Here is a 55,612-nt window from a genome sequence, read left to right as displayed (position 1 = left end):
CAGAGCAAAACCAAGCAACAATGTACAACAAAATAGCAACAACATCAAGCCACTGACAAAGAACAAATCAAAATATACCAAGAAAGAAAAGCCTGTAGCCAGTTCAAAACTCTCTCTTATACACATATGAGAGTTTGTGAATTTGTTTCTCTAGTCTATCCAGACAAGCACAGTCATGAAACTGTGTCCCCCAAAATGACGTACTGAATTGAATTGGCCATCATTCTCAGTGGCTTGGCAGTTATGGAATCATTCCCCATGATGTGATCTACTGTGATCATTTGACCATTTGTCAAGGGATTAGGGTGGGATGCAGCACCTTTATTCAGGTCACAGCCCTGAGCCTACCCAAGGGTCATTTCTCTAGGTGTGGCTAATATCACCTTTTACCACAAACAGGTAAAAGGACAGATGAGTGAGCAGAGAAGTAGGGACCTTAGATTTGTTAGGTTTTGGAATGGTTTTCCTCGGGTCTTGCTTCTCTATGCAGGAAGAATCCACACAGCCAGGAGCATGATTGCATGCAAATGGAACCTTTTCTGAATGAAAGTAAAGCTTTTGCTAGTACTTTCTCACAGACAAAAATAGGCTATCTCTGGAAAACAGGGAGGGCTGTGTGGAGAGACTAGGAAAGGAGGGGCAGTGGAACTGAAAGAGGGAGAGTAGGTGCCATCTCAGGAAAGGGGGAGAGACAAGAGATGGGGTGAGAAGAGGTGGAACCAGATACAGAGACTTCAGGCTGTGCCTCCGCTTTTATGCCCTCCCTCCCTGACTGGTCTCCTTCCACATCCACTTGGACGATGTGGTTGTGTGTATTGCTAGACTCTTAGTGGATGTGTTCAGACATGTGTGTGATTTATAGAACTATAGCATTGCGGGCTCTTACTGCATATGTCCAAGCTTTGAGTGGGTATGCATAAGAATATGTATGGCCTGACTGGTCCTTTTCTACATAGATCAAAGCTTTGGGTCTTTTACTGTGTATGTCTCTTCCCATAGCATTCGAAGGTGTTCCTGATTTATTTTTGGAAGGACACTTTTACTTATGGGCATTGCTAAGTACTCTTTGCTGATTGGGTCTTTAGAGGGCAGCTGTCTTTTCCCTAAGCTTCTCGCCTATCAGAACCTTTAAAAACAAAAATGCCCGGAGGGGAGCATGTCCTTTGAACCTGGGTTTCCTATACTGAGAATCTCCTAGATTCAGGGGGCAATTTGTATCAACAAACATGGAGATTTCAAAGGGAGCACAGGTACACAAATGCTAAAACAAGACAACAGACTTTCTCCAGAGCTGAAAGAAAGAGAAAGCTTTCCCGTAGAGATAGCCTCTTGAATTTGCAATTCTAGTCTCCAAACTGAAAGAATAAATTTCTGTTTGGTAAAATCAAATCTTTATGACATATATGGCAGAGCGCTATAGAAAAGACAGTAGTGGGATTATGCTCTAACAGGTACCTAAAATGTGGAAGTAGATTTTGAATTGAGTAATGGGCAGAGGCTTGAAGAGTTATAAGATGCCTAACAATAGTAACAATGTAGGCTGCCTTGAGCAGGATGTTGGTGAAATGTGGCCATCCAAGGAGATTCTGATGAAGCTTCAACAGGAGTAAGGCATGTTGTAACACCAACAAATGGTGCAGATGGTGAGAAGCAGCAGCAGATTCATGGTGGCAGCAGAACCAAGAGACCAGCATAGGATGGTGAGGAGGCCAGTGCACAGAGCTAAAAAGCTGAGTGCCTCTGGTCTCGAGCTTATCAGTGGAGCGAGATGTCTCAGGGTATTTGTCAGTAAAGCTAAAGAGCTTCATAACACTTGATCAAGCAGACAGAGTCCAGGCTGGCTCGAGAGTCACGAGTATGAGGGTCAAAAGCCTAGGAACAGACAAGCAGAAACTGAAGAAACGAAGAGCATGGGAAGTGGAGTCCCTCGGTCTTTAAAGGTGGGGCTTTGACCTCTGGGGTATCTGAGAATGATGACATGGCCGATGAAGTTTTGGAAAGCAAGATCACAAGTTTCCACAGTTAAAATAGTGAGACCTTCACTAATGCCATTCATTAGTATCAGGGGATGGGGTGGAATACTCAGCCCAAAGTTGACTGAGTGTGGATGCCTGCCAAAGGGCAGAAGAATGAGACCCTTTATGGCCTGGGAGCTGGGCGTTCCACTTAGCTGGATTGAAAGACTGGGTCTACTCAAGTCTAGGAAGCAGATTTGCTGTCCCAGTGGGATTGGGACACCTAGTTTACGCCTAGACCTGAGAGGCCTCCACCCCAAATCCAGAATATGGCCAACACCCAGAGTCTGAATGACAGGATCTGGCCAGAGGGCCCCAAAGACGACAGAGATATTTTCAAGCCTTGGGAGCCAATGGAAATTGTTCTGCAGGGGTTTGGACTTGCCTTATAGTTATTATCACTTCTTTCTTCTGGTTTTTCCCATTTATAAGGGGAAGGTCTGCCATGTGCCTGCTCCACTATTACACTTTGGAAGCAGATAAGATAACATGTATTCTAGATTCACAAATGAAGAGGAATTTTGCCTCAGGATGGAATTTTGGACTTGGAGTTGATTCAAGACTTTTGGGATTATATGATGTGGTGGGAGTGCTTTGCATGTGGCAAGCGCATGGATTGGGGCCCCCAAATTTGGGGTGCCAAAGCATGAAAAGTCATAGTTTGACATTTATATCCCCTAAATATGTATCATCTTGTATGGGTCATGAATTTTAGTGTAATGATGTGATTAATTAGTCCCATAATGTGACCTGAGATGATGAGCTAATCAGTTGTAAAAGGTTAGGGTTGAATGCTCCCTGTACTCCCTGTACTGACCTGATAGAAGGGGAGCTTGGAGTCTTGGAGCTGAGTACTTCCTAGACCCAGGCGAAGATTTTTGGCAAGGCATATAGCGAACACCAAGGAGTGATCTCCACAGATATTGAAAGGAGACAAATTCTTCTCCTAGAGACAATGGAAGGAGCCTTCCCTTAGAGCTGACATCCTGAATTGGGTGTCTAGCCTTCTAAATTTCCTAAATGGAAAATAAATTTTCATTTGTTAAAACAACACACTATAGCATTTTTGTTATAGCAGTACTAGATAACTAAGATAGCTTTTGTTAAAAATTATAGCCTTAGAAACCCTATTGAGATGTTCTACCTTGTCATATAGGGTTGCTGTAAGTTGATATGAGATGAAATTTGGAATACAGCTACCTTGACAACTGACTGGAAGAGATCCATATTTGTACCCATTGAAAGATGAAGGGGACCCAATAAATATATAATCATAGAATAATATCACTGATATCATATACAAGTAAAATTTTATTGAAGATTAGTCGACAACAGTTGCAGCAGTACATTGACAGGGAGCTTCCATAGGTTTATGCTAGATTCAGAAGAGAAGGTGGAATAAAGGGTATCATTACTGATGCCAGATTGATGTTGGTTGGAAGCAGAGAATACTAGAAAGATGTTTACTTGTGTTTTATTGACTGTGCCAAGGCATTCAACTCTGTGTACCAAAACAAACTATGGATAGCCTTGAGAAGAATGAGAATTTCAGGACACTTCTTTGTGCTGTATGTGAATCAATAGACAGTTGTGTGACCAGAATAAATGAATACTGCATGGTTTAAAATCAAGGAAGGTCAGTCGCCATATTTATTCAATCTTATTCAATCTGTACATTGAACAAATAATCAGAGAAGTTGGATTATATGAAGAAGAAGGGCATCAGGGTTAGAGGAAGACTTATTAACAACCCGTGATGTGCAGATGACACAATCTTGTTTTCTGAAACCGAAGAGGACTTGAAGCCTTTGTTGATATGAATCAAAGATTGCATCTTTCAGTACAGATTACAACGTAATGTGAAGAAAAAAAGATTTCTCACAACTGGACCACAAGGTAACATTGCAATAATTACAGAAAAAATTGAAGTTATCAAGGATTTTATCTTGCTTGGATCCAGAATCAATGCTCATGGAAAAACAGCGAACTATCAAAAGACACCTTGTATTGGCTAAATCTGCTGCACAAGACCTCTTTAAAGTGTTGAAGAGCTGAGATGTTATTTTAAGGGCTACAGTGTGCCTGACTCAAGCCATAGTATGTTCAATTGCCTCATAGGCATGTGAAAGTTCCACATGGACTCACATGAAAGTGAAAGTTGCACATTGACTCAGGAAGACCACGGAAGAACCATGCATGTGAATTACGGTGCTGATGAAGGGTGTTGAAAGTGCCAGGGACTGGGACAAGAACAAAACTCTGTCTTGGGAGAAGTACAGCCAGAATGCTCCTTAGAGACGAGGATGGTTAGGATTCATCTCAAGTACTTTGTGCATGATAATAAGAGAGGCCAGTCACACAATAGGTGGTAAAATAGAGAGGCTACAAAAGGTGGAAGATCCTTGACATGACAAATCAATACAGTGGATACACCAGTGCGCTTAAACAGAACAATTGTGAGGATGGCACAGATCTAGTAGTGTTGGTGTAAACTTGGATATATTTGTTAACTTAGTGTAGATCTTATTAATGTATGAATAAATAAATATTACAAACTTTTTCCATGATAAACAGTTGACTGTATTCTTGAGTAGGTATGTCTTCAAATAGCTTATAGATTTACAGCATATAATTAATTTATGAATAGACTGTATAGAATACATAGATTGGCAAACAGTAGATTAAATATTTATTTTCCTACAGTAATTTTATTATTGATCATAATTTTACCATTGACTATAGAGGATATACATGGAAAATTTTAGTTATCAGTATGCACAATGAATTGAACTGATATTTAGGTTTATGATTATAATTGCACGGGTAAGAAAAATTTCATAAAATTAATAAAGTACTTTTATGGTTCAGCTTTGACATATTGCTGAGGAAACTCTAAGAAAAAAATGACTCCATTTATTCATGCTATTGTTTGAAGCCACTCCTAGAACTGTCATTTGTACAAAAAAGGTTCAAAAGGATATAAATTGCTTTACTAAAGGTGACATTGTATGTTTTGGTTATCAAGATGAATTTTATAAAATTATGTTAACCTTTCCAAATATAATACCCTATGCAAAGTAGCTGCAATAACATAGGGCAAATAGGACAAATCTTTGCTTGTCTCACAGCAAACAGTTCTGATGCTGGTTTACTGCTAGGATGATCTATGGAGAATTGTGAATTTTACTCTTCTGAATTTCCTACATCCACCAAATTCAGCTCACATGTTGTGCTCTCCTCAGAAGTCACCGTACTGTTATTTAGCATATCATTCAAGGTTAAAAAAGGAAAATATTGGTGTTATGAATAGAACATACTATTAATGGCCGTATCAGGAAACAAAAAATAGGGTAAATCCTGGGAAAAGATGAAGGTAGAATGGGACACAGTTAATGATCTTACTGATTTTTGAACCATGTCGTTTGGTTATGTTAATTCGGTGAGTATTCTACAATATAGAGGTGATACTTTCTTTTTTATTTTTATTAAGCTTCCTGTGGCTAAAATAAACAGAAATTTCTATGCACAAATATTTGCCAGATTGGACTAATCTATTCCCTCTTTTTCTTTTTTCCTCTTTTCCCAAGTTTTTTACAAGAAAACAAACAACATTTTGTGACCAAGAATAGAGCAGTTGCCACACAGACGAGTAGAAACCCAATGACGTCCAAGGAATGGTACTGGAGCCAGGTGAGGTCGTGAGCAGCCGGGCGAAGGTGCTTGGCTCCCTTATGGCGCATGACAAACTCAATCCAGAAGACAGCTCGATCTAGGGGCTTAACAGGTTGATCGTGATGAATGGCTGATAATCTCATAGCATTCTCTTTATAGCTGGAAGAAAATACATAGACAAAAGAGGAGAGATGATGTTTTTATTATTAAAGTTAACAATGAGACACATGTTATATGTATTATGTGTCGAAAGTCATACAAACCAAAGCCCATATGATATTAAGGAAAATATTAATTATTACTCTAATATTAGCATTGAATAGGATTTTATCTAGTATAAAGGGGAGAGTGCGGAACAAGTATATTCTTAGCAGAGTGCACTCAAATGCTAACACAAAATTGTAATATGCATAAACATATATAAATGTCTAAAAATGCAATAAGTATAACACAAAAAATGTAAAGTACCACCTATGAATATGTAGCCTATTTTCTAAGAACAAGCTGACAGTATTTGAAGTTTAGTTTCTAAGACATTCGAAGAGTAAAATGATGAATGATCCCCAAGTGTTAGAAAGCTGTCTTAAAGGTGCATATGTGTGACCTCTAATATTGGGTTAATGGATGACGCCTGACACTGAAACGCTGTTGTTAGTTGGCCTTAGAATTGTCTCTGACTGATGGGAACCTCGTGGAAAACAGAGCACAACATTGCCTAGACCCAAACCACCCTCACGTAGAAAGCCCCGGTGGGTACACGTGGGACGGCTAACCACAAGGTCAGCAGTTAGAAGCCACTAGCTGGTCCACCAGCAGATGGAAAGATGAGGCATTCTATTCCTATACAAGAAAAGAGTATTTTAATATTCTTTGCCAGCATCACTATTCAAATATATCCATTCTTCTCCAGTCTTCCTTATCCAACGCCCAACTTTACATGCACATGAGGTAACTGAAGCACCATGCGTTTGGGAGAGGAGCACCATAACCCTCAAAGTACGTTATTGGTCTTCTACCTTGTTCAGATGATTTTCCCAGTGCAATATGTCCTTTGATTTATTGACTGCTGCTTCCATGAGCATTGATTATGGGTCCAAGCAAGATAAACTCCTTGACAATTTCAATGTTTTCTCTGTTTATAATGATTTTCTCTATTGATCATCACAGGTTGTTAATGAGCCTTCTTCCAATCCTGATGCTATATTGTTCTTCACATAGTCCAGCTTCTCGGATTATTTGCTCAGTATACAGATTGAATAAGCATAGTGAAAGAATACTGCTCTACTGCATGCATTCCCTTATTCTAAATCACACAGGATTCCTTTACTCTGTTCAAAGGAATGTCTCTTGGTCCATAGATTCCATAGAAGCACAATGGAGTGCTCTGGATTTCCCATTCTTTCCAGTGCTAGCCATAGTGTATTATGAACAACACAGCCGAATGCTTTGGTGTTGTCAAAAAAACACAAGCAAGCATCCGTATGGTGTTCTCATTGCATAGTCATCCTTCAAGCTCATTCAGCACCGTCGAGTAGACCCCAACTCATAGTGATCCAACAGGACAAATGTGAACGACCTCTGTGGGGTTTTGAGACTGAAAATCTTTAAAGGAATAAAAAACCTCCCTTCTCCTGTATGGAGCACTGGTGGTGTCGTGCGATCTGCACCACTTTGCACTGTGATCTGCATGGTCAGCTGTTCAAAACCACCCGCAGCTCCGTGGGAGACAGACTGGGGTTTCCACTCCCATAAACAATTACAGTCTCGGAAACCCACAGGGGATCGCAATGAGTCAGCATTGACTCGATGGCAGAGTTCATTCTCCCATAGGTTTTATTGGGTTGCTGAAAACAAAAACAGTCTTGTGAATCAGTCACTGACTGTTTTTGCCGAATCCTATCCTTAGATCTCTTCCTGATTCCTGTCACCACGGCCACGTTTGATGACTATCGTTCATTCTTTATAGTGACTCCCTCCCCTCACCCACTACTACATTCAGATTCAATTGCGCATTGATCAAATTCAGACTGCAGCCATTTTAAAACTCTTAAATTTTATTTTTGCCATTCATAGCGGTGTGTACATTTAACTGCTAGTATTAATGGGTCTTCTCTGTAGCTGTCTGGCTGGTAACTTATCATTTACAGCAATGTATTGCAGGATAGATTATTGAATGTCATTTTAGACAATGAAGGTAATGTTGTTTTTCTTCACCGTGTCATTCTCAGCATAATACCCTGTACAATTGTGTGATTCACAATATTAGCTCATTTCTGCTCACTGATGTCCAGGAGGCTGACTTGCAAGCATTCTATTTCATTTGTGATGATTTCCTATTTTCCTTGATTCATTACTCCTATATTTCATACTTTGCTGACTAATGGGTGAATTACTGTTCCAGGATCTAAGATTTTGGCATTTTGGTAATTTTCATTTTGCACACACTGCTAATTTCTGGTTGAAGGACATATTTTTATAAGCAGTGTGAAGACTGAATGAAGCTATAAGTCTATTTTAAGAGATAAAATATCCAAATGCACATATTTTATCAAAATTTTTAAAAATTAAAAACGAGCATTTTATGACATTGAGTAAAAACATCTATTTATATCTCTCATACATTTCTCTATTCTAATTTTTACTAAAATGAACAAAATTATCAACAACTAATTCTCCCTCCCCAAACAACAACAATAACAACAAATCCCATTAAGCCAAAACAACCTGCTTCAGTAGGGACTACTGTGACTCATAGTGACCCTATAGGACAGACTAGAACTGCTTCCCAGGTTTCCAAGGTTGTAAATCTTTAGGGATGCAAACTGCCTCATCTTTCTCAGATGAGTGGCCAATGGATTAAAAAACATTGAACTTTTGGTTAACACTCCTAACACTTAACCCACTGCTCTGACTGAGTTTCTTTATAACCCAGGGTCTAGAAATAGCCCAATAAACAAGAGACCAAGGTCAATATTTACGAAAAAGCACCGAAGCAAAGCTAGATGTGACTCCTAAACCCTTATCCAGTTCTTACATTTATGATTTATATTCTCTTCCAAGGGTCAGCTAAAAAGAGGAAAACCCTTGATGAGACAAATGCTCATATTGACTGTAACAACGGGCAAAACAAACCCCACCAAGCTCAGTGTCCTAGAGCATGGGCTAAAGGGGTTTTGAGTCTTTAAATCTTTGCAGAAGGGAAAACCTCACCTTTCCCCACTGAGTGGCTAGTGGTTTGGAAGTGCTAGTCTTGCGGTTAGCAGCCCAACACGTAATCTACTAAGTGAGTATGGTTCAGTGGGCAAACCGAGCAGACATTATGATAATGGGGCAGGATCAGGAAGCATTTTGTTCTGCTGTATATAAGGTTACAAAGAGCCAAAGCGGACCAATGGCATTTTAAACTAGCATAGCATTCTGAAAATTATTATTTATATATAAGTATTAATAACTCAATCAATGAAACTTGTGTAAGGAGGGAAAATGAGCAAGGCAGCCGGGCTGATCCTTTAGGATGGATATAAGTCAAATATAAAGTGTCTGCCCTATGAATACACATTTGGGGAGGGGTTTCTAGAAAATCCCGCAAAAAGGGGAATTTTACAGAGGTTTTATACAGCCTAATGGAAATAACTAAACACCTTGCCATTGAGTTCCTTCTAACATATGACAATACCCTGTGTTACTGAGTAGAACTGTTTTATAGAATTTTTTTTGGCTGAAATCTTCTCAAAAGTAAATCATCAGGCCTCTCTCTTGGATTGTTTCTGGGTAGGTTGAAAGGTTACCACCCAATGTCAAACTGCTTGTAACACCTGGGGATATTTATAAAGCCTAATTTCACTAAAATGAGCTGCACCTAATTCCATCTAAATTCACTTTCATCCTTATCAGTGAATGAACCTTTCACATTTAGTCTCTGAGTTATTTGAGTCTGAAACAATTTTAAGAGCAATTCAGCTACATATACCTGCACGAACAAAGAGATGAAGAATGTAGGCAGCCTTAATATATATAGTTTATCACAGAGAAGATTTGAGGTTGTGAATTAGTGAATAAATTTAAAAAATTATATTTCAAAACAACAGGTATAAAAAATGAGGATTGGTAAACTATTGAAGTAAATTCAATTATAAAAACTTCATAAAGAGTTTAAAAATAGTAGGCAGCACTCAGGATGAAAACTCATTATTAATTTGAAGACATATTATATCTCCACAGGGAAAGAGGGACCAGAGTTCAACCCAGAGCCCCAAGGTGTGAGTGCAACATGCCGGCGTGGAGTAGGGAACCAGTGGAGAGGTGGGGGGGCGGCGGGGCTGGCCCCAGTCCCAAATACTAAGTGGATGCCCGCTCCTCCCTCAGAATAATTTATTTCAAAGGACGGCATTGAAACTGCAGCTCCTGGAGAGAGACATATCTGATTGGAGCACATGGGAGCAGATGAAGGGGGAGTAGGAGAGAGTGGAGCACATCCTGACCCACCAGGCCTTGAGGAGGATGATCCCAATTAGAGCAGCCAGTCCACAGAGAGGACCACATGGCCAGCCCCACTATGAGACATGACACCCCCACTGACCCATGGCCCTGTGGGGAACAGCACCGGAGACACAGTGTGGGAATTGTGCCCAATATGATCCTGCCACACCAAGGCAAAGCACTGGGGGAATGCAGCAGAACAGCAAGGGAATGGAGCGGCAAGGTCCCCAGGGAATGCTGAAAGTGGACTTTTGGACCAGGGCATGGTGACCCAATAGACTGGATTGGAAAACACTCCTAAAGGCCAACAAACGATCCTTGAACTAACTACAAGCTTTTCTTTCTTGTTGTGTTTTGTTTTGTTATTTGTCAGTGATTTATTGTTGTTTTGTTGTATATTGTTGCTTTTGCTCTGTCTTGTTTTTGTGCATGTTAGTATATCTGCAGGTCTGTCTAAATAAGATAGGCTGGATGAACAATCTGGAGGAGAAAACAACGGGACTGACAGTTCCTGGGGGACATGGGAGAGGGGGAGGTGTAGGGGAAAGGAAGTGGTGTTAAAAAACCCAGGGACAAAGGAACAACAAGTGATCCAAATTGGTGGTGAGGTGGGTGTGGGAGGCCTGGTAGCGCATGATCAAGGGGAATATAACAAAGAGGAATTGCTGAAACCCTGGTGGGGACTGAGCATGATAGTGGGACAGGAGGAAAGTTAAGAGAAATAGAGGAAAGAGCTGGGAGGCCAAGGGCATTCATAGAGGTCTAGATAAAGCCATGTACATATGCAAATATATATAAATATGAGGATGGGGAAATAGACCTATGTGCATATATTTATAGGTTTAGTATTAAGGTAGCAGAAGGACATTGGTCCTCCACTCAAGTACTCCCTCAATACAAGAATACTTTCTTCTATGAAATTGGCATTCTATGATGCTCACCTTCCCGAGCAGGTGAATAAGCAAATGTGGTGAAGAAAGCTGATGGTGCACACTATCAAAAGGTATAGCGCCTGGGGTCTTAAAAGCTTGAAGGTAAACAAGCGGCCATCTAGCCCAGAAGCAACAAAGCCCACGTGGAAGCAGCACACCAGCATGTGTGATCATATCATCGTGAATGAGGGTAGCGTGTGATAGGGACCCAATACCCATCTGTAGACAACTGGGCATACTTTGCAGAGGGGTAGTGGGGAGGAGATGAGTCACTCAGGGTTCATTATAGCAATAATGAAATTCACAACGTTCCTCTAGTTCTTAAACGCTTCCCCCTGCCCCAACTACCATGATCCCAATTCTACCTTGAAAATCTGGTTAGACCAGAGGATGCACAGCGGTGCAGATGGGAACTGGAAACGCAGGGAATCTAGGACAGATGAACCCCTCAGGACCAGCAGTGACAGTGGTGATACCGGGAGGGAAGGGGGGGGTGGAGAAAGGGGGAATTGATCACAAGGATCTACATATAACCTCTTCTCTGGGGGATGGGCAACAGAAGGGTGCGTGAAGGGAGATGCCGGGCAGTGTAAGATAAAATATAATAATAATTTATAAATTATTAAGGGTTCATGAGGGAGGGGGTAGGGGGGAAGGAGGGGGAGGGGAAAAAGGAAAATGAGGAGCTAATTCCAGGAACCCAAGCGGAAAGCGAATTTTGAGAATGATGAGGGCAACAAATGTATAAATGTGCTTTACATAACTGATGTGTGTATGGATTGTGATGAGTTGTATGAGCCACAATAAAGTTATTTTAAACAACCAATCAATTCCAAAGAAACATTTCCTACTATGACGAATAACACAATCAATGGTGGCCCTGTAGAAAGCAGGTATACTTACGAAGGGTCATTAATGACTGCCTTCAAAGCATTGAGCAGATCCGCACTTGTCATTGTGTTCATGTTCACATCCACAGCGGCTCCCTTTGCCTTCATGTGAGCGATGTTGTCAGGCTGGTCAGCGAACATGGGAACCCCCACCATAGGGATCCCATGATAAATAGCTTCATAGAGTCCATTTGTTCCCCCATGAGTGATGAAAGCTTTTGTTTTGGGATGACCTAGTTTGAGGGTAGGGAAAAAAGTGGGTGAGGATTTCATTATAAAAATTAACAGGGTTTCAGAGAGAGAAAGGAAAAAATAGGATAACTCACTGAAGAATGCAAATTTTCTATGAAAGCTGAGTATGGTTGACCCTCCCTCTGTGGGTTATACATCTGCAGATTTAGCTGGAAAACATACTAGGGTGCAGGGTGGTCTTGAGGAAAGGTGGCTCCTAAGAAGCAATTTAGTCATCAAAGCAATCCCTGTCATCTAAGAAGGAGCATAAGGTGCTATTTGCCTTGTATTTACATGGTATTAAGTTTTAAAGTCATCTAGAGATGGTTCAAAACAGATGGATGGATGTGTGTAGCTTGTATGCAAATGTTTTGCATTTTATATAAAGTACTTGAGCATTTAGGGTTTGGGGCATCCACCGCAGTCCTGGAACCTATCTCCCCCACGCACACGAAGGAATGATGAAATATGATCGCTGCTAGCTCAGAAAACTTCAGTCCTAGGAGATGGGGGAATCAACTAGTTTCTTATTGCATGGGAAATCTTACTTAAGATATGTGACCTTCATTGAGCTAACATCAGGAAAGTTATGAGATGTTGCACTGAAAACTTTTACTTTTACTATAGGAAATGTAACTAAAATCAATGGTTATTTATTTCACTGTGTATCTTCTAAGTCTGAGAGCAAATTGTGACAGTCTCAGATTTGAGTGTTTGTTCAGTGAATTATTAAACATTACCAAGAAGATCATTCTGGGGTATCCAATCATAGAGTCGAGTATTGGCTCCTAATGTAGCTGGTTTTTGTCCTTTGTATCGCCATAAAACCTGTGCAAAGAAACACATTTATTTCTCAGGTAAAAACGCAGAATGTACTTTGCAATGTCAAATGTAAAACTGTAAGCCTATTTTGAAATTGTTTGAAAACATTGGAAGAATAAAATTATTTACACGCACTTAAAAAGTATTTCCACTGAGCTATAATTAACATAACATTCAATTCAAGAACTCAATAATTAATAAGGCTGTGCAATCATCAGCACCATCAGCTTTGAAACACTTTTTCTTTCTTGTACCCATTGCTGCTGACCTCCCATTTCCCCTCCCCGCCTCTTTTGTGCCCCAGGTCATTATTATTTCTGTACACGAACTTTTAAAATAAAGGGTGTGTTCTAATCGTCTTTAAAGTACACTGCTATTTTGACAATTATTTGAAACTTCTTTCGAGTGAGATTATAAGTGAAGAATTAGAAATGAAAGATATGTATGAGTCATTCATCAGAGGATGAGTTTAAACATCATTTAAAAACATGACTTTTCCCGGCTATCAAAAGATATAGCGTCTGGGGTCTTAAAGGCTTGAAGGTAAACAAGCAGTCATCTAGCTCAGAAGCAACAAAGCACACATGGAAGAAGCACACCAGCCTGTGTGATCACGAGGTGTCGAAGGGATCAGGTATCAGGCATCATAAGAACAAAAAGTCTTATCATAATGAATGAGGGTGTGTATGTGGAGTGGGGACCCAAAGCCCATTTGTAGGACACTGGACATCCCTTACAGAAGGGTCTCGGGAGGAGACGAGCCAATCAGGGTGTGATGTAGCAACGATGAAACATAAAACTTTTCTCTAGTTCCTAAATGCTTCCTCCTTCCCCACTATCATGATCCCAGTTCTACCTTACAAATCTGGCTAGACCAGAGGCTGTACACTGATACAGATAGGAACTGGAAATGTAGGGAATCCAGGATGGATAATCCCTTCAGGACCAGTGGTGTTGAGTGGCGATACTGGGAGGGTGGAGGGAGGGTGGGGTGGGGTGGAAAGGGGGAACCGATTATAAGAATCTACATGTGACCTCCTCCCTGGGGGATGGACAACAGAAAAGTGGGTGAAGGGAGACGTCGGACAGAGCAAGATATGACAAAATAATAATTTATAAATTATCAAGGGCTCATGAGGGAGGAGGAGCGGGGAGAGACAAGAAAAAATGAAGACCTGATGCCAGGGGCTTAGGTGGAGAGCAAATGTTTTGAGAATGATGAAGGCAATGAATGTACAAATGTGCTTTACACAATTGATGTATATATGGATTGTGATAAGAGTTGTATGAGCCCCTAATAAACGATTTTAAAAAAAGAAACATTAAAAAAAACATGACTTCTGTGTAGGTGTGTGTATGTATGTAATCCTGGGCCATGTTAGCTTAATTTTTTTCAATTTCAGTGTTTTACACAAATATAATTTGCTTTAATTTAGGTGCATCTGTTACTTTGATAACTGGTAATTTTTTCGTCCTCCTTACATTTTCCCCTCATCCTTCCTTTTACCTTTCCTTCTTCTTAATTTTTGGGGCAAGGTAAGTTAGGGTATCTGTGTAATACAATTTTTTAAGGAAATATTTGTTGTAGTATGAAATTAAATTTGGGGGCGGGTGAGGGGCCAGCCCCACCCGCTGCTACTACCCATGGGTTCAGTAAGCACAATTGCACGGTTGAGATATATAAGTATTATATTAAAGTCATTGAGAGCATGAGAGCTATTACAATAATGCAGTCAGACACATTACATGGTAGCACTGCTCACCTCAGCCCAGCTTGGTGGTCCACGTGGAGAGAGGGGGAAGGGAAGGAGAGAAGGGAACAAGGGAGAGAGGACTGGAGAGGAGAGGGGGAAGAGAGAGGGGCGACCAGGGAGTGAGAGGTCAGAGAGCTCTATATTGCTGACCCACACCTATATACCTTTTGGGGGCATGCCAGCCCACTAATTACAGGTAGAGACATACGTCACAGGGAGGGGCTGCACTATAGGTTACACAGCAATGAGAAGGGGTGGTCTAGGGACATACATGCAATAGGAAGAGGAGGGATTGGGGTATACACGTGACAAGATGGGCAGATCCCAGATTCAGGATGGCAGCCTAACTTCGGATGTCACAGAGCCGGTTTGGCCTGTTCTTGGCCCAACTGACCATTATCAGTAGGATGCGAACTCCACCCACAGGAGCCTGTCCATTGTTCCCAGCAGCTGGGAGCAGGCCCAGTGCAGTCTGGCAACTGATCTCACGGGAGGGAATGCCTGTGCATCTGACCTCCCCCCACAATTTGTTATGCAACCATGCCATGCTTTCTGTCTGGGACATCTGTAAGACAGATTTTAGGAAATTCACTAAAAGGTGTCTTAGATGCCCAAGCCCCTAACACAAAAGGCTAGAAACAGAAATCCACTTTCAACATATCCAATTACATACTTGTTTTATAATGCTTCATCCATTTTACTAAGTATAGAATATAAAACATCTTCAAGCTATTTCTTGAATAGGAGTATTCAAGAGTTGAAATCAGGAGTAAATAAAGTAACTGAAATCTAGAATTGTAATGGCCACCAATTTTAGATGGACTGAATAATATAAATTGAAATATGCATATTATGTGATCCCTACTAGTTGGATCTTTAATTAATTTTAAATGGTTTGCTAAACCCTGTTTAGGGAACTTAAATGAATATAGATTTCTACTTCTACCCCAACTCCACTTGGATAGAGTCCCAAGATAGTCTAGAGATGTGCACATTCTGGAGCATAATTTGCTGCGTTCTTTGCCACATCAGTTCTCCTTTTTCCTGTACAGTGGAGATAAAATGTTCAAGAACTTTGAGATGTGTTCATATCTCAACTAATATGAGGTCAATGGGGGTGAAAAATGTTTTAATCTGTAATTCATGACAAATAAATGAATAGAAACAGGATGCATATCCATTTGAATGCAGAAGATGCTCTACCCCATGCTGTAACACATCATTTTACTCTTTTGTGCCTTTTACTTAAAGCCCTGGGCAATAATGCTAGTCATATAAGAAGATTCAACCTTCATCCAGAAAGAGTGCTCTTGGCGAAATTCTCTGATGATGAAGTAACTTCTCATCAGCGTGGAGTAGTACTGACCTTCTGAGGAATCTGAGCCAGAGCGGAGGCAATAAGATTGGCCTTTTCTTCCGTGAGGTTTTTGACCATTGACCCAAGAGAAAACACCACAATACCATGTTCACCTGAACTCTGGACGAATTCTTCCATTTCCTATAGAGGCAAAATTCCCTAGATTATAAAATTGCAGTATCACAGGAAAAATAACATTATGATTCTGAACTTGAAGAATGAAGTGAAGAGTTAAAAGGCATCGCTAGACTAGTGCTGAATTCTGATGTATATAATCATTTAGAATTGTTAGTGGGAAATGTAAGTCTGAAAGGTATGGGTAAAAATTATAAAAGGCATTTAATACTAAAGGCATGTGTGGTAGTTACATCATTTCATGCTTTGATATGTAGGTACTAGGGGTGGAATCTAGCTCGTCAACCAGGTCACAGCTTGCCCGATGGCTGCTGTGAGCATGGCCTTCTCTTGGGCATTCTGGGAGTTTCCTCTCTTCTTCCCTGGAGGCAGGACACACTCTTTCTCTGCTTTACTACCCTGTTGACAAGCCACATGGAGCCACATTGAGGGCAGCTAGAGCTCTGGAGATGTATCCACCACCATTGGATCCACAGGACTTTCCACCCACTGATCTTTCTGCATTTGGTATCATGGCATATGCTGCTTAAGTCTAAAGAGGAATTTATGGACTAGTATTGGACATGCGTGCTAATATCGGAATTATGGACTTGATTTGGACTGGGCCGGCATGTTTTCTCAATAGACAATTGTTCTGTGATATAAAGTTCGTTCCTATACACATATGAGTCTCCCTGAATTGGTTTCTCTAGTCTACCCAGACTAACACAGCTTGGAATTAAACCACTGTACAAAGGGAAAGACACGAAAGAGTGCTACCTTTGGTAGAGGTTTGGCGGGTTTGCAGTGCAAGCCTCCAACAAATTCAAAGTTAGGTAAGTATGGCCGAGGGAATTCAAAATCCCAGTATGTTCGGATTAGCCAAATTTCAGCTTTCCCCATTGTCTCACATAATGTAGTGGGTTTTCCTGTAGGAAATAAAGAAAGGTGGGCAAAAGGCATAGGCAGCATATTAGTTTAATGGACTTTTTTACATGGAAAATTTTAAAGGAAAAATTGCATGTAGGCATAAAGAAAACAAAAATCCTCCCAACTGCACCTAAAAGCATCATGATAAATGGTGAAAATATTGACGCTTTCAAGATTCCGTTTTACTTGAATCCATGGAAGCAGCGGAAATCAAGCGGAGCATTGTATTGGGCATATCTGTTGCAAAAGCCCTTTTAAGATGTTGATGCATCTGACCTAAGCAATGGAGTTTTCAGTTGCCTCATATACATGCAAGTACTGGTTTAATGACAGATACATAGACTAATGGAATAGAATTTAGAACCCCCCAACCAATCCATCCATCTATGGCAACTGATTTTCAACAAGAGGTCAAAGGCTGTTCCATGGATCAAAAAACCATTTCTAAAGCAGCTGGCAAAATTGGATATCCCCCTAGAGAAAAATGAAACAGCATTCATATACCTAACACAATACTCATAAATGAACTCAAAGTGGATCCAAGATCTAAATATTAAATCTAAAACAATAAAGCTCTTGTAAAAGGGTGACAAAACTATTGGATTTAATTTTTTTAAAAAGTTTACCAACCACGACAATAAATACATGAGCTGCAGAAAGCTAATTAGATATCTAGGACTTGCTGAAAGTTAAATACTTATTTTCATCAAAAAAACATTATGGAAAGAGTAAAAAGACAACCCACAAATGGACAACATGGGAATTACATATCTGAGAAGAATCTAATCTCTAAAATATATAGAAAATGTCTTCAACAATTAGAGAACAAAATGACAACCCAAGTTAAAATGGGTAAAAACCAAAGAAATACTTCACAAAATACTTCACCAAAGGGACATCACTATCATTAGCAATTCAAAAGTAAGCAAAAACCAAACACTGCCATTGTGTAAATTCTGACTCACATCCACACTACAGGGCAAACAGAGCTGCCCTGCAAGGTTTTGAGATCCTTAATCTCTCTGAGAGTAGAACGTCTTACCGTGTTTCTCTGGAGTGGCTGATAGTTTCAACTGCTAACCTTCCTGTTAGTAACCCAACATGCAACCCACTGTGCCACCAGGGCTCCTTCCATTAGAGACATACAAATCAAAACTAGAATGAGGTGACATCTCACCCTTGGAAAAAATTGCACTGATTGAAAAACAAAAACAGAATACAAAATGCTGTTGAGGATATAGGAAGATTGTAACCTTTTCCCATATCTGGTGGAATTGTGAAATTATATGATCACTATGGAAAACTGTTGTGCTTCCTCTGATACCTGGAAATAGCACTGTTAGGTAGGTAGAGGCAGAACTAGGGGATGTCCCTCTACATGTGAAAGCCTCTCTCCCCTCTTACAGGAAGTTGGAAGCTGCTTAAGGCTAGGGGGGCATGCTCACATTCAGGTCTTGGAGACAGAAAGCCAATAGACCTAGGTGGGATCCCATTAGGGTCAAACAGTATCATTGACCACGACTCCCAACGTGGTGGGGAGGGCCTGAAAAAGTCAGAAACTTTGAGACCACGCTAGCTGTCTCCCAGCGGCTCCTACAAAGTTCAGTATTAACGACTGGGCCACAGTCCTGGGCATAATTGGAAAAGTAGAAGGGCAGAAAAAACGAGGCAGACCCTCAATATGAATTGACAAAGGGGCTGCAGCAACAGGCTCAAGCATAGTACCAATTGTAAGGATGGTACAGGACCCTGCAGTGTTTCATTCTGTTGTGCATAGGTGTGCACTGGGTTGTAACCTACTTGATGGCTCCCAACAACGACAACATGGTCTAGCCATCCCACTACTAGTTATACATCCAAAGGATGTAAGAGATGACACAAACAGATGTATGCACATCTGTGTTCATTGTAGAACTAACAACAAAACAAGTAAACATATGGAAACCATGCTCTTTAATGGTTACCAGGAATGGTGAATTTACATATGTTTATACAATGTCACCAGGGCTCATTTTTATATATACATAGAGAAGTTTATAAGGAAATGGATTACATAATTTTAGAGGTGGGCAAGTTCCAAGTGCTTGGATCAGATGTAAGGCGGGAGGTGCCTTCTGACTCATGTGTTTACCAGGGCTAATGCACATAAGATCAGCTGGTCTGGCAACAGACTGCTGCCTACAGAGGCAATTTAGCCCAATGTAAAGGCAAATTAATCTGGTATGATGGATTAATTTGCCTCTACTGATTACTTCTAGGATCAGGGGGCAATTAATTAGGCTTCTGGCTAAGTCCAAGGATATTGAGGTCAGATGATGAGCCAACTGCAAGATCCAGACCCACTGACAAGCAAACAGGCTTTTTCAAGCTTCCACACATATTGAGAAAACTTCCTCTTAATTGATTGGCTACTCATTGCCAATCTCATCATGGAAGGGATTACATTATATTAGATCACATGATGGGGATGATATCTTAATTGCCAAACCATTGAGAATTGTGCCCTAGTCAAGGTGACATGCACCCTTAACTATCACACTGCTCAATATAAAAATTGTAATAAACGAATTTACTGTAGAAATGAAAATATATTAAAAGAAGATATTGTGAACAATTGTGGTTCAAGGTAGGAAAATGGCTATGTAAAATATAAATTATAAATATAATTTTGTTATTAAAGAAAAAAATGAAACAGGAACATCTTAAGCAATAAAAATATAAGGGCACACATTTATTCATAATTTAAAAAACTATCAGCCAATTAGGATTAGAAAATAACTCTCTCATTCTAATAAAAATCATCTATCAAAACCCCTCCTCAAACATCATCCTTTTAATGTTGAGATTATTCCCATTAAGATAAACACAAGTCAATGAAATGTGCTAATGATAAACTTAATTAAACTTTGCTTTAAAGGGAATCAGTATTTTTATTTGGAAATGATATGACTGTCATTTAAAATTGTCTTAAAGGCTTGAAGTTAAACAAGTATCCATCTAGCAGGGAAGCAACAAAAGCCCCCATGGAAGAAGCACACCAGCCTGTGTGATCATGAGGTGTCGACAGGATCAGGTATCAGAAGACCCCAAATGTTTGTTGTTCATATCATATTAATATGAATGAGGGGAACCGGAGTGGAGACCCAAAGCCCATCTATAGACAATTGGACATCCCTTCACAGAAGTGTCACAAGTAAGGGACAAGTCAGCCAAGGTACAGTGTAACACTGATAAACACACAACAGTCCTCTGGGTCCCCTCCTGTCCACACCTCACCCCATCATGACCCCAGTTCTACCTTACAAATCCAGCTAGACCGAAGCCTGTACATTGGTACAGATAAGAGTTCTTGACACACACAGAATCCCGGACAGATAAGCCCCTCAGGAACAGTAATGGGAGTAGGGATACAAGGAGAGTAAGGGGCAGGTGGGGGGAGAGAGGGGAGAAAGGAGGAACTGATCACAATGATTGACATATAAGACCACCTGCTCCCAGGAGGGCAAGCAACAGAAACGGGTGAAGGCAGACAGTGGACAGTGTAAGATATGAAAATAATAATTTATCATTTATTAAGCGTTCACGATGGTGGGAGGGTGGGGGAGGGAAGGGAAAAATGAGAAGCTGATACCAAGGGCTCAAGTAGAAAGCAAATGTTTTGAAAATGATCATGGCAACAAATGTACAAGTGTACTTGACACAGTGGATGGATGGATGGGTTGTGATACGAGTTGTACAAGGCCCCAATAAAATGGCTAAAAACAAAACAAAAACAAACAAAAATGATTTATTAAAAATGTGTTAGTCGATTACAAGGATCTGTATGTGACCTCCTCCCAGGAGGACGGACAACAGAAAAGTGGGTGAAGGGAGACGTGTGACAGGGCAAGATATGACAAAACAATAATTTATAAATTATCAAGGGCTCATGAGGGAGGGGGGAGCGGGGAGGGAGAGGAAACAATGAGAACCTGATGCCGGCGGCTTAAGTGGAGAGCAAATGTTTTGAGAATGACGAGGGCAATGAATGTACAAATGTGCTTTACACGATTGATATATGTATGGATTGTGATGAGTCGTATGAGCCCCTAATAAAACGATTAAAAAAATGTGTTTGCATGCTGATTGTCACATATGAAATAATACCGATGGAGAATTCAGGTTTTCCTACTAAGATCACGGGAAATTCAGGATTGAAAAGGACAATGACAGTACTCATGAGCGGAGGAAAACCTAATGAAGACTAGAGTTTCAGCAGCACAGCAGTGTTGGCCTCACTTCTTGGTCTGCAGCTTTGTGGGAGGCCACTGGGAAGCCCGAAGCCCCAGCGGGAACCATGCTTTGAAACCAGTACGACAATGGTGTCACTGCTTGGAGCCTGCAGGGCAGGATCCATCAAATTGAATATTCAATGGAAGCTGTTAAACAAGGTTTGGCCACAGTTGGTCTGAAATTAAAAAAACATCTAGTGTTTGTTATCTGCATCGAAGAGGGCACAGTCAGAGGTTGGTGCTTATCAGAAAAAAATTCTCCATGTTGACAACCATATTGGTATTTCAATTGCAGGGCTTACTGTGATGCTAGACTGTTAGGTAATGTCATGCGCCAGGAGTGTTTTGATTCGAGGTTTGCATTTGACAGACCTCTTCTTTTTTTTGATAGACCTGTGTCTATCTAGTCTTGTGTGCCTAATTGGAAGCAAAACCCAGGCACCAACTCAATGATATGGCCGGATGCCTGTGGTATAGGGTGCTCATTGGTTTTGATGATCTGGGCCTTCGCGTTTTCCAAACCTGTCCATCTGCTAACTATTTGGACTGCAAAGCTATGCCCATTGGTGTGCCTCTCAATCAGCTTGTACTTACTTGGAGAGAAATGTCTGGGTTTGTGGAGTGCAACTTCAATGGACTGGTTGAAAATGGCCTGCATGCCTTATGAGAAGCCCTTCCTGCAGAGCAGAACCTAATAACAAAGAATGTCTGCATTGGAATTGTTGGCAAAGACTTGGAGTTTACAATCTACGATGACGATGATGTGTCTCCATTCCTGGAAGGTGTTGAAGAAAGACCACAGAGAGAGGCCCAGCCTGTTCAGCCTTCTGACAAACCTGCAGGAAAGGCTGGTGAGCCAATGGAGCACTACATGATCGATGAATCCGTAGACATGGAATCAAATGTGCAGGAATGCAGGAACAGGTGCTGAATGACAGTACTCTGTACTCTTAGAGTACCTGTACTCTAACAACCAAAAGATGCAGAGTGGCAGAATGATGTATTTTAGGCACCAGTCCAGATGTGATTTTTTTTTTCTTCCTCAAGGCAACCTAATTGAAACCATATAATAGATTCTTTTTTCTTGAAAAGGTCCATCTAATTATTTTCTAGAAAGTATAGGGTTTCTATACGACTGTTTTTATGTAAAGAACAAAGTGTCTTTGTGGTTTGAAAGACAACTGAAATAAAATTGTTTCACCATATGGAAAAAAAAAGAATGTAGAGTTACAAATTTGTCAGGTATCCTAAGGACTGCATTCAATCCGTGTGTTGATACACACATTGAGGAACCAGTCAATCCATATCAAGTCAATTCCACCCGTCTGCCTCACAAAAATCACGTCCTTCCCACAGGTGGAGCACATGCACCCCAAAGGTCCTAAAGCAACCCCAAGTCCAAAAGTTCATCTTCTGAAATACTGAGATCACAGAGATGAGATTTTAGGTTTATTCGATCCTGGGACAAAGTCCTCTTTCTTTGTGAACCTGGATGACACCAGTGCCGGAGAGCACTAGGCTCCGCTAGCAGGCTTGATTGTTGGAGACAATGATACATCAAAGCACTGGCTCCAGTCCAAAGAGCTGGAGGGTGGAGGATGAGCTACATACAGGATCCAGATCCAACAAACGGCAAGCAAGTTTTTCTACCAGGTCCTGTCCCCTTTGAATGGAAACAGGCCACACCCCTGAGGAAATGGTCTTTCCGTTGATTGGATTAGGATTGTGATCTGAGTAAGAGGGTTGCATTCCACTCCACATCTCCCTAACACTGATTAGTGGCTCAATAGCAGGTCCCATTATGGGCTGATTACTTTGAGAAAGATCATACCATCAGGGGTTCCTAGGACTATACAGTGAACCCTCGCCACTTCGCACTTTGACTTCCGCGGCTTCACTCTATCGCGGTTTTTGCGTAACAGCGCATGCTCTGTCATTACTGCCACTGATTGGCTCATACGTACACGCTTGATGCCATAAATAATATAATAAATAATAAATGATAATTGTAACGTCCAAAATGTTTTACTGTATTTTCCCTTTTTCATTTAATAAATTGGGTAATACGAGTGTAATGGTGACTAAAGGGTGTTTTTTCATGTCCTCTATGCTCTAACTACGAAAATATTTGATTTACAAATAAGGAATCCTACTTCGCGGAATTTCATTTATCACGGTAGGGTCTAGAACCGATTAACCGCGATAAACGAGGGTTCACTGTACTGCCAACGTGCTGAGAATCCTGGCCCTGCCGAATTGACTCAAAACCTTAACTATGACCTTCAGAAACCCTCCACACGGTCACAATGAATTGGAATGGCCTCAGTGGCAGTGGCTTTTTGAAATATATTGATATCTCATGCTCAGGTTTGTAAATCCTTTGCCTTTCCAAATATCTTTTATATTCCAAAGAGATTGATTAAAAATATATCCAACACTAATTTTGTCTTATTGATATACCAAAGACAATCCATTCTCTAGTGAGACTAATTATAAGCACAGAAAGTAGGATAAACCACACAGAGTTCATAGGGACACAATTCAATCTATAACACGTGGCATTTATGCAGTCGTGTTACGAAGACTTATTTGAAATCCTATTAGAGCTTACCATTAGGGTTTACCTTGGAAACTTTAGTGAACTTCATAAAAGATATCCAGAGTCTTCACTTTAATCCTGCTAGATCTATGACGAACAAAATGCTCCCCACCTTGAGGAGAAAAATTTAGTGAACTACCATGAGCAAGAAAGATATTCTGCTCCCACTACCATGACTCGAATTCTATCTTGCAAGACTGGCTAGACCAGAGGAGGTACACTGGTACAGATAGGAACTGAAAATACAGGGAATCCAGGACGGATGAGCCCTACAGGACCAGTGGTGTGAGTGGCAAAACAGGGAGGGTAAAGGGAGAATGGGTAGGAAAGAGGGAACCGATTACATGGAACTGTGTGTGACCTCCTCCCTGGGGAACAGACAACCGAAAAGTGGATGAAGGGAGACGTCGGAGAGGGCAAGATATGACAAAATACCCATTTATAAACTATCAAGGGCTCATGAGGGAGGGGGAAGCGGGGAGGGAGGGGAAAATGAGGACCTAATGTCGGGGGTTTAAATGGAGAGGAAATGTTTTGAGAATGATGTACAAATGTGCTTTACACAATTGATGTGTGTATGGATTGCGATAACAGTTGTATGAGCCCCTAATAAAATGTTTAAAAATAAATAAATAAAAACAACAACAGCAACAACAAAAAAGAAAGATATTCTTTTATCAAAAACTCAATGAAATCACAAAAAGCCTCTGCTATCTAAACGATGTGACTTCACGACCAAAAAAACCCAAAACAAAAACATTGAACTGGAACCAGGCCAGGTTCAGGGAAGAAAACCCCATTTTAAGTTTTCTGGTATATATATATATCTCCTTTGTGCTACTAACACTTGCATTTATTTTTCACTTAATGACGCAGCTTAAGGATTTTTTTCACTGTTTTTCAAGAATTTCTTAGGAATGCAAAGTCAACTCCAGTATTTCATACGAAGTTTTCACCTGTACGTTTCAGAAAACCAGGCACTCCAGTAGATGTGTTGTTTCACAGAACTGAAGCTAAGAAGTTTTGAAAGGAATTTCTTTAAGCATATATGCTCGGAAGCAACTAACAAGTGAGTGCCCAATATGATGACTTATTTGTTAATTTATATTTCTGCATAACTCCAAAGATAGGCAAAATGGAAGCCTGCTTGATTTGACAGATTCAGATGATAAGCAGATATATAAAAACAGTAAAATGATACTACATTTTGGCAAAAACTTTAAGAAGTGGAATATGCCTAAATCCCTAGAGGAAGAACTCTAATATTTTAACTCCTCAAGACCTAGTCTTTTTAAGTTGTCTAATTAGCTCCTCAGTTTTCTGTATAAAGCTTTTTCAAGAAATACAGTTTCAGGGATGCTAGGTCCACAATGGAGTTTTTCAGCTTTCATCTCAAAAAGTATGTGAGGGAAAAGCTGTCCACACCCAACAGGAATTTTATAAAATTGAGACTTTTAAAATTTGTGAAGCAACGTTCAGGTTAAGTAAATACCATCCTTAATCTCACTGTTAACCTTTGGCTATTTCAGTTTGATACTGGTGCCAGGCAAGAAAGGATTTATTCTTAAAACAAATGGCACACGCCCTTAATGAAATGAAAACTCACCAGACTGGCTTATTTGTGAGCCCCTATACCAGGCAAAACAATACATCTTTCATTGAATTCATGAATATTGTTCTATGTATTAGAGCAATCTATCAAGCATCAAGTTACTTTATAAATTTAGGTAACTGTAAATAAAAAAATCATTAAAGTAAAAGATTTTTGCCTTCTTTTACTGAATAGTCATTAATAATCAGTAAATTGTTACTATTATAATTTTATGTGAAAGAAAGATTTTTTCAAAATGGTTTCCTTTCATGTATCTAGAATCTAGATTCTAGGTGTTTAAAAGATCTGCCATGCTTCTTTTGACAGCTGGTTGAGAATAAAAAGCAGAATCTCTTACCTAGTGCTTCACTATAGTACTGGTCCCAAAACTGAAAATAACTCTGCTGGAGCCAGATGTCAACGAAAAGCGAGAACATTACATTTTTCACTCTTTCCAGAAAGGCCATTTTATCTGATAGTCCCAGCATAGGAGCAGGGACGTAGGAGAGCGGAGCTGGAAGTTGCCCACAATACTTCTCCACTGTGCCGCCCGTGGTGATCCTTAGTGTGTACACAAAAGGGATTGCAAGCACTTCAGCTATGAGTTCTCCACAGGGCAGTACAGGATCTATAATCATCACATCGTAGCTGTTCTCCTTCAACTTCTTCATGAAAGTCTGATTGTAGATCGCACTGTCACAAAGCTGTTTCATATATGGAATAGTTTGAACAAAGAAATCATGCAGTTTGATTGTAGATTGCCAGGATGGCAAGGTTGGCATAACATTAACAGCTAAATCCAAAAATTCATTTAGAGAATTTAGAGCGTTATGTGGGTTTCTCTCCTCAGGAATCAGTTCGAAGTTCAGTGTAGAAGATTTTCTCTTGTCAATGAGAAAAGTATTTGGAGAAAACAACACTGTCACCTCATGTCCTTTTTCTGTGAGTTTCTCCAGAATGGTCTTTAGGTTGAGCCAATGACTCATGTCGCAGGGCCACACAAGGATCTTCCCGCAGTTCCCATGGCCAGCCCAACACAGCTGCAACAGGAGAAATGCAGACACCCACTTCTCAGACACCATGACGGCGACTTCTTCAGACACTGCCCTACAGGCGTTTGCGTTTTTGTTGGGCATGAATAGAAATTGCAACACAGATAAGGAAAAAAATAATAATTAACTTTCAGAGATATGAAAGGGACTTTAACGCAGAGAACTTTGATATGGCTGCTGACTGGGTGCAGCACTACGTGACATTGTTTGGAAAAGAAGAAGAAATATGTTAAACTTATGAAGGAAATGGTCCTAGCGTTCTCATAGAGCTGTTCTAAATTTGTTAAAGAAGATATTTTTAATTTGATAATTTCTAAACACAACTGATTGAACAATTTATATTTATTAAGTCATTGAACAGCGTGATACATTTTGCTGAACCTGAAACAAATTCCTGTTGCCACAAATTGATTTCAACTCATAGCAAACATGTATTGAACATAGTTATTGATAAAACAAAAAGGCATCGTTCTACGTAAGACACATACAACACACAAAAAATAGGATGAATATTATTAGTACAATAGAAAATAAAACAGTGTTTTAGGACAAAAGAAGCAATTGTCACTCTCATGTAACAGGGGTTAAAAAATATTCTTGAATGAGTAAGGCACTCTAGGTGAATCTAAGAGCAAACTTAGCAAAAGAAAGATACTGAAAGTGAATGTGAGAACATGATATAAAGATTGAAGATAAGGAAATCATTGTCATGTAAGTGAACAGTCATCAGTTTAATATGCATGTAGCAGGAACATAGGACTGGTGCATAGAAGAGAACTTTTAATTAGAATAGCAGGATTAGTAGAATCTCAAATGTTTTCTCTGGGCTCAATTTTAACCTTTATAGACACATATCTGTATAACTTGTCAACTCATATTCAGAAGATCATCGTTTTTCTTCAACAAAACTATTCTGATATCTTATTCTGGCATGTATATATGCATATATATATATATAGTAGAGAAAGTAAAGCAAAAGTAGGGGAATGAATTTAAAAGGCATATTAGAAGCAGGATTTAGTGTCATGAATATTATAATGTTGGTTGGGATAGAAGTTCCATAAGATCCAGCTAGACCTCTTCTCAGGATATATTCTAAAGAACTAAGAGTCATAACACAGACAGAAGCACACACCTATCCATGCAGCAGTGGATACAGTAAAAGGATGGACTCACCCTACATTCCCATCAGTAAAGAATGGATGAAGAAACTCTGGTACTTTCACACAATGGAATGCATTTCTAAAATACAACGGCAAAACCACAAAGCACCACATGGCATGGATGGAGCTGGAGAACATAATGGCATGTGGATGAAATTAGCCAATCGCAAAAGGACAAATATTATATGAGACCACTGATATAAGGGAAAACAACAATGAGAAATCAAACAAGATAAAGATTTCATACCAAGACATTGGAGACTGCCAAGCAGTAGGGAGGGGAAGGAAGGAAAGATAAAGCAATGGATTAGATTGCTGATGGGGTGTTAACTTGGGTGAAATCAAAGGTAATAGTTACTTGATGGTGATGATTGTACATCTCTTCTTGATGTGATTGGACTCTTGATATGTGAACTATATGCCAACCAAACTGTTGGGAAAAAATTAGTCCACAAGAGGGAGAAGATTAGCAAGGAACTATTGAATGGTGAACTATTAGGGGGTTTGATTAATAGGTTAAACAGTTGAATACAAAGCTGATGATCTGATATGTAAATCTCCACCTAATTAACAATAAAGAAATTGGTTTTTTTTAAAAAGGCCAGAATGTTGGTCTTGAGAGAAAAGCTAAAAATTTTGTGACTTATGAGAAATCAGAGGTGATTGTAGTGTTTCACTTTATGGCTGAGTAACCAGAGCATGACCATGTCTCTGGTAAAAACAAGAAACACAAAAAGAGGCGAGCACAAAGACCATGACTACTGTGTTGCCCTCGTCATCACGTCAGTATGACTCATGTCATAACTATGCACAGCAGAAGGGAGTATCGCCCGGTCCTGCACTCTCCTCAGAATTGTTCTTATGCTTGAGCCCACTGTTGCAGCTTCTTTTAAAATCCATCTTATTGGGGGCCTTCCTCTTTGTCACCACCCCTCCACTTTACTAAGTATGATGTCCTTCTCCAGAGACTGGTCTGTCCTGATAATATGTCCAACGTATGTAAGACAAACACTTGCCATCTTTGCTTCTAAGTACACTCTGGTCATACTTCTTCCAAGATAGATCAGTTTGTCCTTTTAGCAGGCCATCAAACTTACAATATTCTTCTCCAGTACCACAATTCAAACTCACCAATTCTTTGGTATTCTTTATTCAATGTCCAACTACCACATATTTACAAAGCAATTGAAAATACTATGGCTTGGGTCAGGTGCACCTTAGTACTCTAAGGAGGTCATTGGCAGCAGATTTACCTAATATTACATGCCTTTGATCTATTGACTGCTGCTTTAATGAACACTAATCATGAATCCAAGCAAGACTAAATCCTGGAAAACTTCAACCTTTTGTCCATTAAAAAAAAAAATCAATTCATTGGGGCTCATAAAATTCATCACAATACATAGATCAATTGTGTAGAGCACATCTATACATTTGTTGCCCTCATCATTCCCCAAATTCGCTTGCCTCTTGGGTTCCCGGAATCAGCTCATTTTCCTTTTTCCCCCCCTCCCCCTCTTTGTCCATTTATCAGAATGTTATCTAATGGTCCAGTTGTGAGGATTTAGGTTTTCTTTACATTAAGTCATAGTCCATAGGGAAGGCTGCAATACTTCATTTTGAATCTTGAAGCAAGTGCTTCAAGCCCTTCTTAATTGCATAAAGCAAGATTTTTGAAGGTTGTTAATAAGTCTTCCTCTAATCCTGATGCTACATTCTTCTTCATATAACCCAGTTTCTCTGATTATTTGCTCTGCAGACGGAATAAGTATGAGAGGATGTAACACTGACACACGCTTTCCTTGATTTTTAAACCAGCCAGCAGTAGTCCCTTGTTCTGTTTGCACAACTGCGCCTTGTAAAAGTCCCAGGGGAGCACAAGTGTTCTTGAATTCCCCTTCTTCTCAAGGTTATACACAGTTTTTTATGATCCACGTAGTGAAATGCCTTGGCATAGTCAATAAAATATAAGTAAATGTCTTTCTGGTATTCTGTTTTCAGTCTAGATCTATCTGACGTCAGCAACGACATCTCTTGCTCCACAGCCTATTTAGAATCTGGCCCAAACCTCTGGCCACTTCCTGTCAATGTACTGTTGCAACTGTTGTTGGAAAATGTTCAGCAAAATTTTACTTGCATGTGGTATCAATGATATTGTTCTGTAGTTTGAACACTCTTAGGTCACCCTTTTTTTGGAAGGAGTATAAATATGGATCACTTCCAGTCAGTTGGCCAAGTAGCTATTCTTCAAATTTCCTGGCACAAGTGAATGTTTCCAGTGCTTCATCAGAGTGCTGAAACATTTCAATTGGTATTCCATCAATTCCTGAAACCTTATTTTTGGCTAACCCTTTCAGTGCAGCTTGAACTTTTCCTTGAGCACCATTGATTCTTGCTCATATGCTAACTCATGAAATGGTAGACTATTTGTTTTTGGTACAGTGACTCTGTGTACTTCCATTCCTCTTAATGCTTCCTGCATCAGTCAATATTTTGCCTATAGAATCTTTCACTATTGCAACTTATGGCTTGAATTTTTCTTGAGTTATTTAATTTTAGATATGCTGCACATGCTCTTCCTGTTTGGTTTTTCTAACTCTAGGTCTTTGCACATTTCATTATAGTATTTTTTTTGGGTCTTCTTGAGTTGCCCTTTGAAATTTTCTATTCAGGTTTCTTACTTCATCATTTCTCCCATTTTCTTTAGTTACTCTGTGATTAACAGCAAGTTTCAGAGTCTCTTCTGATGTCCAACCTGATGGTCCCCGCCCCCCTATATTTTAATGGCCTTTTACTTTCTTCATGAATGATATTCTTGATATTTTTCACGGCTTATCAGGTCTTTAGTGCTCAGATCTGTTTTTGAGATATTCTGAAAATCCAGGTGGGATAGACTCAAGGTTGCATTTTGTCTCTTGTGGACGTGTTTTCATTTTCTTCATTTTCACCCTGAATTTACATATGAGTTATGGAGCGTGGTTATGTACTGGGCTGCTAACCTCAAGGCCAGCAGTTTGAAATCCCCAGTGGTTCTGAGGAAGAAAGACTGGCTTTTCAGTTCCACGAACAAGTTACTCAGAATCTCTCAGGGGCAGGTTTACACAGTCCCCCAGGGTCATTATGAGTCGCCATTACCTGGTTGCAGTGATTTTTTTTTTTACATATGAGCAATTGATGGGCTGTTCCACAGTCTGCTCCTTGGCTGTCAGCCACCACTGCTCTGTGAGTTTGTCATACTGTGGTGACGTGTGTGTTGCTGTGATGCTGGGAGCTATGTCCCTGGGATTTCAGAGGTCAGCAGGCTACCCAAAGTGAAGAGGTTTCTGTCGAACTTCCATACTAAGAACAGACAATGAAGGATTCAGCTGCCCACCTCAGAGGAGCAGCTGAGGAAAACTTTAGGTAGAGTGTCAGAACACTGTACGACACTGGATGCGGAACCTTGTCAGAACTAGTGTCACAAGATGGGCCCTGGGGATTAGCGGACACTCAAAATATGAGTAAGGGGGGGCTGCTTTCTGGGAGTGGGGTCAACCAGTGTGATGTGGGTGCCGTAAGGACTTCAGGAGATAGCTCATCTGCTAATGGGGCAAGACTCAAAGTAAGAAGAGAAAACGGCAAAAAATCTTTTGATGGTTGGAGCTTGCAATGTGTGAAGTATGAATCTAGGAAAATTGGAAGTCATCAAAAATGCAATGGAAAGCATCTAGACGGATATCCTAGGTATCCGTGAGCTGAAAAGGACTGGTATTAGCCCTTTTGAATGAGAAAAATCATGATTTACTATCCTGAGAATAACACAGTCAAGAGGAATGGGTTACATTCATTGTCACAAAGGACATTTTCTTCCCTTTGCCTTTTCTAATTCTAGGTCCTTGCATTTCGTATAATATTTGACTTTGTCCTCTCAAGCTGTCCTTTGACATGTTTTCTTCAGCTCCTTGACTTCATCCTTTCCTCCTCCTGATTTAGCTACTCTGTAACTAACAGCAAGTTTCAGTCTCTTCCGACGTCACCTTTGATCTCCTCTTCCTTTCCTGTCTTTTAATGACATTTTACTTCCTTCATGACTGATGGTCTCTTTTTCCTCAACACTTTTATTGGCAAGTGATTTATATATCATAAAATTCAATAGTTTAATCATTCAATCATATCAAGGGGAATTGTACAATCACCCCCACATCCATTTTAGAACATTCCCCCATCCATGGTTAAATAACCTCTAGATGAGTTATGCAATCACAATCCATTCTAGTGCTCACGCTCCCTCCCACTTTCATTATTTACCCCCGAAATCCCCATACCTTCCCTATCATCTACACCCCCCTCCCCCATATTCCCTATCACCCCTTGTATCAATTATTCTCATTATTTACTCACCCCTCCTGTGCTTCACAGCTGGGAGACCCAACAGAAATAAAATCCAGCTAAGGTGGTGAGAATGAAAACATAATATACAGACAAAAATACAAATAATACATAAGAAGGAAGAGACTTCTAATAATATTCAAAAAGCCAAGGAAGAAATGTCTGTCATGGAACCAGTAAGAGATACTTGCACCCAGAACAAATTCAGGTAGTCTTTAGGGTGGTCAATGGGCCAGGTATCAAGGTCCTGAGAGGCAAGGGTGGCAAGACTTTCTCATACATAGTTGGGTCATATTGTCAGAAGAGGTCAGATCACGGAGAAGGACATCATATTTGGTACAGCGGAAGGGTGGGGAAACAAGAGAGATTCTGGATGAGATGGCTTGACTCAGTGGTTGAATCAATAGGCTTAGACATAAGGAACAATTGTGAGAATGGGTCAAGAAAGTTTCGTTCTGTTGTGCATAGGTTCACAATGAGCCGCTGCTGACTTGATGACACCAAACAACAATATTTGGCGTCTTGCCTTGGCTTTTTGGAAAAACAGCAAGAGATTTCCCCCTAAGCTGGAAGGAATGACCTTTACACTGATTTTCTATCCCAGAGGATTTATGATTTTTGTCCATGCGACTGAGTACTGACACTGAGTAGGCTGTAAACAACTTGTGGTTTGATATTTTCTGCCCTGGGATTATGTGTCCCTTGACTAGAAGTGATCAATAGACAAAGCAAGCAAAGTGTCTGTAGCCTACTATGCAAATGAAGTGACTGTTACCCACTAAGAGATGGGTCCGTTTGTGCTGCCCACCCCCACCCCCTAGGAGGGGCCGTGCCTTGACAGTGACGAGGAGTTGTTTGTATGTGCAACCAGGACTGCAACGTTGCTTTTTTCAGACAAAAAGAGAAGCAGCAGGAAGAAAGAAAAGAGAAGAAGCAGAAGGAGAGAGGAGGCAAGAAATCTGAAAGAACGTAGCTGGTCTGCTGAGGCTAGGCCCGACCCATCAGGGCCCCGCTGCAGGGCCAGCAGTGACAGGCTCAGAAGAGAGCCCGCCAGGAGGCCAGCAGAGTGAAGAAGGCCTGAGGGAGCCATCCAACTTCGCTGACCTCCTCCATGTTAGCCTGTTGATCTGGATCCTAAATTGTATCCGGTGTCAGACCCTGGTTATTAAAACAAACAAGACCCCAAACTCGCAGCCAGGGAGTTGATTCCGACTCATAGTGACCCTACAGGACAGGGAAGACCTGCCCCTGTGATTTTATGAGACTGTCACTCTTGACGGGAGTAGAACACCTTGTCTTTCCCCCTGGTTATTATGTCCTTAATAAACCACATAAGGGTGTGGGGAAGTATTCGCTTTAAAAGCAAATGTGAGAATGTGCTGTAACATCCATTTTAATTTTGAACAGTTCTCGTCAGCCAGTGCGGTAAAACGAGGACAAGATATTAAAGCCCTAAGGATTAGAAAGAAAGCCACACGAGTACCATTACTTCCAAATGTTATAATTGTTCATTTGAATTGCAAAAGAATCTACAACCAGCAACTACCGTCAAGTTGCAGTTGTGCACTGAGCGAAAGTAGCTTTCAATTTCCTTTAGTTTTTAGTCTGCAAACTGATGCCAAGTAGATGCAATCAATAGCATATAACTCACCCCCACCCCCAGGGGGATGAACAACAGTAACGTGGGCAAAGGGAGACAGTAGGTGGTGCAAGATATGAAAACAATAATAATTCATACTTTATCAAGGGTCCATGAGGGTGGGGGAAAGAGGGTAAAAAGAGGAGCTGATACCACGGCCTCAAACAGAAAGAATTTTGAAAATGATTATGGCAACATATGTACTAATGTGCTTGATACAATTGATGTATGGATTTTTTATAGGCGCTGCAAGAACCCCTCCCCCCAACAAAATGATCTATTTAAAAAAAAAAAAAAGGAAGAAAGAGAGAGAAATAGCCTCCTGGGCGCTCGGAGGAAGGCTCATTCTAAAGATGTTCAGGGAAGTGTTCACTAAGTAAGCCTGAGTTTCTCACAGACGTTTTTCATAACTTGTTCCTAGCTGGGTTCCAGAAGCCTTTGGGATGTTCTGCCCAAGAAGAGTAATTTTGTTATCCAAAAAGCTGCTATACATACGAAAATAAACAAAACCATTTTCTTAAACATCAGCTCCAGAAGAATTAGGGGTAATATTAAAAGTCTTCTCTTTAATCTATTTAATAAGGCCTGGTCTTAGACTGGGTTCTCTAGGAGTCAAGCTATCGAGATCTAGAGCCTGTACCTCCAGCAAAGCCTATAGAGATATATAAATGGGTGGAAAGACTGAACTTTATACCTAAATGGGACATGTTTTTACTGGCACTTGGAGATTCCCAGTTGGTATCAATAGTTCACGTGCCCAAATGCTGATCAAAAGTGCCAGTGGCCCAGAGGCAGCTCTGAAGAGGCGTGTGGAGGTTGGCTTCTCAGCAGCCCCAGCCTGGGGTCCAGTAGTCCTGCGGCACACAGGAGGTCACCAGGATTTGTAACATGCTCTGGAGCAACCGGGCTTCCTGATGACAAAATCTGTCTTTTTATGAGCACACACAGGCATTGCCTTGCTACCTTTCTTTCATCCAAATATTAGTATTTGGGGGGTTTTTGGCCCTATTTCCACATGTCATCTTTTCTCATCTGTTTTCCCCCCACAGAACTGGAGGAGAGGTCTTGTAATGAAAACGCTACACACAGTCAGTGCAAGGAAGGTGCCTGCCCCATTGCAATACGAGTTTACAATTCACAATACTTTATGTAATTGCAAACAAAAGATGGATTTTACCAGCTCTTTTTGATAATATATCTCAAGTTGAAAAAAAATCCATGCTAGATATTACTTTTTCAGATATGTTTAGTAACACGAGTGGCACAAAAGATCTCTAAGTAAAGAAAATACTTAATTTCTCAAAATATGGGATTTCTGTAACTCAATAATTATCCTGTAAGGATTAGAAGTTGAGAAATTTCTTTTTACAAAAACTTTCCTACACATTACATAATCTGTCATGGCGTCCTTTAAAAAGAAAATTTAAAGGGAGACATCAGTCAGTGTAAGACATGAAAAAATACCGCTCCCACCACCATGACTCGAATTCGATCTTGCAAGTCTGGCTAGACCAGAGGAGGTACACTGGTACAGATAGGAACTGAAAATACAGGGAATTCAGGACGGATGAGCCCTATAGGAACAGTGGTGTGAGTGGCAAAACAGGGAGGGTAAAGGGAGAATGGGTAGGAAAGAGGGAACCGATTACATGGAACTGTGTGTGACCTCCTCCCTGGGGGACAGACAACTGAAAAGTGGATGAAGGGAGACGTTGGACAGGGCAAGATATGACAAAATACCCATTTATAAACTATCAAGGGCTCATGCGGGAGGGGGGAGCGGGGAGGGAGGGGAAAATGAGGACCTAATGTCGGGGGTTTAAATGGAGAGAAAATGTTTTGAGAAACGATGTACAAATGCGCTTTACACAATTGATGTGTGTATGGATTGGGATAACAGTTGTATAAGCCCCTAATAAAATGTTAAAAAAAAAAAATCTAAGTTCCTTTAAAAAAATAAAAAAGACATGAAAAAATAGCTCTTTGTTCCTTTGCGCCGCATAAGGGCCCCTTCCCAGCCATGACCACACTGAGGGTCCACCTTGGTGCTCCAGCCAAGGTGGATGTGTTCCAGGAAAGAAAACCTGCATGGGAGCTATACCCCCAAGATTTCTGAGTTGGACACATTTATAAAGGAGCCAGCTCTCAATGAAGCCAACCTGAGCCAACTCAAGGCTCCATTGGACGTCCCAGTGCTTGATCCAGGCAAGAAGGAGAAGGAGAAGGAGGAGGAGGAGGAGGGAGGAAACAGCAGGAGAAGGAAGATAAGGATCAAAAAAAGAAAGGGGAAGATGAAGGTGAAAGTCTTCCCCGGGGCCCAGTGAACTGCAAGGAGAAGATGGTGGGGCTCCTGGAGCTCCTGACGCCTGGGATCAAAGATGTCACTGACCAGCTCAACCTGGTCCCCACCTGTGTGCAGCTACAGACCCCCTCGGATTGAGGATGAAAACAACTTGGGAGTTGCTGTTCAGGAAAAGGTGTTTGAGCTGATGGCCAGCCTTCGCACCCAGCTGGAAGGCTTCCACACCCACATTTCCAGGTGTTTCTCAGAGCGGGGCAATGCAGTAGCCATGGCAGCCAAGCGGTCCCACGTGGGTGACTACCGACAGCTGGTGCTTCAGCTGGACGAGGCAGAGTCCCGAGATACCCAACTGATGGTCGTGGAGATCCAAACGCTTATGCTGTGTGGTATGGCATCATCCTGAAGAACTTCGCAAAGCTGAAGAAGCCAGGGGAGAGACGGAGGGATTGATCTTTTGAGGGCCTCTGCTCTCATTCTGTGATGGGGAAAGCAGAGGCCCTCCTGTCTTTATTGGGGACATGCCTCTTATGTTTCTCCTGTTCAGGTTTCCCCTCACCTTGCTGCCCAGGTGCACTAAATATAGTCACACCATTAAAAAAAAAAGACTTGAAGAAATAATAATAATTTATAAATTATCAAGGATACATGAGGAAGGGGGAGCGGGGAGGGAGGGAAAAATGTGAAGCTGATATCAAGGGCTAAGTAGAAAGAAAATGTTTAAAATTGATGGCAATATATGTAAAAATGTGCAAGACACAAGGGATGGATGGATGGATTTTGATAAGAGTTGTGTGAGCCCCCAATAATATGATTTAAAAAAAATAAAAAGGAACTTTGGTGTTTGCAAAAACTATTTATTTCCAGCAGACATTAATCTAGTACTTTTTCATACAGAGCTTCATGGTAGTCGTAATGAGTGCTTTATCATTCTGTGCAAGTAATATTCCAGAAAAGCATAATACTTTATAATGCACAGAGTATTTCTTCATTTGCAATTTTGCCACCCTCCTAATTCCACGAAATCATTTACCTTCTTTTTAAAAGGTAGAAGAACTGTGATTCAAAAATTTACAGTTCTTTCTTGAGATCACACAGCTAGCAAGTGGCATTTGAATCCAGACACTTTGTGCTGGCCAACACCTATTGCCTTGGTACCTTTTGTAATCCCTTATTTGAGGAATATAGATTGTTCTTATTCAATCCATGTAAGCGTCAGTGAGCTGTGATTATTACCATAGAACTTATTTGAAGTGTCTTGAGATGCAATCATGTGTATAATATCAACATGTTAAGGGAAACAGATTTTTGAGACACATTAAATTTGTAATGGTGAAAAAAGAAAACATAATTAAGTCACACTATAAAAATGTAAAAACCCAGAGTATGGCTTTCAAAATTCTAATTACCATACCTTCAAGGGTTCATGGTAATTTTAATTTCCTTGCATATATTTTATTTATCAGTGTGATATGTTCAACATCTTCCCCCTAGATCAAGTGCATGAAAAAGATTAGGAGTTTAAGTGGTAGAAAATTGGGGGGGGGGGGGGGAATTCCTACGTAAGGGTAAGAAAATGTCACCCAAATTTTCTTTACAAATGATAAGGTTAATGCCAAATGACAGTAAGGACACCCCGCATGGAGGCCCCAGGTCTTTGTACTTGCCTTCCCCTTCACCTCATTTCTTTGTCTGTTTGAGGTTGGATTAGTTCTAGCGTCCACTTTTCTCAGGTCTTTTCTTAAATATGACCTTATTAATCGAGATCTTCAGTGGACTAGATCCTCCTCTGGAACTCTCTTTCTTATTATTATACTACATTGTATATGTAGCTGTCTAACATTTTACAGATACCGCGTGCTTCTTCTCACTGGGATGCAGGGTTCGTGAAGGTCATGTAGACACTTGGGTCTGTTTCTTTCTGCCATGTTCCTAGTACAGAGGAAGGTGACAGGCACAGGAAGGGTGCTCATTAAATACTTCCTAAACACATAAAGCAACACGGAAAGAGGGAAGGGAGAAAGGAAGGACGGGATAAGAGAAATAAAACAGAAGCACTAAAAGGAGAAAGAAAGGAAAGCAAGAAGGAGAGGAGAAACACTCGGAAGGAAGGAAGGGACGTATTTACACGAGGAGCCATAATTGCCTTAGACAGTTCACATTGTTCGGTGCGGTCCTAAGAAGTTGTGAGGCAAGGAATCGCAGTCGAATCAAAGGATACAGAAAAAAGAACCGCAGGATAACGGGATGCACTGCTGGTCCAAGGACCCAGAGAGGCCTAAAGATGAAGAGCTAGGAGGCAGGGTAGACTCAAGACTTTTTTTTTTTAAACACCCAAGACTATGTCTTTTAATATAGCTGTAGTGGTCATTTGTTGGTACAGCAGTTCAAAACCACCAGCCACTGTGCAGGATAAAGATGGGACTTTCTACTCCTGTAAACGGTTACAGTCTTGGAAACTCACAGAGGCAGTTCTAGTCTGTCCTCTAGGGTCACTACGTATGTATGAGTTGATGGAGACTGGATGGCAATGAGCTTGTGTGTGTTTGGAAAACAAAGAAAAGGGAGAAGAACAAAGAAAACCAAATTCGCTGCCATCAAGTCAAATCTAACTCACAATGGTGGGTCTCTGAGCCTGTAACTGTTTACAGGAGTAGAGAGCTCAGGCTAGTTTTGAACTTTGGACCACTTCACAGTGCAACCCATAACCACTAGGCCACCAGAGTTTCGATCTTGAATCAGGTAATACAGCAGGTCTTTGCCAGGGGTTATTCAGTTTTTATTGTTTACAAATACACAGACACACTTATGTGCATGATTTATTATTATTTTGAGCGGCAGATGGCTCTGGACACTATCATAATTATCCTTTTAAAGGTAATTTCACTTATAATTAAAGATTTATTTGCACATGAAGTACCATTTTCTATATAGGCACAGATAAATTGAGTTAAGGGACTATCACAAACGTACATCACCATTTCATTTCTAAGAATGTCTCGCAAAAAATTGATCAAGGAACTTTGTAGAACTAAACTACAATTGATTAGCTTCAGTTTGGTGCATGCCATGGCCTAAATATTTTACTGCACGAATAATAAGAATAAATGCATGTAGGATACCCTAAGTCATAAATGATTAAGAAAATGTGTAGACTTACCTAGAACTTTGCTGTAGTACGAATTCCATTCTCCCCAGTAGGATTGGAATATATAATCTTGCAGAGGATAAGATAAGGTGTTTTTAACCCTTTCACCAAAGGTCATCTGGTCCGTGAGCTCTGACAGGGCTGCTGGCACGTAGGAGGTGGGTGCTGGAATTTTCCCACAGTGTCTCTCCACTGTGGAGGCTGGAGAGAACCTCAGCGTGTACATAAATGGGATTCCTAGTTTCAGAGCAACCAGATCACCACAGATTGTTACTGGGTCTGCTACCAACACATCAAAACCACCTTTCTGAAGTTTTGTCATTAACTTGGGGTTATTCAATACTCCCTCACAGATTTGTATATTAATTTGGAAGAATGTATCTAGGAGTTTGCCTAATTCTTTGTAGAAAGCCCAGAGTGTGAGAGGAGTTGGTCTGTGGTCTATCCATAGCATTATCATATGTTCAATTAAAGCATCTATGTGCCTCTTTTTGAAGGAAACAGGTATCACCTCAAAATTCACAGGAGAATCCATTTTGGAGTTGATGAATAGAGTAGCTGATGAAGCCAGTACAGTCACACTGTGGTTCCTTTTAATTAATTCTTCTAGAATGATCTTAATATTTAACCAGTGGCTACCATCTGTAGGCCAAATTAACACATTTCCACTTAGAACAATTTTAGTCAGAATCCAATTATAAAGCAGTAACTGGCAGAACTTCTTAGGCATGGTGATATTCAAGATGGAAACCATCTTACTGTAAATCTTTTAAAATGAAAACAAAAGCAAAATTTTTGACAGTGAATATAGATTATTTTTCAAATTAAACAAAATTTAGTATAATAGCTATACTCATTCATAGTTCAACTTATCGATAGATTAAAAAGAAAACAAAATTCAAATTCTTAAGCATATTAATATTTTTATTGCAATGATAGAAATAAAATCTGGTCCTACTTTAAAAGAAAACAAAAAGAGGCAGTCTATAATGCTGATATGTATATGTACTCTGCTATAATTACTATCATTTATAAAATGTGTATTCAGTTTAACATATATTTTCCACATAAGTTAACATAAAAATAACAGCTATTTTCTGCAAAAGTCATTTTGTCAAAAATACTTAGTACCATCAAATTAGATGTTTTAATTCACAAGGCATACTTATGTCCATTGTTTATTTTTAATAACTCAATGTAGCAGAAGTTATTTAATCCATTTCATGGATAACGAAACTAATGTTGAGTTACACACCCAACATATGACAAAGTAGTCCAATTGGGTGAATCAATTATGATTCTTTACAGGTTGTCTGTAGTATGATGTCCCATCTTTCTACACTTTGGGAACTTTGGAAACTCACAAGGACCAGCATTATTGTTATCTCCATATGGCTCAAATTAGGAAGAAAATAAATAAATAAAAATGTTCATTTATATATTGAAGACCAAAGGAGTTGAAGAATGAACATTTAATTGAAGATCGATTCCTACCCCTATAAAGCAAGAGGCCTTAGTTTCTAACCCCATAGGAGAAGCACCAGAGAACTCACTCTCAAATATGACATAGTTGAGGAGATGTGGCCAAGGTTCTGAAGTAACCAGTAGATTTTTATGCAGGGCTGAGTGAAATTAGGCGGATCCTGGAACTTAATAGTCTCAGATTCATTGACTGACATTTTACAAAGATTGTGTCTCTGAGGAGTGGCATAGACTCTCCGAATCTCAAAGCTCTCATCTGTAAAGAAGATGTTGGAGCTAATTTGATATATTGCTTTGAAGATTAGCAATAAGGTATGTAAAACTGCAATGAAAACTGCTTGGTTTCAAGCAAGAGTTTAGTAATGCTAGCAGATTTTTACTAAATTAGCTGAACTACTGGCCAGAAAATCAGTGAGCTATTGTTAAAAGGTTGACTAGATATGGATTTAGTGATATAATTGGTATTTTTATAGTGAATCCAAATTAAACAAAAGTGCCTATATAAAAATGCTATTTGGAAGTTAAAATCTTTAGGAGCTGCTCACAAAAATGGTACAGAAGAAATAATGTAGTTAAAAAGATAGAAAATAGGAATTAAAATGCAAATTAATAAGTAGGTTTACAAAAGTGAGCAGTATTGAGAACCATGCACATCTCACAGCCCATCGCATACTGGCTGCAGTCCACCAATGCGATTTGTGGCTGCCATCTGACTTTGGGTTCTGGTGAAAGAACATGATGCTACGAGAGAGCCATGTGACAGATCCAAATAATGGTGATTCATTTACCATTTTATTAATAGAACAGAAGAGGAAGAGAAGCTAGAAAAAACCTATTTAGGAAAAATAAAAAGAAAGGTTCAACACTAAATTTGTTGCTCTTTAAGGGAAAGGACTTTAAGCTTTGAAAAAAAAATGCTTTCAATTGGCTACAAGAAATGAAACACTGGAGTGATCAAGTGAGCTGTATTTCTTGCACTTTGGAATACACACTTCCCAGTGCTTGGTCGGCACCTTGTTCATGCTAGGGATCGATTATTCTAGCTTTTCTTTTTAAAGATGGGCGATTTTCCCCATTCAATACTGATATATGATATTTGCAAGTTATGCTAATTTTACGTTGGATGCATCACTTCTTAGAGATGATTCTCCTGTTTCCTTGTTAGTTTGTCCCCTCCCACTTGTTCTCAGTGTGATAAGATGATAAGAGAAACTTGTTCTCAAATGATAAGAGAATATTGGTAACAATACGTAAGCCGAATACATTCTGAAAATTTTATTATCTTTAAAATGTTCTTGTTCGCTCCTTAAGTGTGCCCGTAATTTGGGTGGTTTTTCATGTTGTTGGTAGTATAAATATAAAAATTAAATTTACCTGCTTCAATTTTAAGGAAACATATTGAAATCTGCAGAAACTTTTTCTTATTTTCTGTTAGATGCTGCTTATGAAGTTGTCTGATGTTAGAGCCTGAAAGAAATTCTCAGGCAACCCAGCAAGACAACAGAATCACATAGAAACATGTGCCTTAAGGAATAGCAGGTTACCTAGTGATGGCCTGGCCTAATTAAAAGCCTTTCAGCAAATAAAAAAAAAAAAAGTCTACAAATAGAATCACAAAAGCTGCATACCATATACACTTGTGTATAAGTTGAGTTTTTCAGCACATTTTTAAAATGCAGCTTTTGTGGTAAAATTAGGTGCCTTGGCTGCTATTTGGCTCGGCTTATGCTCGAATATATATGGTACATTGAAAAGAAGTAGAATGTACCCAAAGACTTTTAAATCTACATTAACTGCTGCAATCTCAATTGAAAATTTAAAAAGGAGACATTGTTGTTGCTCCTTTCCCTAGAACTATGATGATTGCATGAAAGCTTGGTGTAAAGAGAACAGTAGTTATGTAAATTTTAAAGACGTAATTCTTGGTAGTTGCAAGAGAATTTTGGGAATGATGAGGGCAACAAATGTATAGATGTGCTTTACACAATTGATCTATGTATTGTGATAAATTGTATGAGCCCCAATAAATTGATTAATTAAAAAAAAAAAAAAAGACGTAATTCTTGATATTTCCCAGCTTTATTACTGTCATCAGTAAAATGATGACCGAAGCATTTTCTTGACAAGTTCGCAGCAAGGACTGAGGGAGAAAATACATGCGAAGCAAGTACCACCGAGTCTAGCACATAGAATGAAATCAATAAATGCTAACTGACATTACTATTGTGATAGTCATGAAGTTGAACCAAATACTCATGACCTGAAATAAAGTAATTTTGACAACATAATATGCAATCCCTAGCAATTAGCAGAGATTAGGAACTCATTGTGAGGTTCTTACTGAATTCCACTGTCGAGAAGTAATCTTAGAGAACACTGTCCTACTTATTTACTCAGGTGTGCCGACCTGACCCATGAGAGGAGAAAGGTCATATGGATTGGTTGTAACATCATTGATTAGAACAAGATAAATTCAAATTATAAGTTGTATAGAAGTTGCGTTACCCTCCCCCCCCAAAAAAAAGTCCCTTCAGCCACACTTATTGTTCTAAATCAAAAAAGACTTCTACAACTGTGAATTTCTCTGTTATATCAGTACATTTCTTTCTTACCTGATCTTTTGAATGAGTGTTCGTGTCTCTGGGCATCAAAAAGAATATTCAGTTTTAGTAAAGACAAACTTAAATAGTCATTCTAAGTCAGAAAAGTGATTAGAAACATGATATTATCAGAATTGAAAGGTAATACCGTCTTTCTAAATCCTCATTACTTTCCCAGGAGCAAATTGTGCGGGAAGATTAGTCTCATGTTTCAGACTCAAGAATAGAGTGATTTTATTACCAGTATTAATTTACAGGCACAATCCAATGGAATACAAGATTTGGAAACCATCAGCATGGGCAGAGGGAAATGAAGGGTGACTTACCAGTGTGTATAAGGAACACTTTCATCCTAAGAATTATTATTCTAACATTGAAAACAAAAGAAAACAAACAAACTCACAGCCATCGACTCAATACCGACTGATGGAGATCCTTCAGGACTGAGTAGAACTGTCCTTTGGGATAGCTGAGACTTAAATTCCTAATGGGAGTACATACTCTTTTTAAAATAAAAAACATTTTTTTTACCATGGTGTTGTTGGTCGGTTTGAACCACCGATCTTATACTTAGCAGATCAATACACAGTCCACCATGCCACCAAGGCTTCTTGATAAAAGCACAAATGATGAGATAAAAATATACACACATGTTGTTACACACACTCAGTTGTCACAGTCAGTTTAGTACCTGCCTGAAGAGATGGATGGACAGAGTTTTTTCAGGTCACGACAGCCTTCATTACTTCTGTTTCAACGAAAGTCCATTTCTTCTCGCTCAGTCAGTAAGGTCCAATTTTAACCTCATGATGTTGCCTGTCCAACGTGTATCTTCATGGGGCCCCGCAAGGTTACCTATAGTCCTCAGAGTGACACTGGTTCTCTCTCGTTGACAGAACACGTAGGTCTTCCTTAATGCCCAAGAGATGAACGTTTGCTTTTGAGTTTTGAAGGCAGAGGCTGGCACAGTGGTTAAGGCGCTTGGCAGCTCACCATGAGGTCGGTAGTGCAATACTACCCGAGGCGCCACAGGAGCCCGATGCAGCACTCTGATTGCATCTGCGTCTATAAAGGTTTGCAGTCTTGGGAGGCCTCTGGAGCAAGTCTGCTCTGTCCTGTAGTATCACTATGAGTTGAAATCGCTAGATGGCAGCAGTTTTTGTTTACGGGCAGCTAGTTAATACAGTCTGGGGAGATGATTGCTTTTTGCAGATGATCAGTGTTAGTTACAATTGCTGAACTAGCTTTTTTTCGTCATTCCCGTCCACATGTAACAATTCACATTCTCATCCCTACAGTAACCTAACATCTGCTTTTCATCGATCTTATATCTTATAATTATTTTCAAACAGAGCTTGGAGGCATGAAGGGAACGTGTCAACAACTATCACAACAGAGACTCCGCAGGTTCTCTTTGCCCGGCTTACGCAGCCCAGTGCTTGACACAGTGTACTTCGTCATCTTTAAATCGCTTCCGATTCCATGAAGCTTTCCACTCGTCAGCTGATAATCATTTCTAGGTCTCACACCTTTTGCATAGGAACCAGCATTGCAATGTGTGCCCAACAATGCACAATTCTTTAAACAGCCGTTGACTCTTGGCTTTTTAATTTTGTTAAAGATAAGTGAAAAAAAATCAATGTGTTGATACTAATGATGCTAATAATGATAGAAACATAATCCTTCCAAGAAATGCAATGTATCATCTCTATCTGGGAATTGCTTCATCTCTATATTAGCAACTTAAGTCTGTGCTGATGAGGCTTAACAAAAAAGGAAATTAAAATTTCGAACACATCGTACCTAAGGCTCCGTAACAACTACGAGCTGTAAGTAACCGAGCAGTGCTGTTAGTTGTCTGAGACGACAGTCACACTTACAAATTGCAGTAGATTGATTTTAAATTACTTTATCCTTTACAGCCTCAGGAATACCTTATATATGAAAGCAGAAGAATAGAAAGGGGCTTGCATCTGAGAGAAAAAACCTAACTTAGAAAACAGTTGCAGTTTACTGTCAGAAAGGCAAAAGTACATAGCCTCCTCAAGTAGACAAGACTCAGATCTCTAGTTCAAATCCAGGGCAGTCCAGCTGAGAGCTGACCTCTTCTCTCTAACTGCGTTGTTACCAAGTATTTCCAAAAGCAATGCATACACCCACATCCGAATTTCAATGCATTGTGCCCACCCTATAATCTACTCTCTCTTACTCATGAAATTCACTGGTTGTGTCATTTCTTTGTTTACTGAAGTAAAACAAAACTCTTTAAACTATTTTAATTTTCCTTGAGTGTCTTTCTGGTTCTTAAAAATCAGCCACTTACTTCTATTAATTGCCTTTAGTAGAGCTCAACCACTAACTAAATACTTACATACCAGAGACTACACTAAAGTTATTTCAGATATTAACCAATTCAGTGCTTTGAGCGATCCTGTTAGATTAGGTCACACTCTAATAAGCAGAAAGTGTGTATCAAGAGCCTGCTGTCCTAATGGTGTCAGTATGTAGACTCATAAATGTCTTCTCAGTGTTACTTCTCTTCAGTCACAAGCTACTTTCTGAGCACATGTCCTTCCTGCCTCTTTTTTTGAGCTAGAGAAGGCAGTCTCCAGGTGACAGATCAGACCATTTCCCAACGGTGTCTTTAGGAATTTGTAGGTACGTCAGAACAGGTACATATAGTTTTAATAGCCTTACTTTGCTACAAGAACATACTAGAAGTCTCTTCAGTGATTTACACAGTTCACAGTGCTGTGTGCTCTCCCTGTCACACAATGACTATCTCTGCTACATATTTCCATGGTCTCACTTACATTGTAAAGATTAGCTTTATGTTTGACTTCATGTTTGTGAAATTATTAAAGACAAGAATATCATCTTAGTTTTTATTATAATCTTACTATCTAAGGAGAGTCTACTAAACAGTAAAAACTTCAATTAGTGAAGAATACAAAATAAAAACATACATTCAATAGGCAAATGTGGTGGTATTATGCTTAACTCATTGCAATACGCTTAAAATTGTAAATCATCTTGGCCAATGATGTCATTTCTCTTAAATCCACTTATAAATAAATATGATATAGCTTAATGTGAAAATGAATTGGAAGTATATATTAACATCATCTTTATAGAGCAATGATTAGTGATATATAAGTGTAAAGAATTGTCATAGAGATATAGAGATGAGGTGAAACAAAGTTTATGTTCAAACAATAAAGTAAAAATTCTTCTATATCCACTCCACATACAAAAATGAATTCAAGATGGATTAAAGACCTAAATGTAGAACCTAGAACTACAAAGATAATTAATGAAAAAATAGCAACAAACTTATGAACCCTAATTGAAGGCACAAACATACTATCAACAAAGAAACACACCCACACACAACAAAAACAAATAGATGACTAGGGCCTCCTATAAGGAAGACCCTTATGTGCATCAAAGACGTAATCAAAGAATTAAAGCAAATCCCACAGAAAAGAAATTTTGGCAATGATAACTAGAAAAAGGATTCATCTCTAAAATCTATAGACCACTGCAACACCTTAACAAAATGCAAATAACCCAATCAAAATATGGGCAGAAGACATAATCAGACAGTTCACCAAAGAAGACATACAGCGGGCCAACAATCATATGAAGAAATCCTCACATTAACTAGTCATTTGAGAGATGAAAATAAAAAAGCAATGAGCTACCACACACCCGCATTGACAGCAAAGTGATAGTAACAACATAACGTAACAAATGCTGGAGAGGGTGCAATGAGATTGGAACCCTCGTGCCCTGCTGAGGGATCGTAAAACCACAACCACGGCGGCAGACTGGCTGGAGCTTCCTCACGCCACTGGGATGGAAACACCGTATGACCCAGCACTCCCTACACTCTGCGTACACCCTAAAGAAACAAGAAGCAGCACATGAATAGATCCATGCACACCCATGTTGATCACAGCCCTGTTCACAATAGCAAACAGATGGAAACAATCCCAATGCACGTCACGGGAAGAACGGATAAATAAACTTGGGTTCATACACACAGTGGACTGCTGAGCATCACTGAAGAATAACGATGAAACTATGCAACACTTCTGACAGGGTTGGATTTGGAGGACATTGTGTTGAGTGAAGTTAGACAAACAATTGAACAATCTTGCACAAGATCACTGCCAAAAACCTTTAAGATAAAAGTTATTATACAAGCCAAACAGACTTTCATGCTTTCCAGGAGTGGATGGTGGGGGAGTGGGGATGGGGGAGACATGACAGACATGATAGACAGGTGTTGACTCGGTAAAGGGGAGGATCATCTGTGACAAAAGGAGGACAGAAAAAAGGTGGGGGGAGGACAGGGAGGGTTGAAACCCATGAAAGTTGTAGTATACAAAAGCGAGGATCTGATACGTAACCCCCCGTGTAGTTTACAATAAAAAGTTTTCAAAAATTATTACGTACCCAAAGCCTTACTATAGTATGAATCCCATGAGCTCCAAAGCGTATCAAACATGTAGTCCTGGAGATGGTAGGATATGAAATTTCTTATTCTATCTGCAAAAGACATCTGATCGGTGAGTTCTGATAAAACAGCTGGAACGTAGGAAGGAGGGTATGGTACCTTCCCACAGTGCTTCTCCACTGTGGAGGCTGGCGAAAACCTCAAGGAGTACATAAACGGAATTCCCAGTTTCAAAGCGATGATGTCACCGCAAGGAAATACTGGGTCGGATATGAGGACCTCAAAGTTGCCTTTCTTCAGCCTTTCCATCAGCTTCGGGTTTTGTAGAACACTATCACAGATTTCCCTGCAGACCGTGTGGAAGTCCTGGATGACAACGGCCATTTCTTGATAGAATCTCCAAATGGTAGCGGGTGATGGTCTATGTGTTAGCCACGTCAGAACAAAGTTCTTGATCACCTCTTCGATTCTATCTTTGCCAAAGGGTACCTTATATATTTCAAATGTCAGAGATGATTTGGAAGTTGGTGTGATGAAGAGGGCACCAGAAGCAACGAGGACAGTCACATTATGCTCTTTTTTAATCAGCTCGTCTATAATTATCTGGATATTTAGCCAGTGACTGCCTTCCACTGGCCATATCAGAATTTTCCCACCGTGAGTGGTTCCTAGGATGCTCAGCTGAAGGAACAGCAGCAGGAAAATCTTGTTTAACATGTTGCTTGAAGTAGCAGTTTTGATGAGATGTCAGATGAATGAATTCTTCTGCTTTTAAATAAAATAAAAGTAAAAAATATTTCTCAGCTTTGATGCAATACACAGATATCCTAAGAGTTTTTAACTTTATCAAAGAGAGCTTTGAAGAGTTTTTAACTTTATCAAAGAGAGCTTTGACTTTATCAAATAGCATTACTTAGAGTAACTCCATATTTTCTGGTAACTACAGGCTTAGGTGTCTTTGAAACCTCTTGCTTTGGCTTCGGTTATGATTCTTATTCTCGGATCCTTCTTTTGAGCTTAACCCTTCAGCACCTCCTTTGCTTTCCACATTGTTTTATACCATGCCCTGTTAAATTCTTACCATTAAATTGTTTGAAGATGTAGAGTTGTTGTGTACGGCACGAGTCCGCTAAGCTCGAGCTAGAACTCACTCAGAAAAGAAGTAACGCTAATGTTAAAGATTTATTCAACATTTTCTATATTTTATATAGTGTTTTAACAGCAATTGTGCATTACTACAATATTTATTGAACTAGAAGAAGTTATAATGATAATATTTATAAAAATACAAAGCACAGCCAGAATGCTCTTTGTAGGCAAGAATGGTGATGCTTTGTTGGCTGTACTTTGGGCATATTGTTAGGAGAGACTAGTCCCTGGAGAAGGACATAATTTTTTTAAATTAAATACTTTTATTGGGGGCTCTTACATCTCTTATCACAATCCATACATTCATCCAGTGTGTCAAGCACATATGCTGCCATCATCATTTTCAAAGCATTCTCTTCCCACTCGAACCCCTGATATCAGCTCCCCATTTCTTCTCCTTCCCTCCCCTGCCTGCCCTTCTCTCATGAACCCTTGATAAGTTATAGATTATTATTTTCATAGTTTACATAAGTCCTCTGTTGCCTCTTACCCACTTTTCCATTGTGAGTCCCCCTGGGAGGGGATTCTAGGTTGATCCTTATGATCAATTTCCCCTTTTCCCCCCAACCTTCCCCTAATCCTCCTGGTATCTCTACTCTCATTGTTGGCCCTGAGGGGTTTATCTATCCTGGGGTCCCTGTGTTGCGGGCTCTTATTGGCAGCAGTGTGCATGTTCTGGTCTAATCCGATTTGTGAGGTCATGATCGTGGGGGGACAGAAGCAGCAAGGAACTAGAGGAAGGTTGTGTGTCTCATCGGTGCTCTACTGCCCCCTGACTGGCTTATCTCTTCCCTGTGACCCTCTGTGAGGGGACGAAAGACATACTTCTCGGGAAAGCATGAGGACATTGAAAAAGACCACGGCTTAGACTAGAATGACACAGAGGCTGCATCGATGGACTGAAGCGTCAGAGCAATAGTGAGGGTGGCACCGTACCGGGCCGTGTTCCCCTGTTGTACTCTGGGTCACTATGAGCCAGAACTGAGTCAAGAGCACCGAACAACGACAACATCCATATTTGTCTGGGAATAAGCAGAAATCATCCATTCTGTTGAAATGAGAAATTCTATTTGTTTTAAGATGGCTTCTTCTTAAATCACAAAGACAATGCTATTGACTGTTTCATTAAAATAGTACTGCTCATATTTATCATCCAATTCGGGTGGGAAGGAGCCAGAGGGTCATAAAGTTGCCACCCTAGACTCCTTTCCTAATGTTATCATATGAACTTGCAAATTACTCGAATGTTCCCAGTAGTGGTTCTCTGTTTTGGTGTCAGTGGTCCAGTTCAAGGCCCTCTGCAGGAAGATTTGAGATGGACGTGTGGGGACAGTGGGTCCATAGTTAGTTTGCAAAACCAAACCAAAAAACCATACTGGTTGTAGCAGAATTGATTCTGACGTACAGCAGCACTGCAGGACAGAGTGAAACTGCCATAAAGCGTTTCCAAGGAGGGAAATCTGTGCACAAGGCGGCTGATTTCTTTCTCCCACGGAGTGGGCTGTGAGTTTTAACTGCCAACCTTCAGCTCCCAGCAAAGTGTTCAGCTGCTAAGCCAACAAACTACTTATTTTGCTGGAGACTTTTGCACAGTTGTCGCGATGCACTAGGATGAACAGTTAATCAGAGTTAACATCTATTTTAAAATTTTTATTTATTTGCAGTGAAATAAATATAATTTTATGTAAAACCACCTTTCTTTGAGTTAATATGTGTCTAGTAGGTACCTACTAAGCACACTAATCCATACTGAAGGCTTCGATATGTGCTTCAGCAAGCAAAGAATACAGCCTTCAACAGGGATTATGTTCAACATAAAGGAAACAAAAGTCTCACAACAGGACAATAAGCCACACCACAATAAATGGAAAAGGATCAACGTGATCAAGGGTTTAATTCTACTTGGAAAGAATGCCTCTGAGAGCCACAGACAATAAATCAAATGGCATACTGATTGGGTAAGGCTCCTGCAAAAGATCTGCTTCAAGTGTTAAAAAACACAAATGTGACCTTGAGGATTTAGGTGTGCCTGATCCAAGCCAAGGGATTTTGAATCACATCAGATGCATGTGAAAACTGGATAAGGAATAAGGAAAACCAAAGAAGAATGGGTGTATTTGAATGGTATAGTTTTTCTGGGTACTATTTAATATTCTATGGACTGCCAGAATGAAAAAATCTTTTAAGAGGTACAGCCAGAGTGCTGCCTAGAAATGAAAGGTTGCCTCATAAAAATAAACAGGTTTTTAGTAGGCACCTGTCGAGGGACAGCTGGTTTGGGGATGTGGATGGTCAGTGAGCAAGAGAAAGGGCCTCAACAGAGCGACTGACACAACAACCACAGTGACAAATTCAAAGTCAGCAACGGTTCTGAAGATGGCAGAAGACGCGGCAGTGCTTGCACGCGATGGCACTTAGGGTCTTGTGAGCCAGAACTGACTTAGTGGCTTGTAACAACCACAGTATTTAATAAATGAATAACTGCACAGGGAGAGCTTTATATTATTATGGAGCGACATATAAATAAGTATAAATTTAAATGAAGAAAATGATGTTTTAAAGCCACATGTTTAGTGTCTCTAGCAAAAGAGACGTATTCTCTCATTTCATCCTTTTCCTTCTCTGAACCCGAGAAAGTGACAATTGCTGCCGGATGAAATGATATAGATAAACACGGTCAGAATTCTGAGGAGTAGAGAGGGCTTCCAGATTTTTTTTGGAGGGGCAGGGGGAGTTGGTTAAGTGGAGGATGTCCACAGGAACATTTTCCGGAGAGCAGTGGTGTCTGATACTCATCCTAGAGCACGGAGGACACGGACACGCGTGATGACGGGAAACACATTCATGGAGGGACATTGTGCCCAGTGGCCACACACACACACACACACACACACACACACACACACACACACACTTTGTAAATGAGCTCTTGGGCCTTACCAAAAAAAAAGCATTCTTTTATAACACATTTTGAGGAATATGACCAGAGTAAAGAAATCTCCTCTTTTAGGACAAACTAGTGAGGCTAAGTTTTACATGGCTGCATATTCTGGATTCCAATTCAAAAATAAAGCAGACATGTTATTGACTTGGGGATGTAAAAAGGCTACCAAAAACATAGTTTACCAAATGTGTGCTTTTAATTACCCTGATTTTAAGGTCACTGAAAAGCTAATCTATTATTTTCATTAAAGTATCTGAATGAGATTATAGTAAGGAATGTGATTTGCTTATATCTGTAAAAGCAGATGACTCTAGAGGGAAAAAGATATTTGAAGCCAAGGTAAAATTCACAAATATATGTGTATATTTATCCTCTATGGTGATAGTAAAAATGTACTTTGCCTGATGGCACAAAATGGGAGCAAACACGACATTGATATCACAAACTTGATCCTTAGGTTTATGACACGATTTTCTAGAAAGCAATTTTAAGAAAAATCTAAAGAAATTTTAACACAAAGCTGCTAGTACTCATCTGTATACATTTATAATTCTGCACGACTATATGTATGTACATACAGATGTAGATCCCAATATCTATATACTGTATAAGGAAACCTAGTAGTGCAATGAGTTAAACATTGGGTTCCTTACCATAAAGGAAAAACATTGGGTTCCAAAACCATCAGATGGGAATATGAGGCTGTCTGCTCCTCTTCTTGTTACCCGAAACCCTACTGAACAGTTCTAGTCTGAACTATAGGTTTTCAATGAGTGAAATCAACTCAACAACAACAACGGGTAGACCCATATTTGTGTGTGTGTAAAAATTAAAAGTATAACTGTTTTAAAACCCATTATCAAATAGTAATAAAAATAAAAGGCCCACCACAGGGTAATATCCTGCATCTTAAGGTATGCATGGTATCTAAAAATATGTATTTTAAGAATCATCTTTACTCTCACCATACATCAGTATAATTTTAAAACCAGTCATCGTCTGTGTAGTCGAGAAGGAGCAGATGAACTCTGCCCTGCTGTCAATGCCCTTCCGAAGAAGCCAACGAGCTCACATTTACACACAACTCTCAACTTATTGCTTTACAATACAGTCTCCTCTGCTACTGTATGATTGTTCTGCAGAGAAAATACCTGGGGAAAACTCAAACTATTTAAAAATAGAACTGAAAATGCTTACAAGGGAAATAATTATAGAAACAAAACCTGAAGCCACAATCTTCTAAAGACTGATAAATTTTTAGAAGAGAATATAAAATAAGTACAATTGTACATTGCATATTGTTTATCATGCAAACTTTTCAATTTCTTACCTGAAACTTCCAGCTGGAATTTTAATATCTCTTTTGTCATTGGGAAGAAGTTGAACTTAAATAAATCCTACTTGGGCAAGAGTAATCTGATGAGAAATGTGATCTGGAGTGAAGAAAGGATTATACAGATTTGCTTACATTTAGCATTCTCTACCTATGCCTCTGTAAAGTAGTTTAATCTTTTGTTAAAGGTGCAGTATTCTCCTAGTTCAGTGGTTCTCAACCTTCCTAATGCTGAGACCCTTTAATACAGTTGCTCATGTTGTGGTGACCCCCCAACCTTAAAATTATTTTCATTGCTATTTCGTAACTGCAATTTTGCTACTGTTATGAATTGAGTGACCCCTGTGAAAGGGTTGCTCGATCCTGAAAGGGGTCACGACCCACAGGTTGAGAACTGCTGTGCTAGTTCTCCTTGCAATGATTTACACTGAATACTGCTTTTGAGTAGGACTGGCAGTATCTGAAATAACAGTAAAGATGACTAATCTCAGGATACTGTTCATTGTTGTTAGGTGCAATCAAGTTGGTTTCAACCCATAGTGACCCCGTACATGACATAACAAAACACTGTCGGGCCTGGGGCCTCCTCACAATTGTTCCTGTGCCTAAGTCCACTGATGCAGCCATTCTGCCAAACCATCTCCTGGAGGGCCTTCCTTTCTTTTGCTGCCCTCCACCTTACCCAGCATGAAGCAGGTAAGGTACACCAAGGACTAGACTCTTGACCACATGCCCTAAGTAAGATGAAGTTTTGCTGTCTTAACCTCTAAGGAGTCCTCTGCTGTACTTCTTCAAAGATGGATTTGTTTGTCCTTTTAGCAGTCCATAGTACTTTCAATTTCCTTCTCCAGCATCACAATTCAAATACACCAATTCTTCTTCAGGCTCCTTATTTAATGTACAACTTTCACATACATATGAGGCAATGGAAAATACCATATCTTGGTGAGATGCACCTTAGTCTTCAAAGCACATCTTTTCTCTTCAATACCCTAAGGAAGTCTTGTGCAGAAGATTCACCCAATGCAATACATCTTTTGATCTCTTGACTGCTGTTTTCATGAGCATTGATTGTGAATCCATGCAAGATGAAATCCTTGACAACGTCAACCTTTTCTCCATTAATCATGATGTTAACTAGTGGCCCAGTTGTAAGGATTTGGTCTTCTTTACAATGGGTCTTAATCCATACTGAAGGCTGCAATCCTTGATCTTTATCAGAAAGTGCTTCAAATCCTCCTTACTTTAAGCAAGCAAGGTTTTGTCTTCTGCTTATCATAAGTTGTTGATAAGCCTTCCTCCAAACATGATGCAATATTCTTCTTCATATAATCCAGCTTCTTTGATTATTTGCTCAGCACACAGTTTGTAAGAAGATACAGCCCTGGAAAACTACAGAACATTATTACAAGAAACCAAGTGTGACCTCAACAAATGGAAGAATATCCCATGCTTGTGGATTGGAAGACTAAATATAGTCAAGATGTCAGTTCTGCCAAAGGCACTATATAAGTTTAATGCAATCCCGATACAATTATCCTCATCCTTCTTCAAAGAAGTGGAAAAACTGTTTACCAACTTCATATGGAGAGGGAAGAAGCCTAGAATTAGCAGAGAACTCCTCACGAAGAAGGACACAGTGGGAGGGCTTGCTTTACCTGACTTTAGCACATACTATACAGCCACAGTTGTCAAAACCTCATGGTATTGGTACAATAACAGATACTCAGACCAGCGGAAAAGAACTGAAAACCCAGAAATAAAATCAGCATATAAGCAACTGATCTTTGATAAGGGCTCAGAAAATATCCAATGGGAAGCAGATGCCCTTTTTAACAAGTGGTGCTGGAAAAATGGATATTTGCCTGCAGAAAAATGAAGCAAGACTTTCATCTCACTCCATGCACAAGAGTAAACTCAAGGTGGAACACAGACCTTGAAGTTAAACCCCAAACTATTAAGGCCATCAATGAGGGAATTGGGACCAACTTGAAAACTTTAGCACAGGGAATACATAGGCTATCAGAAATAGGGAAGAACACAAACACAGAGGAGGCACAAATTAACAAATGGGATATATTGAAGATAAAACACCTGTGTACATTGAAAGAATTCACCAAGAGAGTAATAAGAGAGTCCACGAACTAGAAAAACATCTTTAGCAATGACACATCAGAAAAAGGCCTTACTATAAAACCTACAATAGCTAGCTTCCAAAAAGAAAAAAAACTAATTGCCCACTGAGGAGGTGGGCAAAGGACCTGAACAGAAGTTTCACAGGGGCAGAAATCCGAATGGCCAACAAACATGAGAAAA

At 39.9% G+C, this 55,612-nt stretch overlaps 1 protein-coding gene and 2 pseudogenes across 4 annotated transcripts; 2 read left to right on the top strand and 1 right to left on the bottom strand.

Moving 5' to 3' along the window:
• Positions 1-4,691: 4,691 nt before the first annotated feature.
• LOC101656782 (UDP-glucuronosyltransferase 2A1) lies at positions 4,692-48,587 on the bottom strand. Of its 4 annotated transcripts, XM_045284367.1 has the most exons (7): positions 47,870-48,587; positions 39,339-39,968; positions 17,047-17,195; positions 16,162-16,293; positions 12,960-13,047; positions 12,002-12,221; positions 4,692-5,846 (listed from the first exon to the last, which is right to left on the bottom strand). In XM_045284367.1, the coding sequence occupies exons 1-7, from the start codon at positions 48,585-48,587 to the stop codon at positions 5,567-5,569; spliced, it is 2,217 nt and encodes a 738-aa protein (XP_045140302.1). In that variant the 3' UTR covers positions 4,692-5,566. The 4 variants fall into 4 exon arrangements, with proteins under 4 accessions (XP_045140302.1, XP_004703230.1, XP_012860293.1 ...); XM_004703173.2 differs by lacking the exon at positions 16,162-16,293; XM_013004839.2 differs by lacking the exons at positions 39,339-39,968; positions 47,870-48,587 and adding an exon at positions 26,016-26,746.
• Positions 21,533-22,398, top strand: LOC105978658 (annotated as a pseudogene).
• On the top strand, positions 35,900-36,639 carry LOC101656472 (annotated as a pseudogene).
• Positions 48,588-55,612: the final 7,025 nt, after the last annotated feature.

This window comes from Echinops telfairi, unplaced genomic scaffold, assembly GCF_000313985.2.
Source record: "Echinops telfairi isolate 266 unplaced genomic scaffold, ASM31398v2 ScPeMD7_7468;HRSCAF=8506_0, whole genome shotgun sequence".
Lineage (NCBI taxonomy): Eukaryota > Metazoa > Chordata > Mammalia > Afrosoricida > Tenrecidae > Echinops > Echinops telfairi.
This window is presented reverse-complemented; position numbering and strand designations above follow the sequence as displayed.

Bases quoted from the DNA above. Each gene is read 5' to 3' on its own strand.
- LOC101656782 (XM_045284367.1), bottom strand. From the start codon at position 48,587: ATGTTAAACAAGATTTTCCTGCTGCTGTTCCTTCAGCTGAGCATCCTA. The intron at 16,294-17,046 runs GTAGCACTCTTT...TTGCCTCTATAG, and splicing joins CCGCCAAACCTCTACCAAAG to GAAATGGAAGAATTCGTCCA. The intron at 5,847-12,001 runs GTAAGTATACCT...ATTTTCTTCCAG, and splicing joins GCAGTCATTAATGACCCTTC to CTATAAAGAGAATGCTATGA.